Raw genomic sequence first — 72,089 nt, 5'->3', positions numbered from 1 at the left:
TATCTCATGCCTAGCATATGTATTCCATGCTTTACCTATTAACATCATACCATTTGATATCAAACTGAGCTATAAAGTGTATTATGTTCATGTTTAACATTGCCATATGATTCCAATCGAATTTCTATTAGTTCCTCTAGCCATTGCATGCTATTCCTCATCAATGCAATCAATTCCAACTCATGCCATGATGTTTATCACTTGAACTTGATAGCTCAAATTGGGGCTTTTTAATTAGACCATTGGATTGGGTTAATTCCTTGATTTATAGTGTCCTACTACTGTTGTTAAGTATGCCTCCAAGTTCCAGATTGATCCGAACACCGGAAGACTCATTTCGGACCAAAAATCCCCAAAATCCACTATTCTGCCCGAGGACTATTTTGGTCGATCATTTTGGTCGATACCATCGACCAAAACCATCGACCAAAGTTGTTGCTGACAGCAACCTTGGTCAGTTTTGACTCGAATGACATCCGATCTTCCCGACTTCTTTTCTAACTTATTATTGATGTTTGTTTAGGGCCTTAACACTTCTATTGGACTATTCTTGGTATTCTCAATTCATCATCAACTCATCCAAGGTAAGGATGGTTATATCCATAAACATATAAGTCATCAAATATTGAACTATGCTTTATTCAAAGAATGAAGTCCCTAAATTCTTTCAATCATTATGATACTCGATACATATGTGTTGGAACAAGTAATATTTAAATCTTTATACAATTGTTGTGTTACTCTATCATTTTGATTTGCTTATGTTTATAATGATTCGTTTCAATATCATGATTTGAGTACTATTATGAATATGCATTGGATGCATGAGAAATGATGAGATCTGATGTGTGATTGCTTACGTATGACTTGGGATTGGAGGGTGTCCTACTGACACTTCTGTCCTTGGGCATCGGAGGGAATAGTATGGGATATTCTCCGATGGTGCCTATCGACACTCTCCCGAGTTATTGGATGACATACATAGGAGTGTCTAGTGGTGTGGCTAGGTTCATCCTTGTCGTGTCAGACCCGAATCGGAAGGGCATTGAGACCGAACAACCCGTGGTAGTGTATGGTTGGATGGGCGCTCTAGGCCGGTAGCCAATCCGGTAGGGGACATAAACCATGCTACGGATACCCGAAAGGGGCCATTTATTGGTAGGGTTGCATATGGATAGACTTGGGCTCACGGGCGCTCAAGACCGGTAACCAATCCGTGAGAGGACGTGAGAGCTTCCCGTTTACTATATGTGGATGACCAATAGGGTTGATGAGTCCGAAATCCGGGATTTCGCCGACTCTAGTGTGAAGGATACCGGAAAGGATCGCCGGGGCGAGGAATGGACGTATCTGAATCTGACTTGACCGACTGAGTAGATGACTTGCATTGGGCTAGGCTTTACTGTGACATGCGCCAGTACTTGACCAAATGGTGATGTGAGAGAGCGGTGACCGATTCCCCTTACCATGGTTTTTGATGACTTTACCGATCTTCCCCGGGCATTCCCAAGATATGGAAATGGGAGAGTGACTGACGACCCAGAGAAGTACGGTGCTATGACTTAAAGCATGTCTACCTTAGAGACCAGCATTCATAGAGTTAGGCTCATATCTGCATCATATGTTCCATATCACATTGCATTATTATATGTTCTGAATGTGTATGATTTCTAATTATGGAATAACTTCCTTGCTGAGTTCTTCGAACTCATTCCTTTTGTGCAAATGTTTTAGATTACATTCCAGGTACCGAAGATTACGATGGCACCTCCTATGAGGCGGACTATGATTCCACATACTACCCTCCGGGTAGTGGCGTCGGTGAGGATTCGTATATTGGAGCCGAGGAGGATTACTATTCGCACCAGGGTTAGCCCCACAGTTGTGCGGGAGCGGCAGCGCTGGGTTTACTTCATCCGTACTGTTGAGGAGACTACTATTAGTATAGAAGAAACCCTAGCATAGTGCCCCATTCCCCTGGTGTATTTGTGGAACCATTGGTCTTGTAACTAACTTATCTTTGAGTTACCTTTTGACACTTAGACATGTATTTGATGTTATCACACTTCTTTTCCGCTGTTCTGAGAGAGTGGTTGTCATACCTTCTCTCACCCTTATGATTATGCTTTAATGTTATTGCCTTCCGCACTCTGATTTATTTAGTCTTATCTTATTCATGATATTTAGTATTATTTCTTTCTTTTTTTTCTTTTCATTCTTTTTTTTTCTTTTTCCTGGTGGGGGGGGCCCCCGCCCCCCCACCCTTGCCTCCTGGATGGCCCCCCCCCCCCCCCACCAAAAGGGGGCCCCGGGGGGGGGGGGGGAAGAAGGGGGGCCCCCCCCCCCCCCCCCCCCCCCCCCCTCTTTGGGTGTATAAACACCCCCCCCCCCCCCCCCCGGGGGGGGGGGGGTTTCCGGAAAAATCATAAGAGATTATGAAAAACAATTAGAGAAAGATCAGGAAGGTCGGTACCTGGTGGACTGACTAACAAGAGTATTATCGTTCAGGGCCTCAAAGTCCTGACGGTCAGCAGGCAGAAGACTGAGGGAACTCCATTCTGCGGCTTTCTCAGGGTCCTGAGTCACCCTATCAGTCTGCTTCAATGTCCACTAAGGCATGAAGAACTCCTCACCATCTTCAGTATTTTTGGACTTTTTATGGGAGGAAGCATCAACTGTATCGTGCTTCCTTTTGGTTCGAGCGGCGGAGGAGATATTCGGCCTCTCCACCATTGGCTTTTTCCCTTTTCCCGAAGCGTCAACCACGGGCTTTAAGTTCCTGATACCCTTGTAAGAAGGGTCGGGAGAGGGAACAGAAACCTCTTAATCGACAGTTAAGGCTCGGGGAGACCGTTGCTCAGCTGTCACAACGGCCCTGGCAGCTTTTGCCCGAAGATGCTCAGGGTTCATTCTTGGTGGCACTGCAAAGAAGAAAAAGAATCAGAATTGCAAAAAGACATATCACTCTTATAAATTTGAAGGATGATGGTTAGGAAGCTCACAATGAGCCAATCCCCAATACTGAAGGATGGAGTTGTACTCCACCTCAAGTCCATGTATCTCCTGATACCATGGAATTGATTTGATCTTCTTGACGGCCGTCTCGTCTTCTTTGGATAAAGGGAGGACCCGGTTACTTTCAGAGTATGAAGTATACTGTTTCCAGACGGTCGGGAAGTTGAGATCTGACTGAGGCACTCGACAGAAAAAGTATCGTTCGCGCCATCCTTTGTGATTGGAAGGGCAAGTTCCTTTGGCGAGAATGCTGCCCCTCCAGTCAAGCTCAGCCTTATTACGCTTGGAGAGAACAACCCAGCCAGGAGGATGGGAAATAGAAAGAATATGAAAGTGCACAAAAAGAGCAAGAGAAGGCATAAGGCCAAGTTCAAAGCATAAACCCAAGAAGCCGACGATGAGACGCCAGCTATTGGGAAGGAGCATTCCAGGGCAAATGTCCCTGTGATTCAGGATGGCTGCAAACAAAGGATTGAAAAAGGGAAAGCGAACTCCGCTTTCCAGTGCATCTATGTATAGGGAAAATTCGCCCGGAAGGATCGAATCAACCCTCTCATCAAGGTTAGGAACCCTAAGATGATAAGAAGGAGGAAAATCAAAACCCTGGATGGCCGAAAGAAGGGTTTTCTCCTTGTAAGAGGAGGGAACAGAACCAGGTCCACCTTTAGACCTGGAGGTTTGTTTTGACTGTCCAGAAGACTCGGCGGTCACCCTAGGAGTCTTGGAAGATCCAGACTCAGGAAAGGCAGAAGAAGTTTCAGCCTTTCTTTCTAATCTTTTATGGGTAACTTCTGCGAATTCACGCCAGAGAGCAGTTAGGGTTTTATTATCACTATCCGACTGCTCGGAAGGAAGGGAAGCAAAGGCCTTGTTACCACTACTATTACTGACGCTGGGCACCAGGGAAGAAGAAACCCTATTATCCTCCATTACTAGCTTCAGTAAGGTACAAAAAAAACTGGAGGCAGGGAGTTTTAACTTTGCAAAGGGATCGGTAAACTTACTGATTCAGTGAAGGCGAAGCTTGAGAACGAGAAGGCGCGAAGCAGACGATGAAGTTTCAAAATTCCAAACAAGAAGAATGAAACCTACGAAGACAACGAACCGCTTTTAAGCACCCGCACGAGTGTTCGAAGACGTGAACGATCAAGATTGATTCAGCATCGACGATCGAGATTGATCCAGCATCGACGATCGAGATTTAGGGTCGGTTTGAAAGTTTGAGCTCACGAATCCAAAACAGACGTTCGGAAACAGTCGCTTGGGTTACGTGAGCCACGATCATTTGACTGCAATAAGACACGTGGCATTGCCCTCACAACACTCAAGAAAAAGTGACCACCGCATTAAATGTGATATGACATTACGCAGAGACTATTGCCTGACGAAGAACCCAGTTAAAAACCAAGCCCTCGGGATCGACCGAATGCTTGGTCTGGGGGCTCGTGATATGGAGGAAACATGATCGAACCAGGTTCATACTCGGTTTGACCCTCGACCCCGGTCGAGACGGAGGGAATCGACTCACTTCCGGGCGAGCCGGGTCTAGGAGATAGCTTGCTGAGGAAGAAAATTAAATCAGCCACAGGCATGCCCTAATCCAACTAATGGATTAGGTTAATTACCCTAATGATGGCAGACTCAACTTGGCGGCTGTCACTTATCGCTATTGAAGGGATAATCATCGGATAACCGTGAGGTTATCTCAGGAGTCCTCTACTAGTTCAAACTAGTAGAAGTCTATCGCTCAACGGATCTAACTGTTAAAATCCAACGACTATCCGAAGAAGGCTCAAATGCATCCAACGAAGAAGATTTGAAGGTACACTCTATATAAACCTTACTTACCTACGAGGTAAGGGGGGACCAGATCCATACACACACTTGTGGACGTAAACTCTCATATGCTTACGATCTAGATCATATTCTAGCTATTCATTCCTTAGCTCTGTGAGTCTAGCAGAGCCGTTTGTGATTAAGTTCATCGATTGACTTAGCCTTCGGAGGTGGACTCCCGACCCCAGTGGTTGGGCCACATCTGACGCTTTCGTTTTGCAGGTCAATTCAAGGAGATCTAAGGGCTGAGCAGATTTTGGATGCATCACGACCTTATCTGGGCCGATTCGAATTGGTCCGCCCTGGTCTGCTGACTTGGCCGATTTGGATTGGTCCGGCATGGTCGGTCTGACCGAATTGATTCGGGATTAACCGAACTGGTCTTGGCTAGCTTTATTTTTCCTTTATCACTAGGGATTTTTATTTGCGGCAGCCGCAATTGGCTGCCGCCAATGGTCCAGATTTCACCACACTTATCCAACGGTTGGGATTAAAAGTACGGCGGTATGAATTTAAATAAATTTTTTTTTACCTTCAAAGGTTTTCTATTTTAGAAATTTACAAATCAAACCCCTGATTCCTTTCTCCCCATTTGGCGTTCACCGTCGATAATCCTTGATTTTTACCGACAAGTGAATCAGAGAATTCCGTGATCTTTTATACACGACCACCATGAAAACCTATTTGGACAAAACCATCCAACGGTGCGGCAACGGTAGGGGTGGCCAGAGGAGTGCTAGTTGCAGCAACTAGAGATTTTCACTCGAATCAGAAACTCTAGACAATTCTAAAATAATCCGGATACTTAGAAACACGGTCTCTAAAATCTTCAGGAATCCCAAATAAAAGTCAACAATGATAAATCTTACTCAGTGGAATTTGTTTCTTCGCCGACATCGTGAGAAGCTTATGGACTTTAGTAACCCTATCTTCCTCCATTTGCCCCCGCTCGATCAACCGTCTCTGGAATTGCAGCCTTCAATGGATGACGTTCGATAGAACGAATGAACTTGTGGTCCTGAGGGAACCCTAGTTCATGGTAGAGCTTGCTAGCGTCGTCGAGGCAGAGTACAACGAGACGCCTTCTTTCGTTTTCTTCTGGTAAGGAAACGAAAGAAGGCGTCTCGTTGGACGAGTTTTCTTCGAAGTTTTGAACGCGAGTAGCTTCTTGTTGGACGAGTTTTGTTCTAGGGCTCTCTTTCTTTTTCCGTTTCTTCGTCGTCGTCCTCTTTGTACTATTCAACGAGGTTGAGAATGACGAATCAAAAGAATGACGATATGTTTCAATAGGGCTTTGCAGAGACCTCGCACTCTTCGGGATTATCAACGGTGAACGACAGATGGGGAGAAAGGAATCAGGGTTTGATAAAAAAAATTTATTTACATTCATACCCCCGCACTTTAATCCCAACCGTTGGATAAGTGTAGTGAACCATTGTTGGCAGCCAACCGCGGCTGCCGCAAATAAAAATCAATAGATCTAGTGGTTCATATGAGGTTATTTTATATAAATATAAAATTTATTTTTTACATTGATAGGCTTGCTATTTTACAAATTTACAAAATGAAGTCCCTATACATATACCCCCCATGAAGTGACCTCTCTTTCCGCAAAATCTCTCCATTTCATCTCCTCCCTTCCTCCGACATACATCTTATTTCATATCTACAATCATTCTATCCCAATTGCTGAGGAAACACTCGAGATACACAAAATTGATCTTGATGCGTCCAAAATCTGCTCAGCCCTTGGATCTCCGGGTGATGTCCTGCAAAACGAAAGCGTCAGATGTGGCCCGACCGCTGGGGTCGGGAGTCCACCTTCGAAGGCTAAGTCAGTTGATGAACTTAATCACAAACGGCTATGCTAGAAGCGCAGAGCTAAGGAATGAAGAACTGGGAAAGGTGATCTAGATAGCAGATCGCTGATAGTTTAGGTCTATCAGTATGTATCTGAACTAGAGTCTCAGATAGTATTCTTTTTCTGATCCCCTCACCTTGTATGGTAGTGAGGTTTATATAGAGTGTACCTTCGAATCTCCTTCGTTGGATGCACTTGAGCCTTCTTCGGGTAGTCGTTGGATCTTATCAGTGAGATCCGTTGAGCAATAGACTTCTACTTGTTTGGGCTAGTAGAGGACTCCTGAGATAACCTTTCTGATGTTTATCCCTTCGATAATGATTATCCGCAGCCGTCAATTCGAGTCTGCCATCATTAGGGTGATTACCCTAATCCATAAGTAGGATTAGGGCACGCTTGCAGCCGAATAAGCTTTCTTCTTCAGCAAGCCATCTTCTGGATCCGGTTTGCTCGGGAGCGAATCGGTTCTTTCCGTCTCGACTGGGGTCGAGGGTCGGACCATGTATGAACCCAGTCTGATCATAATCCCTCCGTATCACGAGCCCCCCTGCACTGCCGTTCGGGCGATCCCGAGGGCTTGGTTTTTAATCGGGTTCGTCGTCGATGATAATCTCTGCGTGCTTCATTAAATGTCATATCACATTTAATGCGGTGGTCACTTTTCCTCGAGCGTTGTGAGTGTAAGGCCACATATCTCCTTGCAGTTGATCTCGTCGTGGCTCACGTCATCCAAGCGACGGTTTCCAAACGCCTATTTCGGATTCGTGAGTTCAAACTTTCAAAACGTCTTTCAATCTTGATCACCGATTTTGAATCAATCTCGATCATTCGATTCCCGAACACTCGTGCGGGAGTTTTAAAAGCGGTTCGTTGTCTTCGTAGGTTTCATTCTTCCCGTCTGGAATTTGAACCTTTGTTGTCCGCTTTGCGCCTTCCCCGCTCTCAAGCTTCCGTCTCACCGAATCAGTAAGTTTATCGGTCTTTTTCTTTTTGTAGTTTATCGAAACGAGTAATGGCGGACGATAGGGCTTCTTTAGTACCCCGTGTTGGTAATAGCAAGTGATGCTTTTGCTTCTCCCCGCTCCCGAACAATCGGATAGTGATAACAAAACCCTAACCGTCCTCCGCGCGAGTTCGCTGAAGTTTCTCAAAAAGGTTTTGAAAGAAAAACCAAAACTTCTCCCCGTCCTTCTCGAGTCCGGATCTTCCAAGATTGTCGAGTCTTCTAGGCAGCCTCAAACCTCCGGGTCCAATGGTGGACTCGGCTCTGCTCCCTCCATTTACAATGAGGAAACCCTTCTTTCAACTTGTCCAAGATTTTGATCTTCCTTCCTCATATCAGGTTAGGGCTCCCCACCCCGATGAGAGGGTTGATTCATCCCTTTCGGGTGAATTTTCTCTCGTATATAGATGCACCGGAAAGCGGGGTTCGCTTTCCCTTTTTAATCCTTTGTTCTCCGCAGCTTCGAATCATTGGAACATTTGTCCCGGAATGCTCCTCCCCAATAGCCGGCGTCTCATCGTCGGCTTCTTGGGTTTGTGTTTTGAGCTTGGCATTACGCCATCTCTTTCTCTCTTTGTACATTTTCATGTTCTTTCTATCTCCCATCCTCCCGGATGGGTTTTTTTGTCCAAACGCAATAAGGCTGAACTTGATTGGAGGGGCAGCATCCTTGTCAAAGGAACTTGCCCTTCTAACCACAAAAGATGGCGCGAACGATACTTTTTCTGTCGAGCGCCTCCATCGGATCTTAACTTCCCAACCACCTGGAGGAGGTTTACTTCTTCTTCCGAGAGTAACCGAGGCCTTCCCTTATCCAGAGAAGACGAGGCGGCCATCGTGAAGATCAAATCCATTCCGTGGTATCAAGAGATACATGGATTTGAAGTGAAGTATAACTCCATCCTTCAAGATCGGGGCTTGGCTCATTGTGAGCTTCTAACCATCATCCTTTGATTTGACTCAAGTGATATGTTTTGAATTCCGACTCTTGTCCTTCTTCGTTGCAGTGCCTCCAAGAATGAACCCTGAAAGCCTGAGGGTGAAGGCCGCTAGGGCCGTTGTGACAGCCGAGCAACGATCGCCAAGGGTCTTGACCGTAGATCAAGAGGCTTCTCTTCCCTCTCTCGATCCCTCTTATAGGGGTATTCGGAATGTCAGGCCTGTAGCTGATGCTTCGGGTAAAGGGAAGAAACCGATGGTGGAGAGGTCTAATGTCTCTTCCTCCGCCCGAACCAAGAGGGAGGCATGACACAATTGATGCTCCCTCCAACAAAAAATCCAAAGCTTCAACGGATGGTGAGGAAGTCTTCATCCCCCAGGGGGACCCCCGAAGCTGACCGACAGGTGACTCGGGATCCCGAGAAAGCCGCAGAATGGAGCTCCCTCGCCTTGCTCCTTCGATCGCCAGAGTTTGAAGCCCCGGATGACACCTCCCTTGTTAGTCAATCTACAAGGTACCGGTCTTCTTGCTTAGTTATTTTCTCATAATTCCTTATGACTTCTTCTGATATTTTCCGCCTTCCCAGGAATGCTATGTTGAGCTTTTATCAACACATGGAAGCATTAAGCCGGGTTGGTCGCACCAGCTCCTTGCCGCAAACTCCGTGAAGAGAATTTGGCGAAAGCCAATTCCGAAATAGACCAGCTGACCGCAGCTGCCGTGGAGCTGCAGAAAAGCATGAGGAAGAAGTGATCTCCCTCAAGGAGGCCCTCGAAGAGTCGAAGATTCGTGGCCGCTGCTGCCGAGCGCGAGGCCAGAAGCAAAAAGCAGCTGCCACGTTGTTTGGTGACAACCTTGAAATCAAAAGTAGGGAGCTCGAAGAACATCCGAAGTTGGCGATCCCTAGCAAGCCCGAGCATATAAAGCCAGAGCTTCGGAAGGAGTGCATTGGGAAATACCTGAACAACGTACCTTTCTCCGAGCTGCTAGGTCTCTACAACCTTCAAGCTTATCGCATGGGGCAGAACGACGTTTGGGAGCGAATCGTTGGATCGATCCCTGCCTTCGACACTGCTCCTTTTCGTGAGGTGTGCCACAAAGAGGTCTTCGGGAAAGTTGGTATGGATCTCCCGACCGGGCTCGGGAAGAAGATGATCCTTTTCCAGCCGACCCTCAATATGAGGCATACCCGATCGACGAGCCGGCACTTCCAGAGGAGAAATCACAAGCCGAGTCTCAAGTTGCTGCTGTAGAGGACTCAGCCGATGCCATTCTTGAGGAAGGCTCTTCTCATGATCCTGAGAAAAGTCCTCCTAACCAGGGTCCCTCAGGCAACAATGAAGAAAAGGCTTAGGGAGTTATCTTTTTGTACAGATTTACCCTCTATTTAATGAATAGACATTTCTTTCTCATGTTGGCCTTTATATTTCCCCGTCTCCTGCCGAAATCTTGCATTGAATATCAAAGTACTAATGATAAAACATATCACTTAACTTTTCATTCCTCGCCGAATAATAATCTTGTAGAAATATTGTGAAGATGCGTTTCGGGAAGATGCATTAATCTTCCCCACTACTTCATTTATTGCAAAGTCCGCACGTTTCCCTTCGCGAAGTTCAAACGTTTTCCCGCCTTTTTGTATACCATTCACTCGTTTCCAATGAATCGGAAATACATCCATTATTTTAATGGCGGTGCGACGATTGGAAGTATCTCTGCATTAGGTGCTCGCTTCCACATGTTTCCATGTGGCATCCCTCCGACCGTTGATCTTGCTTTCTTCGGATTTTGAAGCGTCATTTCGATCTAGGTCGTCGGTTGTCCTTAGCCTTCAACCGTCGTCTTAATACCTGAGGCTATTTAAAGCCTTCGTGGGTACTCTCCATCTATCCCGACTTCGCAAGTTAGATTTGCTAAAGTGCCAAAGCGACCTTTCGTCCTTCGGCCTCGCTCCGTATTCCTCGTACTCCAACAACAGCTCTATCAACTTCTCGAACAAGTGAGTTTTTTGTTTACTCATCTCTTTCCCCACTTCCCCCCTGAGTAAACTTCACAGTAGTCATACTTGGGGTTTAGTTTGTTGTTTTGTCGGGTTATAGAAAACTAGGTTTCCCCCCCGTTGTTGTCGTTTATTTCTATACCGATACGGCTTGTTTTTTTTTTTTTTTTTGCATAGTGGCTCCCAAGATCAACCCGAACTTTATCAGAGCAAAATCTTGCAAGAAAATCGTTCCTTCGGTGGTGGTTGGGGCCAGTGCGGTGGTTTCAGCTAGTGAATCCTCCAAGCGTAAGGCGACTCGCCGGTGAATCTTCAAGTCGATTCCCGCAGCTTCGTTGATGCCGTCCCCGCGCCTCCTTTGCCCGAAGTGATCGCTCGTCTTTCCCAGGAAGATCTTGATCACTCCGCTTGCCGATGGTGCTGCCGGCGCTCCCGCTGGTGAGCTCGTTTGGTGCACCCCCGAAGGAGACTCTTCGGGCATCCGAGGCAACTATGTTGGCGTCTCGATGAAGGTGTGGTCCCAGCAGGTGCTGCTCCTATTTCTAACTCTAGTGCTTGTTTGGCATCCTCCTCCTCTCCTTCCGAGTTGGAGGATTTTGCCACTAGGAAGCGCCGTCGGGTGACAAGTGATGAAGCTCATCCTTCTCTTGGTGTAGCTCATCCTTCTCATCCTTCGCCTTCGAATTAGTGTCAAACGAGTTTGACAGAGCGTTGGAATGGTGTACCGCTGCTCGAATGACTTCCGAGAGCGCAGCTTCTTTCCAAACTTCCGATGAAGTCTTTACGAAGTCACCGGTGATGTAAGTCTTTCTTCATTATCCTCTCGATTCTGAAAAATTACTTTTCTCGCTCCTTGCTAACTCGGAAGTTGTTTGCAAGAGTCTTGCTTGTAACTTCCACAACCAAGTGGAAGCAGTTTCTAGGCTCAGAGATTGAGCAATGAAGTTTCTAGGCTTCGGGAAATCTCTCGAAGCTAAAGATGTTGAGATTGCTCGCCTTCGGAATCTAGCTTGGGAGGTGGCAGGAGAAAAAAATTCGATGATTGGTCGTCTTTGGTCGACTTGGATGATGCCAGGGAGAAGATCCGGCGATCGGAACGAATAGTTGGAAAGTCAGGAGCCAAAGGATCTCAAACATTACCCGAAAGGCAAGTCGTCGTTCCTTTGCCCGAATCCCTTCCAACCGATGTTCGCAGAGCCTCGTCTTCAAGTATTTACACAAGAAGCCTTTTGTTGATATGCTGAATGCTTATAACTTGCAAAGCGCATCGGGATGGTGGAGAACGAAGTATGGGAATCAATATTAAGGAAGGATCCTCATTTTGATACGACTCCCTATAGTGCTGTTTGCCATCCCGAAGTATTTACCGACCCGGGTATTCCTCCTCCCGACCGGACCAAGGATAAGATTGATCCTCCACCTTCCGATCCAGATATTATGCAATATCCTGGAAGATTCTCCTCGTTTATTCTCCCCCGGAAGAAGTCAATTATGACGAGCTTGTACTGAATGCGAGTTTGGTCGAGGACCATACTTCTCCCGGACAAGCCGGACAAAGAGTATGAAATTGCGGAGGATTTTATGCATACCGAAATATTTTTGTAATCCTCATTTCTTCTCTTCTTTTCCTTGAATCCCCACCAATGGTTGACTCATATGTTTGTTCTAGCAAAGTCGCGTCGATCTTGTATAACTTCTTAACAGTCACTTATGATGACTTTCTTTTTTGATCGAAGATTGTATCCAGCTCTTGTAATTGTTTTGATACTGGCCTCTTTGGATCTTTTGAAGAAATAAGAAATTACTTTATCTTGAACTTTGCTAGCCACTTGAATCGCCGTTGCATTAGGTCTTAGTTGTTTGAAACAATGCCTTTACTTAAGGATTTCCGGAGAAATACAATAAGTCCGAGAAGGAACTCACTCGGGTTTTAAACCGATGCCTTTACTTAAGGATTTCCCGGAGAAATACAATAAGTCTGAGAAGGAACTCACTCGGGTTTTAAACCGATGCCCTTACTTAAGGATTTCCGGAGAAATACAATAAGTCTGAGAAGGAACTCACTCGGGTTTTAAACCGATGCCTTTACTTAAGGATATCCGGAGAAATACAATAAGTCTGAGAAGGAACTCACTCGGGTTTTAAACCGATGCCTTTACTTAAGGATAATTCAAAAATTCAATAAGTCTCGAAGGAACTCACTCGGGTTTCAAACCGACGCCTTGCAAAAGGAACTCACTCGGATTTTCATCCGATGCCTCGACTTAAGAAAGTTCGAAAAATTTCCATAAGTGTTGAAGGACCCACACGAATTTTCATCCGATGCCTTATAGTTGGATCTTGTTCTTGAATGTGGTGTATGATGCCCCCCAATCAAAAGATAGTTTGTTGAAAGCCAAAAATTGCATTGATTGAGTTGAAAATGATTACATCGCGAACAAAATTGAAATCATCCTCAAGGATAAAACTTTTTGAGATGCCTAGCATTCCACGAACGATCCAACTCTTTCTCGGGTATTGATGTTCTTCAGCCCGTAAGCTCCTGAACCGACCGGTTTCACAACCATATAAGGTCCTTCCCAGAAGGGTCCAATTTTCTTTGGTGACGCGGGTCGGAAGCTAGGGTGTTTCTCAACACCAAATCTCCGGCTAAGTACCGACGATTCTTCACTCGAGTATTATAATGAGACGCTATCCTTCTTTGATAATGTTGAGTTCGTGCTATTGCCTTTGCCCGAACTTCGTCCAACAAATCAAGACTATCAAGCAGTCCTTGTTCATTTGCTTTTTCCTCGAACTCACGATCCCGTAACGTCCCCGCCATTATCTCCACCGGTGCCAATGCTTCGGATCCATATGCCAACCTCGAATGGAGTTTCTCCCGTGGGTGTTCAAACCGTAGTTCTATAAGCCCACAAGACATTATGAAGTTCTTTCGACCCAAGAAGCTTTGTCACCTTCGAGTCTTCTCTTTATTCCTTCCAAGAGCGTTCGGTTAGTAACCTCTACCCGTCCATTGCTTTGGGGGTATGCCACCGAGGACATACGATGCTCGATCATATATGTTCCACAAAATTGCTCAAATTGTGGACAATCGAACCGAGTACCATGGTCAAGTGACAATAATCTTTGGAATCCCAAAGCGATATATGATTGATTCAAGCACAAATTTCTCCACTTTTTTCTCAAATTGCCGCCGCTGCACCGGCTTCTACCCATTTTGTGAAGTAATCAATTGCTACTATCGGATATTCCCGTCCGCCCGATGCCTTGGTGAATTTGCCCATGATATCAATTCCCCACATTGCAAAGGGAATGGGATTTAGAATTGAAGTCATAGTTTCCGCCGGGCGCTTCGATACCGTAGCATGAATTTGACAAGCTACCACATCGACGAACGTACTCCATAGCAGCCTCTTGGACCTTAGGCCAATATAACCCAAGTCTTAGAATTTTGTGGGCCAGGGCTCGGCCACCCATGTGAGCTCCACAAATTCCTTCATGAACCTCACCCAAAGCTGATTTTGCTCCTTCGGGGCCTATACATCTCATAAGGGGTCCAAGATAAGATCTTTTGTATAGTCTCCCATTCCGAATGACAAATCTAGCTGATCGAATCTTGATCAACCTTGCCTCTACCGGATCCTCGGGTAATTTGTCATCCCTTAGATACTCGATTATCGGATCCATCCAAAGAACGTTCCGCTTCAATATAAGAAATTTCTTTCTCATGATAACTTGGAAAAGTTATCTCTTCAATGTAGACCAAAGGGTCTAGATTCTTTTCCTTGGCATTGGCTAGTCGGGATAGCTCATCTCGCCACTGAATTTTCATTCCTCGAAATCCGAGATATCTTCAAATTTCGAAATTGGTTTTGAAATGCCCGCACTATCTCCCGATATTTTTGCAAGCGTGGTTCTTTAATGCCATACTCCCCCCCGGACTTGGTTGACTATAAGCTAAGAGTCACTATAAATAGTAACATCTGCAATAGATAATGCTTTTGACAACCGAAGTCCTCGCTATCGTAGCCTCATATTCTCGCTTCGTTATTACTTGCATCAAATGCGAATCTCAAAGCATATCGAATAATAAATCCCGCTGGACTTTTTAATAGAATTCCAGCTCCTACTCCATCTTTATTACTCGAACCATCCACATATACCTCCCAAGTGGTTGGTATAATGGGATCCTCAATGGTGGGTTCCACTCGGTGCAGTAGTTTCTACTACAAAGTCGGCTAATGCCCGAGCCTTGATTGCAGCTTCTGGGCTTAAAGCTCACTTGGAACTCGCTGAGCTCAACCGACCAGGACACCATCCTTCCAGCACAAATCAGGTTTGTTAAGAACTTTACTAAGAGGAAAAGTTGTAAATACCTCAATTGGATGAGCCTGAAAATATGGCCTTAGCTTCCCGGCGGCCATCATGAGAGCCGAGCTCGCTTCTCAATCTGCGAATATCTCGTCTCCGCATCTAGCAACACGTGGCTTACATAGTAAATCGGCCATTGTTTTTTATCTTTTCCCGAACAAGTACCGCACCGACCGCCGAAAGGGACGTCGCTAGATATAGCTGTAATATTTCCCCTTCTCTCGGGTCCGGACAGATCGGTGGTTGTCCAAGTGCTTCTTTTAATTCCTCGAAAGCTTTCTCGGCACTCTTCACCCACTTTGCTTCCTTACTCGCCCTTCAGTCTTTAAGTGCCTTGAAGAAAGGCAAACATTTTTCTCCGCACTTGGAGATAAATCGATTTAAAGCAAAGCAACTCTCCCTCGTTAAACACCGTACATCCCGAACGGTTTTGGGAGCCTCCATATCAATCGAGCTTGTATTTTGGCAGGATTAGCCTCAATTCCCTCTCGTGATACCATGAAGCCCAAAAATTTGCCCGAGGAGACTCCAAAGGCACATTTTTCTCGGGTTTAGCTTCATTTGATGTTTCCGCAAGATCGAGAAAACCTCACCAAATCTGCAATATGATTTGCTTTTGTAAAGCTTTTCACTAGCATGTCGTCAACATAAGCTTCAACATTCTTTCCTATCAGCTCTTTGAAAATCTTGTTGACGGCCCTCCGATATGTTGCTCCCGCATTCTTTAGGCCAAAAGGCATGACCTTGTAATAATAGCTCTCACGATCAGTCATGAAAGCCGTATACTTCTCATCCTCCTTATTCATAAGGATCCGATTATACCCCGAGTAGGCATCCATGAAACTTAAAGTTTCATATCCCGCAATTCGCATCTATCAAGAGGTCAATCCGAGGCAACGGGTAGCAATCTTTTGGGCAAGCTTTGTTTAGATCTCGTGTAGTCCGTACACATCCTCCACTTCCCATTCGCCTTTTTTACCATTACCACGTTGGCCAACCAAGTTGGGCACTCAATTGGTTCTATGAAACCAGAATTCTTAAGTTTTTCAACTTCGCTCGAACGGCTTCATACTTTTCAATGGAGAAATTTCTTCTTTCTCGTATCACCGGTTTCGCCTTAGGGTCTATCCAGAGTTTGTGCTCGCAATGGCCCGATCGATTCCGGGCATGTCCTCAGCAGACCATGCGAATACATCTTTATTCTATTGAAGAAATAACTTCAACTCATCTTTAAACTCTTCCACTGCTCATACCCGATATAAGTAATCTTTTTCTCATCCTCGGTACACAGCTGGATTTGCTCCAGCCTTCTCCACCGGTTCGGGTCTTTGCATCTCTCGTCTCTTCCCGATCATCTCGAACTTCTATGGGGAGGGCAGTTACCTTCCTCGAACCCTCCTTGTCTTTTAAATAGGCAACATAACACCGCCGAGAGATCTTCCGGGTCGAGGAGACTTGACCAATTCCCATATCAGTCGGGAATTTTATCTTCAGTGTGTTTTGTTGAAACAATAGCACCTATCTTGGATAAAGATGGTCGCCCGAGAATCATATTATAGGCTGGTAGTTCCCGAACCACCAAAAAATTGATTCGGACAGCTTGTTTCCTTAGGAAAACTTCCAATGGATAAATCCAACCGGACCGATCCTTCCGCCACCGCAGATGACCCCCGCAAAGCCATATAGATGTGTGGATGAAGGCTTCATCAAGTCCCGATCCACCTTCAATTTTTGATACACTTCGTAGGAAATTAGGTCAGCTGCAGACCCTGTATCAATCAAAACTCTATGCACTTCCCGCCGTGCAATCTCTACCTTGATGACTATAGCATCATCATGAGGTAAACAAACATCTCTTTCGTCTTCCTCGCTAAAGGTGATAGAATCTTCACCATTCAGCTTCTTCCGCTTCGCGTCTCTCCGGTTCCAACAAATTTGGATTTTGTTTTCAGACTCCGGAGTGATTCGGGCTCCGGTCCTCCGAAGATGGTAAGGATCGGTGACCGAGTAGCTTCAATCACCTCCTTGCCTTTCTTAGACTTCGGGGCCTCCCTTGATCGTTCCGAACTAACCGAACGATCCCTTTTGGAGCAGCCGCACGTGGCTCACGTGGCTCCTCCCTTCTCCTCGCTAACAAAACCGGACAGATGTCCCCGAGATATCAACCTCTCAATATCCGCCTTCGTATGACGACAGTCATTAGTATAATGACCATAGTCCTTGTGGAATCGGCAATACTTTTCCCGATCCCGCTGCTCTCCGGGTTTCAAAAGAATTTTAGGCGGCCACTTTAAAATATTTTTTCTTTTGAGGATATTCAAAATATCAGCCCGAGGAGCATTCAATGGAGTGTACTCACTTTTACCGGGGACCTTTGGCGCCAAGGCTGGGATTTTCCAACCCGATCGCGAACATTTTTCTTTGGCTTCGCTTCGCTCAGAGCCTTTTGTTCCTTATTGGAGACTTTATTATCTCCTTGGCGCGCATCTAGAATCTCCATGACTTCAGCCCGCTTCGGCATCTCTCGTACCAACTCAAAGATAAGTCGCAGGCATATCCCGTAGTAATAACTCCAGGAGTTTCCGATTAGTGAGTCCCGTGAATAGAGCAGCCTAGCTACTTGTTCATCCAAATTTTCTATCTCCATCGTCACTTTGTTGAATCTTTTCAGAAACTCTCTGAATCGATTCGCTCTTTCCTTGTTTGACAAGAAACAAGGTTTCTTCCGTTTTCTTGACTCCGTATCCCACTCCGGAATCGCCCTATGAATTGGCGCGCCAATTCATCAAAGTTTACGATCCTTCCAGAGGGGAGGTTAGAAAACCACTTTTGTGCTGCTCCAGCTTAGAGATGAACCAAAACCCCGCATAAAATTTCATCGAATTACTCGAAACCGCCATGGTCTCGTTGGTAATAGCCGATGTGAGCTGTTGGATCTCCTGGAGCCATCGAATGTTGAGAAGGTAGGCAAACGGAAGTTATGGGGAAACCGATATCCCGCAATTGGCTCAGCAAAGGGAGTCTTCCGAATGACCGAGTAAATATCCTCGCTATTCTTCCCTTAGCCAATCGCCCTAATTTCTCATTGATGTTGGCCAATTCTTGACCAACTGGGTCGGGTGATCTTCAGCAATATGATCACGACCTCGATTAACACGATCATCCCGTGCTACTCGATCATCACGAACAGCCCGTCCTTCCCGAGCATTCCTCTCGTCGCGAATCGCTCGATCATCACGAACGGTTCTTCCGACAAAGGGTGAGTGAGTTCTTACCCCCGTATCCAACCTTGTGTTTGAATCAGCTTGTACTCTCTTGCGGTCCTGTCGAACCGATCGTCTCGCCTCGGTTGATCATCGATCCTCCGAAGTCCTCGGTCTCCTTCACGGAAATTCTAATCAACATTCCGGTCTTCAGCCGGTCTCCGGTCACGTGGCAATGCACGTCTCCCCGAATCGCGCCGATCGTGCTCTTGTGGTAAAACCACTCGTCCGGTGAGCATGCGGAGTGCTTGGCTCACCTCCAAGAGTTGAATCTTTACCCGATCCAATTGATCTTGGATTGTATCAGGAGGAGGATTACGTCCTCCCCGGCCACCATCCACCTCGATAGGATTTTGGCTTTCCCGGGGGAATATCTGGATTATTCACCCGTGGGATCCGAACACCGGAATTGCGTTGTGCAGCGGCTGCTGATCTAGTCACCATGGCTTTTCAAGTCGTTTCCCACAGACGGCGCCAATTGATGCGTCCAAAATCTGCTCAGCCCTTGGATCTCCGGGTGATGTCCTGCAAAACGAAAGCGTCAAATGTGGCCCGACCGCTGGGGTCGGGAGTCCACCTCCGAAGGCTAAGTCAGTTGATGAACTTAATCACAAACGGCTCTGCTAGAAGCGCAGAGCTAAGGAATGAAGAACTAGGAAAGGTGATCTAGATAGCAGATCGTTGATAGTTTAGGTCTATCAGTATGTATCTGAACCTGAGTCTCAGATAGTATTCTTTTTCTGATCCCCTCACCTTGTATGGTAGTGAGGTTTATATAGAGTGTACCTTCGAATCTCCTTCGTTGGATGCACTTGAGCCTTCTTCGGGTAGTCGTTGGATCTTATCAGTGAGATCCGTTGAGCAATAGACTTCTACTTGTTTGGGCTAGTAGAGGACTCCTGAGATAACCTTTAGGTTATCCGATGTTTATCCCTTCGATAATGATTATCCGCAGCCGTCAATTCGAGTCTGCCATCATTAGGGTGATTACCCTAATCCATAAGTAGGATTAGGGCACGCTTGTAGCCGAATAAGCTTTCTTCTTCAGCAAGCCATCTTCTGGATCCGGTTTGCTCAGGAGCGAATCGGTTCTTTCCGTCTCGACCGGGGTCGAGGGTCGGACCAGGTATGAACCCGGTCTGATCACCCCACCCCCCCCCCCCACCGATCTAAACTTTTATTACAAAGGAAAATCTCTCACAAAATCCTCACCTTTTGGGTTTTTTTAAAGCCTTTTTTTTCATCCAATTAATTTCTTTTTTAGCCGGTGATTAATTCATAACCGTTTGATGCATGTTGCAGCGGCTACAAGTAAAAACCCCACACACGCTGGGTTATTATTCAGTCTCACTCTACGGTGGTGTGCACATAAAATTTTTCATATATTATTGTCAACTAAAAAATGAACTTAAAATGAAAATTCCACAAGTTTTTTTGGTAAAAAATGAAACTCATTTAAAACAAGAGTTGGGATTCTCCATGGCTCCACTTACATGGAGAGGAATAATTCCAATCATGTTGGATGCTCAACAAATGTCTAGTCTAAAGAAAACGAAAAATGCTCTTGTTCAGGACAATTCTATAAGATATATATATATATATATATATATATATATATATATATATATATATATATATATATATATATATATATATATATATATATAAATTTACCAATTCTGTATGTTTAATTTACTTTTCCACTTATTTTTTTAATTTGATGTTATATTTAATTTTCAAGTTCTTTAACTTTTTAACCTAGTTTTTTTATTTTTTTTTTTATTATTTTTTTGCTTTTAATACCATTTTTTTTTTTTTTTTTTTTTTTTTTTTTTTTTTTTTTTTTTTTTTTTTTTTTTTTTTTTTTTTTTTTTTTTTTTTTTTTTTTTCTTCTTTTCTTTTTTCTTCTTTTTTTTTTTTTTCTTTTTTCTCTTTCCTCTTCTTCTTCCTCCTCTCCCCCAAATAAAAAATAGCTTGTCGCCTTTTCCTTTTTTCCTATTTTTTTTTTTTTTTTTTTAAAAAAAAAATTTTTTTTTTTTTTTTTTTTTTTTTTTTTTTTTTTTTTCCTTTTTTTTTTTTTTTTTTTTTTTTATTTTTTTTTTTTTTTTTTCTCCCATTTTTTTTTTTTGGTATTAAAAGGAATTTATTGAAAAGAAAAGCCACGAGGGAAGTTACAACCAGAAGTATCATAATACAAGTGCCAATGGATAAGAGGGGGTGGGGAAGGGGATGGGGAAATGGGGGATTGTGAAGAGGCTGCAAAGGAAGCAAGTTTATCAGCCACGAAGTTTCCTTCTCTAAGGGTGTGAGCAAAGTAGATGGAATCAAAATTATCTTTAAGGAGTAATATATCATCCAAAATGTGTTTGATTTTCCAAGGAACCGGTGCTAGCTGCAGGTTGATGAGATGTATGATGGCTTCATTATCTCCTTCAAAGATAACTTTCCTGTAGTTGTTTGAAATGGCTAATAGAATAGCTTTTTTCAAGGCTTCAGCTTCAGCTTGGATTGCAGAAATTCCTCCAAATGGAAAAGCGAAACTAAGAAGGTGTGTACCATTGTGATCTCGAGCAACACCTCCAATGCCAGCTTTAGTTTTGCTGTTTGAATCAAGCATAGATGAACCATCAGTGTTGAACTTGATGTGGTCTCTAGGAGGAGGATTCCAACGAATGTTTCTTCTTCTATTTATATCGCCACTTCTATGTTTTACAGATTGTAGAAATTCTGAATTCAGAGTATGGGCTAGCCACCAGATGTGCTTTGCTGTTTTGCTTGTCTCACCGAAAGCAGCTTTGTTGAAATTTGACCAAATAATCTAGAGTGTTGTGAGATGGAGGGAAAGTACTTGAGCCTCGAGTGAATGATGCTTGGTCTTAGAGATCCAACTGGCTGCTTGATCGCAAATATCTGAATGTTGATGCCACCAACAGATCTTGAACCTGATCCAAATCTGTTTAACAAAGTCACATTTCAAAAAGATGTGGTTAAGATCAATATTGACTGATGGGCACAATGGACATTTATCCTGGATGTTACATCCTCTGTTAGCTAACAGAGAGGGGGTAGGGAGTTTCTTATGCAGCAGCTTCCAAGTGAAATGAGTGACTCGAGGATTGAGAGGGAGATTCCATAATTTACTCCAGTGAGGGTGTGTCTTTTGCAATGAAAGACTTGTAAGAAACTTATATGCTGAAGCCACAGTGAGGTTTCCCGAATGTGTTTGATCCCAAATGATTCGATCCCTATTCCTTGTAAGAGGAAGTGGGATGTTTAAGATGGATTGAGCAAGTTCTGGACTCCACCATTTATAAATGATATCTGAATCCCAAACGAAAGTGTCTTGGTTGATAAAATCTGAGGCCTTGCGGGGGGCATTCATGGGCAAGGGGTGTAAAGTTAGCTGTTTGATAGATGGATCAATCCATCTCTGTGACCAAGGATCGATGTTTTGTCCATCACCAATTTGATAGAATATGTTATCTTTGATGGCATCACGAACTTTAATCAGAGACTTCCATCCCCAGGATGCATTCTTCTTCACTTGAGCTTGAAGAAAATTGGAATGCTTGAAATATTTGTTTTTCATTGTTCTAAACCACAATGAGTCTTTTTCAGTAATCAATTCCCAAACCTTCTTTGCAATGAGTGCGAAATTGAAAGCTTCAAGATCTTTGATATTCAACCCACCATTGTCTTTGGGCAGGCAGATTGTTTTCCAATCAATGGTATGGATGTGGCTTTTGTCTCCATTAGACCAGAAAAACTTTCTGTTGGCAGCTTCCAATGATGCAATTGTTTTCTTTGGGAGGATGAAACATGACATGAAATGACTTGGCATGGCTTGAGTAACAGATTGGATCAGAATTGTTTTCCCAGGATAACTCAATAATTTGGCTTTCCAACCTTGGAGTCTACTGTTGACCCTTTGAATAAGATTATCACAATGAGACTGCCTGATTTTCCCACTGAATAGAGGAATCCCCAGATAAAGATCCAACTCAGAAGTGGGGGATAGATTGAATTTTTCTTTAAGCTGATTTTGAATATGGTTGGGGGTACTTTTGCTGTAGTGGGCTCTAGTTTTTTGAGTATTCAATGCTTGACCAGAAGCTGCACAGTACTGGCTAATAATTTTGTAGAAATTAGCCACTTCCTTATGATTTGCTTGAGCAAAGAGAATAAGATCATCAGCAAATGCGAGGTGAGATAAACTTTCACCTCCATTATTGAGTTTGATGCCTCTAATTTTGTTTTTCCATGTAGCTTCCTCGATATGAGTGGAGAGAACTTCAGCACATAAAGCAAAGATGTAAGAGGACAGGGGGTCTCCTTGTCTAAGACCCCTCTCAGGTTTGAAGAAATTGGATGGGTTGCCATTAATGAGAATAGACAGCTGAGGGGATGTGATACAAAACATAATCCAATTAATCCAATTGGAAGGAAAGCCATAGGCCTTAAGTACCCTCTCAATGAAGTTCCACTCAAGTTTGTCATATGCTTTGCTCATGTCTAGTTTGACTGCCATGATGCCCCTCTTCCCTTTTTTTCTTTGATTAATTTTGTGCATCATCTCGTGACCAATCAGAATGTTATCCTGAATGTGTCTTCCTTTGATAAAACCATTTTGGTTGAAGGAGATGATGCTGAGAAGGATTCTCTTGATTCTATTGACCATAATTTTGGTGATGACTTTATAACTGACATTGCACAAGCTGATTGGTCTGTAATCATTTACAGAAGATGGAATGTCCACTTTAGGAATGAGTGAGATAAAAGTGTGATTGATGGAAGTAGAGAAAGATGAAGTTCTGAAAAAGTTGTGGACATGATCTGTAATTTCTTTCTTGCAAAGCTCCCATGATGAGTGGTAGAAACCACTAGAGAAGCCATCGGGACCTGGAGCTTTTTGGTCAGGGATGCTGGAGCGAGTTTTATAAATCTCATGATCACTGACAGGGGAATTCAAAATATTGATGTGATCTGTTGAAATTCTGTTTCTAATGGGATCAAGATATGAATCTTCAAAGGAAGGTTTAGAGGAAGTGTAAACTGTTTTAAAGTGGGAAATGAAGGCAGCTTCAATCTGGTTATGTTCATCACAACTGATGCCATTAAAGTTGATGAATCTGATTCTGTTTCTGGCCCTTCTTTTCATGGTAGTGGTGTGGAAAAATTTAGTGTTTCTATCACCCATTTGCACCCACTGAGTTCTAGATTTCTGAGACCATTTGAGATCAATTTGGTTGAGTGTCAACCTAAGTAGAGCAAGGAGTTTTCTTTCTTGAATCTCCCAATTTAAATCTATTAGATTCAGTGGACATTTCATGAGATTTTCAATGTCTGGTCTGATATGAGATTCCTTTTTATGTAGGTCTCCAATATGAGACCAGTTCCATTTTTTTAAATGATGTTGGAGTATTCGAAGTTTGGATGAGAGTATATGGGAAGGGGATCCATGGAAAGGAGTCAACCAAGCTTTGTTCACAATGTTCAAATAAGAAGGTTCAAGTAACCAAAATTTTTCAAATCTGAATGGTTTTCTGTTGTTGGGAGGTGGGGGATCAAGGTGAAGTATGATGGCACAATGATCTGATTTAGTAACAATGTGGTGTTTGACAAAGGCTTCAGGAAAAGAGTTAATCCAAAGGGGGTTAACAAGGTATCTATCAAGGATAGCTTCCACTCTCCTTCTACCATTTTGTTTGTTACACCATGTATATTGGTTACCATGAGCTTGTAAAGTGCAGAGATTAGCATCAAAGATGAAGTTCGGAAATTCTTTTGTGCGATGCTGTTTAAGCAGTAAACCTCCAAGTTTATCCCTATCAGAAATATATGAATTCCAGTCTCCCCCCAAAAGCCAAGCAGTATCCACAAATTGTGCTAAGTTGTGAAGTGTTAACCATTGGTATTTCCTAATGTTACCATATGAGCTCAAGTAAAGAAAAGTAGTAGTCCATTGTAAGGATTTGTAAGTTACAAGAGTATGAATGCACCAACCCGAGGACCACAATACATCAAGTTTGATCTCAGAGGACCAACATAAAAAAAGTCCTCCACTTCCATGCATTGGAGGGACAGCAAAATGAGAATCAAAACCTAAGATTCTAGAAAAAAGATTAGGGCTGAAAGCAGAACTTTTAATTTCAGAAAGGAAAACAAGATGTGGCCTCAATTTTTGGATGTTGACTTTGATTTCTTTTTGAGTTGAGGGTTGGCCAATCCCTCGACAATTCAAGCAATAGAGAATCATGGTTCCTTTGATGGCAGTTTGCGGTCTGCCATCATCACCTCAGAAATATCGTGAACAGTCTTATGCTTCTTTTGGAGTATCTCAGAAGCATCAGGGGCATAACCAAGTTCTTTGATGATACATTTTCTCTTGGCTTGAGGAAGAGTTGAAGGAGCTTGTGTGACAGTAGTTGATCCAGAAGCTCAAAAAACATTCTGGTTATCAATAAAGTCTTTGCTTGCAGGATGTCCAGGGTTATATGATTGAAAACTTTGATTTTGACCCTGTTGAATCATCCATTGGAAGTGTTGGAAGAGTGGGGATTGAAATGAGGGAGATGAGCATTGGTTGCTTGTGGGGTGGGGGTCAGTTGGAGTAGCCAGAGTGAGATTAGTGAAGGATTGTGAGTTATAATCAGAGTGGTTGAGCAATAGAGAATTCCATGCTTTCAAAATCAGTAAGATTTTGGTCATTTGGTAGATCACAATCTCTAATGGGTTTGATAATATTGACTGGGATGGGATCATTCAGCTTGAGATACCTGGGATTTCAAGGTTAAGTGTATGAGCTAACCACAAAAATGTTTTCAGAATGCTGAGTTGTCTTTCCTTGGAGTATGTGGCTTCAATGGGGGGATTTGGGATGTCATGTAAATCAGTAGGGTTGAAAGGCAGAGAACCAAGAAATAGATCATCATAGATTTTTGCGATTTCAATCAGTAGGCTAGCTCTTCTCGCAGGTATGGCTGCTTTGGGGAGAGCTAAATTCAGATTCTGGGCTGCTTTGATGGAGGAAATGGACTGAGTCAATTCCTTAGTAGTTTTGAAAGGGCAGTCAACACATTTGTGTCCTATTCGAATGCAATTAGGACAAATGTTCGATGGGAGATATTCAAAGCTGAAGTAAATCACTTGTTTTTTGTTTGGTGTGATTTCAAAAATAACAGAGGTGACAAGATCCAGCTTAAGAGGAATGACTACCCGAGCAGCAGGGAGGTTATTAGAAGCCACAGGACCTACAGGGTTTTCTATTTCTAGGACATGGCCAACAGTCGAGAAGAGATCTAGAAGGATATCATTTTTGTGTAGGCTCCAGTGGAGATTGGTGATCTGTACCCATAAGATGCCATAGGAAAAGGTTGAAAGGTGAGCAGGAATAGATTGATCCCAAGGTTGAAGGAAGATAATGTGGTTCTTATAGTACCAAGGCTGAGAAAATAATACCACATTCAAATCTTTGGCTCGATCGAACTTGATGATGAATTTGTCATGAGCTCCTTCGATAAGATGAAATCCCTCGACATTGACTGATTTGGATTTCCAGCCTCCATGGACCATCTTCTGAAGGTCAGAATAAGTGATATGAACACCATCGGGGACCCAACCAATGATAGTAAATTTGAGATCCTGCTTAATCTCATTGAGTTTTTGTGAGGATAGTGATACTTTACTGATAGGACAGACAGGGATATCAACTTTAGCAGCAAAATCAGCTGCTAATCTCTCCGCAGTAGGATCATTGGGGAGAAAGTGGAGGTAATCCGAATGGATGTGGGGGATGGAGGTAGAAGAAGATGCATTTGCCATGAAAACCTTATCAACAAAGGTTCTGACCACCGTTTTATCTACACAGTGTGTAGAAGAACTGATGTAGGAGTTCTAAGTGATGAGGAGAGCAAAACCATCTTCTCCTAAATATAGTACCAAGGAGGTACCAGCGTCTGATGAATGTGGACAACATGGGTGACCATGGAGAGATTAGAAAATGCTGAGAATAGGTCGTAGATGATGATGATATCCTATCGCCGTCAAGTTCAGTGAAGGGTGAACGGAAGTTGTAGAGTCCCTGAAGGGTAAGAGTGATAGAGGGAAGACTTGATAGTATAGGGTCATGATGGATCATACTCTAAAAACTCATCGAGCACCACAAAGAAATATGCAGGTAAAAAACAAGAAAAAACATTTCCAAGAAAAACATGCATGCACAGGGGAAGCAAAATTTAATGAAAACAAAACATGCGAGATGAAAATAAAATGTAAGTAATAACAAACACAAAGATGAGAAGGAGGGTTGAATGCTGACCTTGATCATTCAAATGATAAAAGCAAAGGGAGATATGTGAAATACCGAAGAGGTAAAAGACGAGTTCCGCTGCAAGTGAATCTTGGGACTCAAAATGTCAGATCTGAAATGGAAAAGTAGAGCAGTGAAGAAAAGATCGCCTTCCAAAACGCCAAACTTCAAGATGAATAAGGATCAACGAGTAGATCCGGGCAGCGAAATCCAGCTCTTCGTGCTCGGGAACATAAGTTTTGGAGTAAATGCATCCAGATCTCTCAAAGTAGGTAGAGGAAGGGGAAGAAACGTAGATAAAGGATACATCAGAGGAGAAATAGAGCCAAATGATAGAGCTTAAGGTTCATCAGGGGAGAAATGGAGGCAAAATGTAGCTAGGGTTTCATATTCCATCGATGGAAGAAAGGAAAAAAAAAAAAAAAAAACCACCTCCTCCCCCCCCTCCCCCCCCCCCCCCCCCCCCCCCTTTTTCTCCCCCCTTTTGTCGAAAAGACATCCAATGTCTTGTTTCTAGTTTTAGCTCTTGAAAATTTTCTCATATTCCTAGAGAAGTCGAACTCTATTGTTGATAATCTAGCAAAGGTGGTTGTTGAAAACATGGACTGAAGTTTCCTAATTAAAATAGGATTATGTTTCCTCACAAGTCTATTGTTTTATTTCTATATTTCCTTTTCCTACTTAGTATAGGACTTAAAATACCCTATTGGGGTTTTGTGAATAATATACTTTTAGAGGAGCAATTCCTCACATTACAATATGGTATTAGAGCAAGGTTTTGTTTTCATCCTACAGAGGTGCTGTAGAATTTTTTTTTTAAGTCGCTATTCACGTATTTGTTTTCTTTTCGGGTATCCTGGAACTGTATATTGGGTGATTAAGTGCAAGTCTAGAAAAATTTTGTCTAAGGTGTGCTATTTAAGCGGACCAGTTGTGTCCCTCCAGTCTTTCGTGGAAATTTCATGGTGTACTTTGATTCAACAATATACCAATTGGAGGTAGCCTAAAAAGATACTTTTCACGTGAATTAGTAGGAATAATTTTGAAAATATTTTAGGGACTTTTTCGTAATTCTGAAAAAAGTTCAAGGATTTCTTTTGCAATTTGCAACAATTTTAGGGGACTTTTTCGTAAATTTTGAAAAAGTTCAGGGACTTCTGGAATAATTTTTCCTTAAAATTATGGCTGGTCCCATATCTCTTTTATCTGGTACATCTGAAGAGTCTCCCATGTCTTCCACTCATAAGGATCATGAGTTTTCTCCGCTTCAGATAACCACTGTGAAACTTAATGGGACAAATTATCTTAGATGGTCTCGTTCAGTTTCCCTAGCTGTTCGTGCTTGTGGTCTTACTGGCCATCTTGATGGGACTTCTACAAAACCTTCCACACCTGGTCTACAACTTTCCAAGTGATATACAGATGAATGCTTGGTCATGGGTTTTCTCATCAACTCATTGAATCTAGCATAGCAGAGAGTTATCTCCTCCTTCCTGATGCGGCAACTATTTGGAAAGTTACTAAAGATACATACTCTAAGTTGGCAATGATGCACAGTGCTTTGAAATTAGACGAAAGATTAATCAGTTACAGCAGAAGGACCTTCCTCTTTCTTAGTACTATAACACTCTTCGGGGATATTACCAAACTTTAGATTTCTATGGGAAGTTTACACCGAAGAATGCTGAAAATGCTATCGCCTATCAACAATGGGAAGATAAACAGAGAGTTTATGATTTTTTGGCAGGATTGAATATAGAATTTGATCAAATTCGCGCACATATCCTTTCGAGAGAGACTTTCCCTTCTTTGGCTCAAGCCTATGCCATGGTAAGTCGAAGGACAGCTATGGTACACACTCAAACATCTGATAGATCTGCATTGGTGGCTGGTTATGGCAATAATAAATCTAGTTCTGGTAATTTTCGCCCTCCAGTAAAGTGCGAGTATTGTGGAAAAGAGAGTCATACAAAGGACAAGTGTTGGAAGTTGCATGGAAGTCCAACAAATTCCCATGGAGGAGGTAGAAATGGAATCAAGGGTAGCAATCAAACATCTGCAAATCAAGCCGGTTCTGACACCCTGAGTACTCCAACACCTCTTCCCTCATATGAGCTCCAACATCATCGCCAATTGATATTCAGACTTGACTCATCTTCTCCTGTACCGACTTCCAGTACGAGTATAGCCTCTGTCATTGATCCCTCTGTTGATCCACAAATCCCCAGAGGTATTTTTTGTTGTCACAATGTCAATTTGACTTATCCCTCCTAGGTAATCGACTCTGGGGCAACCAACCATATGATAGGATCATCTACTTTGTTTCATACTTATTCATCTGTCCCTATTGCTCAGGATGTTCGAACGGCTGATGGGTCTCTCTCCCCTATCTCTAGGAAAGGATTTATTATCTGTTCGCCTTCTCTTATCTTATCTAATGTCATGCATGTTCCTAATTTTTCGGCTAATCTTTTATCTATTAGTAGCCTTACTCGTGATATGAACTGCAAAATAACTTTCTTTCCTTCTCATTATGTGTTTCAGGACCCTGAAACAGGGCTTACAATTGGCAGTGGTAGATAGAAAGGGGGGCTCTACTTAATGGATGGGTCCCCATCAGCTCTTTCTATGGTCTCTAGTTCCACCTCCCCTGCACTTTTTACCTTATTACAGTGGCATAGTCGTCTTGGCCACGTTCCTTTACCTATTTTGTCCAAATTATTTCCTAATTTGATTAAAAGGTTCAATTTAAATGATTTTTATTGTGAGGCATGTATTTTGGCCAAACAAACCAGGCATGTTTACCCTATTTCAAATAATCGTAGTAAAATTCCTTTTTCAGTCATTCACTTTGATGTGTGGGGTCCTTCTCGGACCGTGTCTGTATCTGGTAGGGGTGTCAAAACCTAACCCGAACCGTTAAAACCAGACCAAATCGGCCCGTTATAGCCCAAACCGGCTCACACCGAAGATTAATGGGTTGTGTTTGGGCTGAACAACCTCAGCCCGCAATGGTTCGTGCTGGGCCGGGCTAGCCCGTGTGTGGCCTGCTAGCCCGAACCATTTGGCCCGAAATCAGCCCGAACTTGAACCAACCCATTAAACCCGTTATAAATAAATAAAATAAATAAATTTAAATGTAAAAGACAAGAAAACCCCCAAGTTTCTATTTGTTTTCTTAATTGTTTTACTTTGGAATATGCCAACAACAAGCTTATCAAAGCCTTCACCATTTGGAAGACGAGTTTAGTAAATATTTAGCAAATGTATTATCATTTGAAAATCTTTTAATGTTTTATTTTGATCCATTTTTACAAGCGTCAAGAAAGGAAAGGATAATAAGCAAATATAACCACTAAAATTCATCAAGATGCTAGCTTTCTTTTTTATATTAGTTCAATAATTTTTACTTCTTTGTAGAAAAAAAAGTTTTTGGTTTTGAACACCCAACACAAGAGATTTGAAGAGAACTTAATGCTTATATGTGTTTACATGCTTTTAATAAATTACACACATCACCAAGGTACTCAAAACATAGCGCTAATAAACCCGAACCCAAACCGTTAATAAACCAATTCTAAACCATTTGCCCAAACCGTTAGTCAACCCAATCCCAAACCGCACCGGCCTGAAACCGTTATTTTCTTAATGGGCCGTGTTTGGGCTGAGTGTTTTTCAGCTGGAAACCGTTAGGCCTAGCCCAAAACCGGTTCAACCTGAACCGTTGACACCCCTAGTATCTGGTCATAGATGGTTTGTTACCTTTATTGACTGTTGTAATAGAACCACATGGGTTTACTTACTTCACCAAAAATGTGACGTTTTCTCGTGCTTTCAAAATTCTCATAATATGATTAGGACTCAGTTTGGGGCGACAGTCAAAATCCTTCGTACGGATAACGGAACTGAGTAATTGGGTAGCCCATTTCCTTCCTACTTAGCAAACCATGGCATCATACACCAAACTAGTTGCGTCGACACTCCACCTTAAAATGGGGTTGCCGAACGGAAGAATAGACATCTACTTGAGGTAGCACGTTCCCTCATGTTTTCTATGCATGTGCCTCTTCGGTTTTGGGGTGAAGCCGTTCTACTGCGGCATATCTATTAACCGAATGCCTTCCCGAGTCTTAGACCAACGCTGTCCCCTTGAGGTTCTTTTAGGTACAGCAATCTTTACAGTCTCACCAAAGGTTTTTGGATGTGTTGCCTTTGTCCGAAACCACCATGTTCATGGAAAGTTAGATCCTTGTGGGTTAAAGTGCATTTTCTTGGGTTATCCTCCTACACAGAAGGGGTATAAGTGTTATCATCCTAGTTTTCGTCGTTTTTTCGTCTCTATGGATGTTGTGTTCCAGGAACAAATTCCTTTTTTTTCCCCTACACCTCTTCAGGGGGAGAGTTTTAGTGAAGAGGTTCCAATGTTGATTCCTCCTTTCGATATTTCTCCTGAGATTCCTATAGATAATCTTCCTTTGGAAGATGGAATGACTGGACATGAACAGCTAGTGGATGATATACAGGGGAAGACTAGACCTCTGAAAACCTATCAAAAAAAGCAACAAGTGACCCCTTCTGAACCAAGTCAATCAAAAGCTTTGGTTCCTGGCCCTGAACAATCCGTTCCTCCAGGTGAGTCTGTCTTTGACCCTTCTTCTAATCCTACTTTAGACTTACCAATTGCATTAAGAAAGCAACCTTGAACTTGCACCAAACATCTTATTTCCAATTATGTTTCATATCAATCTCCATCTCAAGAATTTCAAAGTTTTATTTCCTCTTTGTCCTCTACTTCTATTCCTAACACTTGGCAGGAGGCATTATCTCACTCAAACTGGAAAGAAGCTATGGATGAGGAAATGCAAGCTCTAGAAAAAAATAAAACGTGGGACTTGGTGACTTTGCCCATAGGAAAGCAGACCGTTGGGCTTATGTTGTAACTAATATATCCATTGCCGGTTTGTACCGGTCAAACCAATCTCAATCGGGTTCAATTGAGAGATAAAGCTAAGATGATCGAAGACGTCCAAAGAGGAGCAATGATCTGATGGCCATGATTTAAAGAATATTATAAGCGGGAAAGCCAGTATAAAAGCGAGGGAAGATCCGTGAGAAGGTAAGTCTCTAGAATCAACCAAAACTCTAAGCTCACTCTGATTGAACTCCATTACTAGCATTCCAAAAGCTCCAGAGAGAGCTCTGTGAACACCATTGACACCATACTGACTAGATCGTCGGAGACGAGACGCCGGTCAAGACGATCGGCTCCGTTTCTTCTTGTGATTCTGTTTTCTTTCGGGAGTGAGAGGTTGATTGATCAAGGAGCAAACCAGATCGAATCAGATCTGAGGAGTTCGGTGCGAGAAACTTCGGTTCAAGGCGATCGACAAAAGTAGCACCAACATTTGGCGCCGTCTGTGGGAATTCAAGTCAAAACAGAAGCTATGGCTCAATCACCTGAGCGAGAGGAGGAATTACCGATAGAAATGGCGGAAACAAGCCAGAGGGAGCCAAGGAGAGTAAATCCAAAAAGAAGAGCGAGAGAAGTGGTTCCGATGCCGCAAATTCCAGTGATGCAAACTCGACAAAGGCAGAGAATGCTGGAAGATCATTCTCCATCTCGTCCAACTGATCAGTTTGAAAGGCAAGAGAAACAATTAGCAGATACATTGGCGACATCTCGTCCAGAGTTAGATCCAAATCTAATTGCTTGAGCGGTTTGAGAGCATGCGGCATCAAATACCGGAGACACAAAATCTAATGAGAACCTTCATCAAGCGGATCGGAGTACATCCTGAGGAGAGAGTTCCGGTTTTGTCAGTTGAAAGATCTCGAATTCTTTCCCGAGCAAAAGCGACTTCTGTCCCAAACTCTCAGGTTCAAAAATCAGGAGGAAGTCGAAGGAGATCATTTCGAAGGAAGGATCGGGAGAAAGTGCAGATCCAAACTATATTCCACTAGAGATCGAAGATCGAGAATCGTCCCGGAGATGATCAATTGAGTCATATCTGGAGCAAAAAAAGCAGGAGCGTTGGGAATTGGAGAGATAAGAGAGAAACAGGGAAGATCAGGAGATTGCAGATCTGAAGTTTATGGATCGGAAATCGATAAAAGATTTCGCGTCCTCGATGATCAGATCCAACGATTGGTGAATAAAGATGGCGGAGAAAATGCTGAGGAAATAATGAACCAGAATCCATTTGCTAAAGATATTATGTCAGCACCATTGCCGTGCAATTTTAACCTTCCGACATTCACGATGTACGATGGAAGTACAGATCCAATGGAACACACTGCTCAGTTCAACTCGTTATGATGCTAGCGGTAACTCGATATTTTAAAGTGTCGCTCATTTCCATCTTCCCTGAAAGGATCTGCAATGACCTGGTTCTTCAGCTTATTGCCAGACTCCATTAAGGATTTTAAGGATTTGACGAAAGTATTCTTGTCAAGATTCCAAAGTAGCATGAAAAGCAGCAAAACTGTTGATAACTTGGCTGCAATCCGCCAAAAATCGGGAGAATCAGTTCGAAATTATATGAAGAGATTCAATCAGGAGTCAATTCAAATTAAAAATTTGAATGAGGCGGTGGCATATGACGCTATGTTCAGAGGCCTAACAGATGAACATCTTCTGGAATTCCTGATTATGAATAAGCCAGCAAACATAGCAGAATTGACGACTAGCTGTAATCAGTATGCAAATATGAAAGACATTCTCCAAGCAAGAAAAGAAACTGATAGCAGTGGAGTTAAAAGAAAAGATGATGGAGTTGTGAAATCTGATCAGAGAGATCAGAGAGAACGAAGGAACAGCAGGAGCTTTTCAAGAAATATTCCTGATCGTCAATACAGAAGGGATATTCCCAAACCATTCCAAGAAAACTACACTCCTCTCAACGTAAGAAGATCGGAAATTCTGATGCAAATTCAGCACCAGGGATTTATGAAATGGCCATTACCTATGATAGCAAAGGCGGATGAAAGGAATCCGAATAGATTCTGTAGATATCACAAAGATCATGGTCATGATACTGATGACTGCAGAATTCTAAAACAAGAAATTGAACGACTGATCAACCAAGGAAGATTAGATCAGTATGTTCAAAAAAGAAATGGGGGAAACAGAAGAAATGTTGCTGATCAGCCGAGAAGGTGGAACAATCGAACACCAGCAAGAGAAGAACAAGCCAAGGGAGATTTTCAGTATAACTCTCCAGAGGAAAATACTAAACAGCAGGAAAATCGGCAGATTCAACGAAGCAGTCCCCCGTCATGACCATCCTGGGAAGTTTGGACTTAAATTCAATTTCAAAATCTAAGGCTCATGCCAGGTATGTGAATTCTGTTGAATCTCATGTTATTCCTAGAAGAATCAAAATGATGAAGGAAATAGTCTTCACGGAGGAAGAAATGGAAGGAATTCAAGAACCACACGATGACGCAGTTGTGATAGTCATTGAGGTGGCGAACAGAGATATTCATAGAGTTCTGGTAGACACAGGATCATCTGTAGACATCATGTCTTACGAAGCTTTTCAACGATTGAAGTTGGATACGGTCAAGATAAAACCTTGCAGTACAAGACTATTTGGATTTTCTGGAGAGTCTACTTCGGTAGAGGGAACTGGAAACTAACGATAACACTTGGAACACATCCACAAACGGTAACTACAGTTACCAAATTTTTGTTAATAAAAAGTCTATCAGCATACAATATAATTCTGGGGAGACCAACGTTGAATACTATTGGTGCAATAATTTCGACAAGACATTTGAAAGTCAAATTTCCAACAGAAAGTGGCATTGGAGAATGCAAATCAGATCAGAAAACTTCAAGGCAAAGCTACACAACTTTTTTGAAGGATTCGAAAGCACAAGGTAAGGCACTTGCCTTTACTGTTGAAGTTACAGATAATAGAGATGAGGAAAAAATTCAAAGAGGTGAACCAGTAGAAAAGCTAGAAAAAATTTGTTTTGATTTGGAGAATCCAGAAAAAGGGACCATGATAGGAGCTGATCAGAACAGTCAGGATAAGGAACAATTGAAAGAATTTCTCCAGCAAAACGCAGATGTCTTTGCCTGGTCAGCACAAGACATGCCAGGTTTAAGCAGGGAGGTAGCAGAGCATTGTTTATGGATAGATAAATCTATCAAACCAGTAAAGCAGAGACGAAGGAATTTCTCATCAGAAAAGCATGATGCAATTAAGGTTGAAGTGGACAAACTTAAGAAATCTGAGTTCATTGAGCAAATCGAGTGCCCAAGGTGGTTAGCAAATGTGGTAATGGTGAAAAAACATAATGGAAAATGGCGAATGTGTGTAGATTACACTGATTTGAACAAGGCATGTCCCAAGGATTGCTATCCTTTGCCACGAATCGATCAGCTAATCGATGCCACATCAGGTCAGCAGATGTTGAGTTTTATGGATGCTTATTCAGGTTATAATCAAATTCTTATGAAAAAGGAGGATCAACCTCACACGGCATTCATGACCAATCGGGAAAGCTATTGTTATAAAGTTATGCCTTTTGGGTTAAAAAATGCTGGTGCAACATACCAAAGGGCAATGAACAAGCTGTTCGCTGATCAAATTGGAAGAAATATGGAGGTTTATGTAGATGATCTTCTTGTAAAAAGTCAATTTAAATCTGATCATCTCGTCGATCTGAGAGAATGCTTTGATGTATTGAGGAGAAATGGAATGAGACTCAATCCTGAGAAGTGTGCATTTGGAGTTTCATCTGGTAAATTCCTAGGTTTCATGGTCACACGAGAGGGGCATTGAAGCAAATCCAGAAAAAATCAGGGCTATCTTGAATATGACGGCTCCCAGCAGTATGAAGGAAATTCAAAGCTTAACAGGAAGAGTGGCAGCATTAAGTAGATTTATATCCAGATCAGGAGATAAGTGTGCACCATTCTTCAAGGCTTTGAAGAATCTAAATGCACTCAACGAATTCAAATGGTCAGAGGACTGTCAAAATTCATTTGAAGAGCTGAAGAGGAGGTTGACCAGTCCACCGGTTTATCTCGACCAAAGCCCGGGGAAAGCTTGCAGATATATCTATCTTCTTCAAAGGCGGCGGTAAGCGCGGTGTTAATCCGGGAGGAAGGTACTGTCCAAAATCCTATCTACTTTGTAAGCCATACATTGTTAGATGCAGAATCTAGATATCTGGAATTTGAGAAACAGGCTTTCGCCTTAATAATAGCAGCCAGGAAGCTCCGACCCTATTTTCAAGCTCATCCAATTATCGTTCTTACTAACTGGCCTTTAAAGAAAATACTGCATAAACCTGATCTGGCAGGAAGAATGGTATCATGGGCGAGGAGAGTTAACGAGAACATGATATAGATTATAGACCTAGAACTGCAATAAAGGCACAAGTTTTGGCTGATTTTATTGCTGAAAGTATTTCATCACCAGAGGAGGAAAAAGATTCTAGTAAGGTATCTTCTATATGGACCTTACATGTAGATGGGTCAAGTCATTCGCAGGGATCGGGAGCGGGAGTGATTTTACAAAGTCCGTTCGGATTTGTAATTCAAAATGCACTTCGGTTTAATTTTCATGCTTCAAACAATGAAGCAGATTCTCTGGCAAAATTGGCATCCGCAAAGTCTGTTTCTATTCCACAAACTGTATATTATGAGGAGCTAGACATTCCGGCATATTCAGAGCCAGAGATAATGGAAATTGATGCAGAGATATCTTGGATGGATCCTATTATGCAATATCTAAAAGATGGTATTCTTCCTGAAGATAGAGAAAAGGCCAGAACTGTAAAAAGAAGAGCTGCCAGGTTTATTCTAAAAAATGAGTTATTATATAAAAGAACAGTTTCTGGGCCACTGTTGAAATGTTTGGGACCCTCTGATGCTCTTTATGCTCTATCTGAAGTTCATGAAGGAATTTGTGGAAACCACTTAGGTGGGAAAGCTTTGGCATATAAAATTTTAAGACAAGGATTTTATTGGCCACGAATGCAATCTGAGGCAATTGAGTATGTAAAAAGGTGTCATCAATGCCAGATTCATGCACCAATTCAGAGCCAGCCAGCAGAGCAGCTAACATCAATTCTTAATCCTCTCCCATTTGCTATGTGGGGTATGGATTTGTTGGGACCTTTTCCTGTTGCAGCTGGAGGGAAAAAGTTTGTAGTGGCTGCAATCGATTATTTTACGAAATGGGTAGAAGCAGAAGCCTTGGCAACAACTACCACGAGTCAAATTGAAAAGTTCTTCAGAAATCATGTCATATTCAGATATGGCCTACCAAAGATTCTACTGACTGATCACGGACCACAATTTGACAATGAGAGATTCAAGGAATTCTGTGCAGATTATCATATTGAGTGCAAACACTCATCTGTAGCGTATCCTCAATGCAATGGCCAAATTGAGGTAACAAACAGAACACTTTTGCAGGGGATAAAAAAGAGACTGGATGAAGCGCATAGTCTGTGGATTGATGAACTACCTCATGTATTATGGGCATATAGGACTACGGTCAGAACCCCAACAGGTGAAACACCTTTCAGACTGGCGTATGGATCAGAAGCATTGGCTCCAGTGGAAGTTATGGTGGGATCAAATAGATATGAAGGATTTGATCCAATAACTAATGAAGAGGGACTACGGGCAAACCTCGAATTCTTAGATGAAGTCAGAGAAAAGGCCTTATACCGTAATATGGAATATCAAAGGAGAACAGCAGCGTATTATAATGCTCGAATCAAACATAAATCTTTCAGAGTAGGAGATTTGGTTTTGAGGAAAAAATCAGCGTCAGATCCAAGGAATTGTGGAAAGCTTTCGGCAAACTGGGGAGGGACCATATGTGGTAACAAAAACTGTGAGCAAAAACACATACTGGCTGAAGGACTCTCATGGAAGTTGTTTGAAACAACCGTGGAATGTAGTTCACCTTAAGAAATATTATCAGTAGAAAGAATTTTCTTGTATTCTTGGAGAACGCATTTTATAAAGCGGGGTCATCCAAAGTTTCTTTCTCGTTATTAAACCAAGGAACATCAATGCGAACCAGTTTCTTCTGATCAAGCCATATCAACGCTGACCCAGGGTCATTCCTTCCGGGGATGATCCCGACTTTCCGAAGTCAGGCCCAAGTGGCCAGCCTTCCGAGGCCTGGTCATGCTTTCCGAAGCTGATCACGGATCATTCCGTACCGAGGATGATCCCGACTCTTCGTGAGTTAGGCTCAAGTAGCCAGCCTTCCGAGGCATGATTATGCTAGCTGATCCGGATCATTCCGTACCGAGGATGATCCCGACTCTTCGTGAGTTAGGCTCAAGTAGCCAGCCTTCCGAGGCCTGTTCATGCTTTCCGAAGCTGATCACGGATCATTCCGTACCGAGGATGATCCCGACTCTTCGTGAGTTAGGCTCAAGTAGCCAGCCTTCCGAGGCCTAGTCATGCTTTCCGAAGCTGATCACGGATCATTCCGTACCGAGGATGATCCCGACTCTTCGTGAGTTAGGCTCAGGTAGCCAGGTCACGCTAAGCTAATCACGGATCATTCCTTTCGCGAGGGTGATCCCGGATTGTTTCCTTCCGAGGAATGATCCCGACTTTCCGAAGTCAGACCCAAGTGGTCAGCCTTCCGAGGCCAGATTATGCTTTCCGAAGCTGATCATGGATCATTCCGTACCGAGGGTGATCCCGACTTTCCAGAGTCAGACTCCAGTAGCCATCTTTCTAAGGCATCATTTGGATTGAGTACGACGGAATTAATCAGTAAAATAACTCAAGGATCAGGTTACACTGAAGTCTGTTAATTAAAGCTCAAAGGTCAGATCAGGTATTAAATCAACATCTCAAGCTATCTGATCAGGTATTAAAAATCATTTTAAATACTTTTTCATCAGAGGTATTTTCAGCAGTATATATATAATATAAATATAAAAATAATCACAATAGAAGGAGGGAAGAAAATTTCATTCACATAAAAGTTGGACAAGTAAAAAAAAAAGAAAAACCCTCATATGCAAAAGAGGTAGGCAAGAAAGAAAAAGGTAAGTCCATAAAGCAAAAAGAGTGTTTTCTTCATATGTGTGATTTTGTAGATGGATCAACATCTGTAGCATTATCAGACGGATCAACATCAACAGCATCATTAGCAGCAGTATCTTCATCTCCTTGAGCAGGTAAATTATCATTATCATTATCATCTGAACCACTGGGCGAATGATCTGGGCCAGAGCTGGAGGAGTCACTCATATCATTATCAGAATCATCTTCTGATGAACAATCAGAACTGGGATGCTTCAAATTCCTAAGATCAAAAAAGGTTCTAGAAGGGAGAAACTCTGGAGGTAACAACTTGAAATCTAAACCAGGGTGAGTCTTAAGGATCTCTGAAAAAATTTGGTCAGAGCAGTCCTTTACCATATTTTTGCAAAACCCTAGGAAAGTCGGATTATCTCCAACTTCCTTTATAGAGGAGGTAACCGAGTTTAAAACTATCTGGCTCTCATTTTGTATTCTTCTCTTTTCAATTTCAAACTGTTTCCTCTCTGCCTCTAAGTCTTCATGCAGCAAAGTTTTGAATTTTAAAGTTTCATCCAGGAGTGCATGAAGGTTTTCTTTCTCCTTAGAAACCAAATTAAAGGAAGCATTGAGATTATCCTTTTCCACTGTCATCTCATTTAGCCTTGACTCCAAACCATTATTCTTATCTTCCAAAGTAGACTTCTCCAGCAGAATTGAACTGAAGGCTTTCACATGATATTCTTGTGCCAACTCTAAAGCGGTATTCAGCTTCTCAATCTCATCAAACTTCTCCTGGAGTTCATTCTTTTCCTTCTCAATGCTTTGTGACCAGACCAAGGCTCTGGTCAGCTTTCCTTTAAAATCTTCTCTTTCACCTGTGGCAATTTTGGCCCTGTCAAGGGCATCATCCTTTAACATTTTAAGTTGAAAAAGCTCATTCCTATGATTCAAAACGGCTTCTCTCAACATAGAAACTTCTTCCTACAATTCAGCACAATGGTCAGAGCAAATTTCATAATCATTATGCAAACTATCAAGATCATTCATCAAATCTATTTCTCTGAACTCAGCTGCTGTTAATTTTCTTTCTGAAGATCCCAATTTTCTTCGAAGATCCTGTACCTCATTAACCAATTCGAAGTTCTTCTTGATCAGTTCAACATTTTCCTGAGACAAAGTTTTCTCTCTCTCCAACACTTCAGAAAATGCATTGAAGGCAGCTCCAAAACATCTGTTTATCAATCAATATATATGTATACATTAAAGACAATATAAATAATCAGATCAAAAGCGAATTAGTTTTAAATAAATAAAAAGAAGGAGAGGTCTAATTCTTACCCCCACCCATGAGAATAAAGATCAGAATCAGACATCCGTGCAATATTCTTCTTGTCGCGAGGAATTCTGCCTTTTGTACCCCATTCTCTGGCAGCCTCCCAATTACGGCTGGCTGTGTGATTTTCTTTTAAAAACCACTCAGGGTGGAAAGGATTCCCAGAATCAGCATTGCTCATGGTATCATCAACCTGATCAGGGGCTGGTTGGAGATCAGCTACCTCAAGAATATTCTCAGGATTAACATTCACTGCAGCATCATTTGAACCAGTCTGCATGATGATATTTTCTTGATCTTCATGAGGGACAATTACCACGAGGGCTTCAGGAGGGACAGGATTATTCTCTGGGAGAACTACTTCATGAATTCCATGGGAAACATTTTGGTTATTATCCTCCAAGGGAGGAACATCTTCATTACTTCTCTCAGGAGGAGGAACATCTTCATCATTTTTCTCAGGAGGGGGAACATTAGTATCTGGGGGAGCAAGAACATTGGTATCTGGAGGAGCAAGAACATCAATATCTGGGACAGCAACATCCAACACAGGGATGGACAAAGGTAAAACGGAAGCGGAAATTTCATTTACACGATCTTCGGCAACAACATCCAAGGGAGAGACAGGAACATCAATATTTTCATCACATAGTTGATCGGCTATTTCTTCAATAATACCACCTGCAGCATATGTTAGTATGTCTTCAGCAATTTTCTTCAGATGGTCAGAAGAATAGTCAAATAAATCCTTACCTTGACCTTCGTCCTCAACCATTTTTTCTGGGAAGACAGAAGTATCATGAGGAATTTCTTCACATGGATTATCTTCAACAATAGGAACTTTTATGGGGGCAGTATGAATTTCTTTTCTTCTTTTCTCCTTCTTCTTTGAGCCAGATGGGCCCTGGTCAGAGACTGGACCTGTAGACCTAAGTCTACATCTCAGTGTATTGGAGGTTCTGGAGGTCCTCATCTTGGGACCAGGGATTTCACTTGCAACTGTTTTCACAATTTGCACATCAGCATCTTCTCTGATGGCACTTTCTGGAGCCGGGGTAGTTTTCTCTTGATCAGGGGAATCTCTCTTAGCAGTTTTTCTCTTCGAAAGATGACGGGCAGTATGTTTTCTTTTCTTGGAGGGTTTAATAACCCTAGAATCAGACTTCTTTTCCTCCGAAACACTTCTCCGTAAGTCAGCAACATTAAGGATGGGACGAGCAATTACTTCTGATGGCAAAAATATATGATAATGAGTAAGGATTACAGAAGGATAGAAAGATATACAACAGTTATTATCTTTACCTGGAAAAAGGCCATGACTAATGAGACCTGCATCCATCTTCAACTTGGCCGCATCTATGGGAGTTCCAGTCGGAATCATTCTCCAGGTCATTTGGTCATATTCAGTAAGCACAGGACGTACTTTTAGAGGAGATAAGGATTCCAAGGAATGAAGACACCATCGAGACCGGAAGTTTGGATTTGGAATAGCGCAGAAGAAGTATTTTTCCCGCCATTGCTTATTGTCATGGGGAATGGAAGAATCAATGAAAATTTTGGATTCTCTTCCCAGTTCACCCAAAATGCAGGTTCTTCTAGCAAAATGAAGATATCCGCGTTCGCGGGATACTTTCAAGGTGTAATAATTTCTGAAGAGATCAGCAGACGGGACACGATTCATCTGGAGAATAAACGCAAAAAAACAGTAAACTAGCCTCCAACTATTTGGAGTAAGCTGAGAAGGACAGACATGATAATAGTCCAATAAAGATTGAACTACGGGAATCAGCGGGATTCTAAAACCTGAATCAAGGTGATCAAGGTAGATGGTGATAACACCAGGATCAACTGAGTAAGGACGGTCAGAGGAGTCAGGAACCCATACTCTAGCATCAGAAGGAAAATGGTAACTTTCCAAGTAAGAATCCAGGTGGGATTTCTTTATTTTAGTGGGATACCATTCAGGACCGGCATGCTTTGGGTCCATTTTTTCTCTGGACATATTGACAGGAGTATAAGGAAGGATGGCTTCGTCATGAGCATACGGGACCGGTTTCCAATCTGAAGGATTATGTTGAGAAGAGGAAGAAGCACCAGACACATTTTTCATTTGCTTTCTGTTTGAAGGTATATCAGGTTGGGAAGAGATACTTGGTACTGAAGGATGGGAAGCAGGATCCATGGCGGAAATAAGGAAGGAAGAAGAAGGGAATTGAAAAGGTAAAATCTGAAAAGGAGTAATAAAGAAGTTAGCAGATAGGTATGTTGGTGTTCGCGAAGAAGAACAGAGTACGGAAAGGAAAAGGCGACAGTTGACAGATATATATAAAGAATGAGAGAGGATTTCTTGAAAGGAGGGGGAAATACACGATGGTCCAAAATCAATGGTCATTACCTTTCGTAACCGACGCGTGGGATTAATCAGCTAACGCATGAAAAACAACAGTTGAAAAAATGAAGATGATGTGTGAAAAGGCAAGGGAACAATATGATGGCAATGCATGGGAAAAAGACGAAGTCAGTGATCAGACGGCGGTAACGCTAAGGAAGTTAAAAAGTTATATTTGAAAATTCAGAAAAGATCTGACAAGACAGTGATTTCAGCCGGTTTTAAGATAATTTGGGGGCTGAATACGGTAATATAATTTCAACCAATACGAAGGACATGATCTCATGAGAGATATAATTATAAGCAGATTTTCAAGATAATGATGATATGATGCTGTAACTCGTCATCAAGGTTTTGAAGAAACCGAGAATTACCTGGGGAAAAGGCATAATAGCTGGACAAGAAATGCTGTGTGTTTTTTATGAAAAGGATAAAACCTCCTGACCAGAGTCTCATACAAGCTCGACCTGATCAGCAAGCTTGGGGGCTTATGTTGTAACTAATATATCCATTGCCGGTTTGTACCGGTCAAACCAATCTCAATCGGGTTCAATTGAGAGATAAAGCTAAGATGATCGAAGACGTCCAAAGAGGAGCAATGATCTGATGGCCATGATTTAAAGAATATTATAAGCGGGAAAGCCAGTATAAAAGCGAGGGAAGATCCGTGAGAAGGTAAGTCTCTAGAATCAACCAAAACTCTAAGCTCACTCTGATTGAACTCCATTACTAGCATTCCAAAAGCTCCAGAGAGAGCTCTGTGAACACCATTGACACCATACTGACTAGATCGTCGGAGACGAGACGCCGGTCAAGACGATCGGCTCCGTTTCTTACTGTGATTCTGTTTTCTTTCAGGAGTGAGAGGTTGATTGATCAAGGAGCAAACCAGATCGAATCAGATCTGAGGAGTTCGGTGCGAGAAACTTCGGTTCAAGGCGATCGACAAAAGTAGCACCAACATTTGGAAATGGGTGTTTGTGATCAAGTACAAGGTAGATGGGACTGTTGAAAGGTACAAGGCAAGATTGGTGGCCAAAGGTTTCACTCAGACTTATGGCATTGACTACCAGGAGACATTTGCCCCTGTTGCCAAGATGAACACAGTTCGTACTATTATTTCATGTGCAATTAATAAAGGATGGAGTTTACAACAATTAGATGTGAAGAATGCCTTTTTGCATGGAGAACTCCAAGAAGAGGTATATATGGATATACCACCCGGGTATTCTACTACAAAGACTTAAAGGAAAGTGTGCAAGTTAAAGAGGGCTTTATATGGGTTGAATCAATCTCCAAGAGCGTGGTTTGAAAGGTTCCATAAGACAATGATATCTAATGGCTATAAGCAGAGCAATGCAGACCACACTTTGTTTATTAAAAGAGATGGTTGCCACACTACTATACTTTTAGTATATGTGGATGATATGATCACAGGCGATAGTGAGGATGAGATTTCAGCATTAAAGACTTTTTTGGGAATTGAATTTGAGATCAAAGATATGGGAAAACTAAGATATTTCCTAGGTTTAGAGTTGGCATGTTCTACTAGCAGTGTATTCTATCCCAGGGGAAGTATACATTGGATTTTCTCGAGGAAACTGGAATGCTTGGATGTAAGCCTGCTGAGACTCCTATTGAGCCTAACCTACACTTGAAGGCAAAGGAAGGAGAACCAGTTGACAAGATAAGGTATCAAAAATTAGTGGGAAAGTTGATCTATCTATCACACACTAGACTTGACATCACATTTGCAGTTAGTCTTGTTAGCCAGTATATGCATGATCCTTATTCCTCACATTTGGATGCAGTATATCAGATCTTGAGATACTTGAAGACTACTCCAGGAAAAGGAATTTTAATTTTAGTTCATGGACATTTGAAGATTGAGGCATATACAGATGCAGATTGGGCAGGATGTCTAGATGATAGGAGGTCTACCTATGGGTATTGTGTATATATGGGAGGTAACCTTGTGACTTGGAGAAGCAAGAAACAGGTTGTAGTTGCGCGGTCCAGTGCCGAGGCCGAGTTTAGGGCAATTGCTCAAGGCATTTGTGAGGTACTATGGCTTAAAGGGCTACTTCAAGAGATTGGGACAGATTTGGAAGTTCCTATACAGTTATACTCAGATAGTAAGTCAGCAATCAGCATAACTCATAACCCAGTACAGCATGATAGGACTAAGCATGTGGAGATTGACAGACATTTCATCAAAGAGAAGCTTGAGGCTAGGCTGATCCATATCACCTTTGTTACTTCAAACGAGCAACGAGATGATGTGCTCACAAAGACCTTGAGCACGAAGATATTTAATTACATTATGAGCAAGTTAGGCATGATAAATATCTATGCTCAAACTTAAGGGGGAGTGTTGAAAACATGGACTGAGGTTTCTTAATTAGAATAGGATTATGTTTCCTCACAAGTCTAGAGTTCTATTTCTATATTTCCTTCCTACTTAGTATAGGACTTAACTAGGTTGTAACTATAAATACCCTATTGGGGTCTTGTGAATAATATACTTTTAGAGGAGCAATTCCTCACATTACAACAGTGGTCTTGTCATGTTTGTGTGCTACTACTGCTTAGTCAGTTGTCACTTCGTGTTAGATGAACTAGTGAACGAGTTTTCTACTAAAAAGGGTGGAAATTTTCCAAAGATGGTTAAATTTTAATTTTTTTTTCACTTAATAAGATATTTACAAAAATGTTTTACTCAAATGAATTCTATTTTTGAAAATAATTACTAAATCTCAAATTTTATGATATTTTTTTCGCCTAACTAATATTCTACAATGAACCATCCAAATTACCCTCAAGTCTTTCATTGCAAATGATGAAACTGACAAATGAAGAAGGAATGAAAGCTACAAAAGACAAGATGGAGTTGATAAGTGTTTCTCACAAGTTTTTATATAAAAGATTTGAGGGTAATTTAGGTAATTCATGGTAAGATATTAATTGTGCAGAAAAAATTATCACAAAAATTTGAATTTTATAATATTTTCAAAATTATGATCCATTTAAGTAAATTTTTTATAAAAGATATCTTACTAAATAAATCTTTTTTAAATCTGATGGAAAATTTTTCCTAAAAAAATCTTTGGGCTGGAGTCAAAATAAGAAGAAATCATTTTATGTAACCTCGCCATTAATACCTTTGCGTTTGTTACTTGGCATTGTGAAAGACTTAAAATCGAGGGAAAAACATCATCTGTTGTGCACGATAGTGCCCATATATACCGCCCATATGTACCAATTAAGTGGCTGAGAAAGCAAAGAAAGTAGAAAATGTTATAAACTTTTTAAATTTAAAATTAAGTTTTTAATCTTAGTCTTTCATTTGGTATGAGATAGGGGTGTAACGGTGCAGTTTGGGAAGATTTAGGGCTGAAAAACACCCAGCCCAAACATGCCCGCTAGCAAAATAACAGTCTCGGGCCAGTTTCGGTTTGGTGTGATTTGGGCTCGGGCTGACTAACAGTTTTTGCTAACGGTTTAAAATCGGGTTTGCTAACAGTTTTGGACTAAATTAAAAGTGGACATTCGAATTTAGTTCTTAGCATGGTGAAAGCTGATCAACCTAGATCAAGCAACTCACACTGGGTTTTGGGTTGGAAAGGATTCAATAAACGGGAAAAAATCATCTGTTGTGCACATCTCTCTGCTGTGCACAGCAGTGCAGTACCACAGTTTGACACATGTCATATTCTTAATAAATGGTTCAGATTAAAAGGTTGGGTTTTAAGTGAAAATGACCCATTTTTATGACCCATTTTGACCAAAACCCACCCGATTCTAATGGGAAACCCACCATTTTTTTCCCATCGTTTTCCCGCTTTTTCAACTCCTTCTTTTGCCTCTCACTGCTGTTTTTACCCACTACCGTTGCAGGTTCATCTTCCTCTGTGTTTCTCTTTTCTCTGCCAATTCTCTACAACCAGACGACATACTCAACACCGGTAAAGATTTTTGTCTCTTTCCTTGTTTAATCTCTCTCCTGTTCCTCTATCACGTCTTCGATATTCTCCTTTCACTGTAATTAAAGCTTCCTCCTTACCTAACTCTTCCTTCTAGGGTTTATTTAATTATTTTGGTTGTGATTTTTCAATCTCTTCAAAGATGGGTTGCGCTAGCTCAAAGATGGATGATTTGGACTCCGTAAAGCTTTGCCGTGAGCGGTGTGATTATCTGGAGCAGGCAGTCCGGCAACGTTACGCCTTTGCCAATGCCCATGTCGCTTACATCCACTCTCTGAAAGTGACTGGTGTTCCTCTTCCCCTGTTCTTCCTCTCCTGACTCAAAGAAGAGGTGAACCTATCGCCTTTTGCAGCGGTCTACTAGCTTCCCCCTCCGGCAGCTGTTGTAACTCGGGATTCAAACTCTAATTCAAGTCATATTCAATTTCATTCTGAAACGAATAGCACAAACGAATCTCCAATACTCCGTCTTCAACCTGTAGATGTTCCTGGTAGCGTTTCTTAGCTTCAAGAAAGGGAGATGGAGCGAGATAACGAGAGATGGAGGAAAGGGATCAAGAGGGAAAACGATGGGAAATTTCAGGGTGGGTTTTCCATTTTTAGAACTGGGTCTTAGAAATGGGTGGGCTTTTGGCTAATATGGGTCATAAAATGGGTCTCTTTAACTTAAAACTCAAGTTCAGGCTAACTAACAGTTTGGGCTAATGGTTTATAATTGGGTTTATTAACTGTTTGGGTTCGGGTTTACTAGCGATGTGTTTTGTATACCTTGTTGATGTGTGGAATTTATTAAGAGCATGTTAACGCATATAAGCATTAAGTTATCTCCAAGTCTCTTGTATTAGGTGTTCAAAACCAAAAACTTTTTTTTCTACAATGAAAAAAATTATAAAACTAATATACAAAAGAAAGCTGGTATTTTTTTCTCTCGCTAAAAGGATCATTATATTAAGCGAAGAAGAAATATTAAAAATACATCAATTAATACCTTATAAGGAACCAACCTCCTTTACCCGCAACAACTGTTGCCCCCAATACACCATTTCTCACTAGTTCCTACTCAGATTAGAAAACCACTAACTCATAAAATGCAAAAGAAAACTGGTATCTTGATGAATTTTAGTATTTCAGTGTGTTGTCTCTGCTTATTCTCCTCCCCCTTCCTGACACTTGTAAAAATAAATCAAAATAAAACATTAAAAAAATTTCAAATGATAAATACACTTGCTAATTATTTATTAAGCCCATCTTCCAAATGGCATAAACTTTGACAGGCTTGTTGTTTGCATATTCCAAAGCAAAACAATTAAGAAAAACAAATGAATACTTGGGGGTTTTTCAGTCTTTTACATTTAAATTTTATTTATTTTATTTATTTATAATGGGTTTAACGGGCTGGTTTCGAGCCAAATGGTTCGGGCTAGCAGGCCACATAAGGGTTGGCCAGGACCAATGCGGGCTGAGGTTGTTTAGCCCAAATACAACTCATTAAGCTTCGATTCGGGCCGGTTCGGATTAGGGAACAACTGCACTAGAATTTTTTCTTCGCTCAATCAGCAATGAGCAGCACCTCCTCAATTAGTAACAAGGGGCACCTCCTTCATGAAGAGGTCACAGATTAAACACTCATCTAATATCCACACGGCCTAAAACAAAGCTACTGCCCCTCCCACTAAAAAAAAGAAATAAATAAATAAAATGTTGGAATCTGACTACTTTAAAATGTTGGGAGCTAGCTGTTAAAACAAGTGGTTCGGGCTGAGGTTGGGGCTGGTTTCGAGCCAAATGGTTCGGGCTAGCAGGCCACATAAGGGTTGGCCAGGACCAATGCGGGCTGAGGTTGTTTAGCCCAAATACAACTCATTAAGCTTCGATTCGGGCCGGTTCGGATTAGGGAACAACTGCACTAGAATTTTTTCTTCGCTCAATCAGCAATGAGCAGCACCTCCTCAATTACTAACAAGGGGCACCTCCTTCATGAAGAGGTCACAGATTAAACACTCATCTAATATCCACACGGCCTAAAACAAAGCTACTGCCCCTCCCACTAAAAAAAAGAAATAAATAAATAAAATGTTGGAATCTGACTACTTTAAAATGTTGGGAGCTAGCTGTTAAAACAAGTTGGCATACTACAGATAGATGTAATCAATACTGCTATTTGTATCCACCAATGAATTGTGTCTAGAACTTTTTCTCGGATCTAAACCCTTACTTGAGAACATAAACTTATTCCTTGCCTGCCTTATATAGTACAAAGATATCCCTAGGTTGGATATATATAATCCAAACTACCACATAGATCTTCTAACAAAAAAGAACACACAGATTGATAAGAAGATCTTACAAGTATAGGAAATCACAGCCAGAGCTTTGTCAAATTAATAACCTCCACAAAAAAGAAGTTGAACTTAGGAATATTCACCAAGCTTTAAGTACGTTCAGGGTACACTTCCACTCAAATGCCTAGCACCCAACTTGGTAATGAACTTAACAGTTGATACCAGAGAGCACTCTCAAAACTCACCTCTAGAAGAAATATCTATCCTAGAAATTTGAGGGACAACATCATGGGAAAATACCTCATTATTTAGTATTCACTAAGAAGGTCAGAATTTTGAACTCCACCTATAATAAGATCAGACTACTACTCCTTCCCCTTCATTTTATATATATGATATGATTGAATATATATTAATGGCCTAAAATCAGTTTTTGTGTTTTGGTGTAGAAAATAATAGCATCAGCAATGGCAAGTGCAATGATAATGTGGGTGATCCAGAAGAAGGGTCCATTGTACGTGGCACTATCTGATCCGTTGACGCTGATCTTTGTGGCAAATTGGCAATTATGGGATCACTTCTACTAGATGAGAAGTTTCATATGAGAAGGTAAAATTTATTTTGTTTTGGTTTTATTTTAAATTTTTGCCTTCCCATATGAAACTTCTCATCTAGTAGAAGTGATCCCATAATTGCTACAAAGATCAGTGTCAATGGATTAGATAGTGCCACATACAATGGACCTTTCCTTTGGATCACCCACATTATCATTGCACTTGCCATTGCTGATCCTATTATTCTCTACACCAAAACACAAAAACTGATTTTAGGCCATTAATATATATTCAATCGTATCATATAAATAAAATGAAGGGGAGGGAGTAGTAGTCTGATCTGATTATAGGTGGAGTTCGAAATTCTGCCCTTAGTGAATACTAACTAGTGAGGTATTTCCCCATGATGTTGTCCTTCAAATTTCTAGGATAGATATTTCTTGGGTACTACTTCATATCGTCTATACAGATGCCATAAAAGAAGCTCTGGATCACTCCCATGATGTATATTAGGATCGTGCATGATAAAGGGTATGGATACGCAGCAACCAAGTTCCTCTAAAAAGAAAAAACAAAACTTTTAGTTTTAATGAAAGTACATAATGCTTTTCGTGTTGTGGTACAAGAATAACTGAATTAAGAAAGCCTTAATTACCTGAATGATTAACCATAATGTAAAACTAAGACCGTATCCAAGAGCTAGCAATGCTCCGAGTATGAGATTACTCGACTCTGGGGTTGAAGCTAGCATTGGGGCTCCACTCCCAATAGCATGACTTAGGTCAACTATGGACGACCAAAGTCGATCTAATCTCAACACCTTTGTAGAAGGTAAGCAACATAGCCCCTCCTACGCTTATGATGGTCCCCAAGAGTTTAGCTTTCTCAACTAATGTAATGAAGCCTAATCTCTCCATCCTAAAGATAATCTGATAGAAATAGGTATTTCATTTATTTGATAAGGGTTACATCTGAACTATTTATAGCAGTTGTCTTATTAGTACAGGGCTACATATGTCATTTATCTCAAGGCTACATATGTCATTTATGTATTCTCAACACGCCCCCGCAAGCGAAGCACGTCCTTGACTGCAAGCTTGTCCCTCAAAGAACAGAACCGTAGGCGAGACAGAGGTTTGGTAAAGCCATCGGCGATTTGATCAACAGTAGAGAGAAATTGCACAACCAAACTTTTTGTAGAAACAAGCTCCCGTACATAGTGAAAGTCAATCTCAAGATGTTTCATTCGTGAATGGAATACAGGATTGACAGTAAGAAACGTTGCACTCAAGTTATCACAATAAACCATTGGTGTAGTGGGCAAAAATACTCCTAGCTCATGAAGAAGAGACCGAATCCAAACGATCTCAGTGGTAGCAGAAGCAATAGCCCGATATTCGGCCTCAGTGGAAGAGCGAGAAACAGTACGTTGTTTGCGAGATCCCCAAGATATCAAATGGTTTCCAAAATAGACACAAAACCCAGTTGTGGAGTGGCTAGTGTCAGGATCACCAGCCCAATCAGAGTCCGAATATGCATTAAGACAAATAGAAGATTGGGGGCCGAAATAAAGCCCAAAAGAGGATGTGCCTCGAAGATACCGCAATATGCGTTTGACAGCAGTCCAATGGAGATCAGTTGGTGAATGCATAAATTGAGCAACATGCCCAACAGCATAAGAAATGTCTGGTCGAGTAAAGGACAAATATTGTAAAGCACCTACTGTCTGACGAAATAAGGTACCATCGGATAAGGGAGAACCACTTGTAGCTGAGAGAATAGTAGTAGCCAAAGGAGTAGCAATTGGCTTAGCATGAGTCATATCTGTGTGAGCTAAGAGATCTAATATATATTTTTGTTGACTCAAAAATAAACTCTTGGAATCCCGATGAACCTCCACACCCAAAAAGTAGTGTAAATCACCAAGCAATTTGATAGCAAATGCGCCAGAGAGAGCCCGTATAAAAGAATCAATGGCAGGTGTATTATTCCCCGTGACAAGGATGTCATCCACATAAATGAGAAAATATATCACAATAGATCCTTTGCGGAAGACAAACAATGACGTGTCAGACTTAGATGCAACAAATCCGTGAGATAGAACAAAGTTACTCAATTTCAAGTACCAAGCACGAGGGGCTTGTCTGAGCCCATATAGTGACTTCTTTAATAAACAAACAAAATTGGGCCGAGATGGGTCACTATAATCAGGAGGCTGTGTCATAAACACAGATTCAGTCAAATCACCATGTAAGAAAGCATTAGTAACATCCAATTGACGCACAGGCCAAGCATGGGTAACAGCTAAAGATAAGACAAGACATATTGTAACAGGCTTGACCACAGACTGAATGTTTCTCCAAAGTCAAATCCAAGCCTTTGATGATAGCCTTTGGCAACTAAACGAGCCTTGTAACGAGAGATGGATCCATCAGAATTGCGTTTAATGCGGAAAACCCATTTGCAGCCCACTACATTTTGAGTAGAAGAAGGTGGGACTAAAATCCAAGTATTATTTTTAACTAATGCATTTAATTCTTCCTCCATTGCACGACGCCACTGGGGATACTTTGCTGCTTGAGTATAAGCAGTAGGCACAAAATCCACAGAATTAGTGGTACTAAGTAAATTGAGACGATGAATTGGTTTTAAAGAACTAGTTTGAGATCTGGTTATCAATCTTGAACGCGTAGAAGTGGTAATAGGTACTAAAGTAGACACCATATCTTTTGAAGAATCGATAACAACATGCTTAGGTGCAGACCCAGTAGAAACATGAGGCCCATTAGAACTAGGAAGCATTATATCTCTTGAAGAATCAGTAACCACATGCTTATGTGCAGGCCCAATAGAAACATGAGGCCCATTAGAACCAGGAAGCATTATATCTCTTGAAGAATCAGTAACCACATGCATAGGTGCAGGCCCATTATCAAAAACAGGTAACTCTTGAGAGGAATCAGCAGACAACCCATTAGAAGATGTTGTGTAACGATCAGTCACAGCAGTAGGTTCAGGAAAAATATGGTTGTTACATGGTCCCTTAGAGGCAATGATTGAAATACCATTCTCAGCATGATTAACATGAGATACATCAAAAACTTGTGCGGCAGAAGATGAAACAACGGTATGAACAGGAAGTGAAGGAATAAAAGACATAGTATAGGGAGATGCAGTAGAAGATAAAGAGGAAGATAGAGGAGCATGATCAGAAGACTTAGAAAACCATGAAAGATCAAACAAAGAGGATGAAGCAGCAGCAGTGCAAGGAAACACATCTTCAATAAATCTTACATTTCTAGAAATATAAATGCGACCAGTAATAGTATCAAGACACTTATATCCTTTATGTTGAAGAGAATAACCAATAAACAAACAAGGAGTAGAACGCGGAACAAGTTTGTGTGATGCATAAGGTCGCAAATTTGGATAACACAAACACCCAAAAATTCTTAAAAAAGACATATCAAAAGAGTGTTTGAACAAAGCTTGATAAGGAGAGATGCCATTAAGAACAAAACTGGGGGTACGATTAATGACATAGGTTGCTGTTTGTATAGCAGCAAACCAAAAATTAGCAGGTAAACTAGCATGAAACAAAAGAGCCAAGGCAAATTCAACTAAGTGTTGGTTCTTTCGTTCTAAAAGACCATTTTGTTGAGGAGTGTGGGGACATGAAATACGATGACAAATACCATTTGAAGCTAAAAAAGAGGAGAGCTTAACATACTCACCACCCCCATCAGATTGTAATGACCGAATAGAACATTGGAAATAATTTTCAACCAATGACTTAAAACGAACAAAAATAGAATGAACATCAGATTTATTACACATTGGATAAACCCTACAGTACCGAGTAAAGTCATCAATGAATACAACAAAGTAACGAAAATTATCAAAAGATTTAACTGGCATTACAGCAACATCTGAATGAACAATTTCCAAAGGAGATGAACTAAAATGAAGAGCAGGCTGATATGGAAGTGAATGTGCTTTAGCACGATAACATGCATCACAGTGAGCCAGCTGACCAGAATATGAAATTGATGACGAGTTCAAGATTTGATGAAGTCTTGAAGATGATGGATGTCCAAGACGACAGTGCCAGGCAGTAGCAGACAGCAACGCTGTGGGAGAAGAAGGCAGTGATGGAGATCTGAGAACAAGTGGAAAGAGACCATTGCTACTCCGGCCTTGAAAGAGAGTTTTCTGAGTCAGAGAATCCTTTAAGAAAAACTCAGAATTAGTACATTCAAAGACAAGATTATTATCAGCACAAAATCGACTAACAGAGAGAAGATTATATTGTATAGAAGGAACACAAAGAACACCAGTAAGGAAAACAGAATGATTAGAAAGAGACATCATGGAAGAACCAGTATGAGAAATGACCAAACCTTGACCATTTCCAATAACAATGTTCTCTGAACCAGTATAGGAATCACAAATTGCAAGATTAGAAATATCTGAAGTTAAATGATTATTAGAACCACTGTCAAGCAACCATGTATTTGGGAGAAAAACAGAAGAGGTGCAGGACGAAGCACAAAATTTACCGATGAACGCATGATTGTAACGCTGAGGACAATTAGCACATTCATGACCCTCAAGTCGACATAACTGACATCGAGATCTAGGTTTATTCAAGAAGGATGGAGCATCAATACTAGAAGCATTACCACAAGAAGCAGAGGTGTTACCAGATTCGAATGTAGAATTTTGAAAGCCACGATTACCATAGCCGCGACCAGAATTCTGGAATCCATTACATCGACCTTGAAACTGAGACTGACCTGTATAACCAGCATAACGCCTATTCTGATTCTGATATGGACGCCGATATCCAGAAGCACCTGGACGACGATTTGCAGAAGCATTACCTTGGTAGTTAGGACGAAAACGACCATTAATAGCAGCATTAGCAGTCAGAATAGTTGCTGTTGCAGTAGTTGCAGAATTGCGTAGGAACAATTCATGATTAAGCAAACATCCAGAGAGATCAAGGAATGTCATCGGCTCAGATCTGAGACGAACAGAGGTAGCAACATCTCGATAATCCTCACCGAGTCCCCAAAGAACAGCCAGAACCAGATCTTCATCAGCAACAGGAGAGTCGGCGACAGCAAGAGCATCAGTTAACAATCGAACTTCAAGAAGATATTCAGAAACAGAGGAATTTCCTTTTTGTATCTTTAGAAGACGATCTTTGAGATCCATTACTCTAGATCGAGAGGATGATGAGAAGACCCTCGCAAGACGTTGCCAAGCATCATACACAGAAGTTGCATTAGCCACATAGGGCATCGTTACCTCAGTCAAAGAGGAGAAGAGCCAAGAGAAAATAAGTTGATCTTGTCTCTCCCAAATCATAACAACAGCAAGATCAGCCGGGTCAGGCCGAGGAATAGATCCATCCACGAAACCAAGCAGTCCATGCCCTCGAAGGAGAGGTAGGAACTGTGCACGCCACAGTAAATAGTTTGATTCAGTGAGCTTAAGAGGTAAAGAGGGTGCTACATTCAAAGAAACCACGGTAGAATTCGAAGAGAACATTGGAGCTGCACTAAAGGGCGATGACATTGTTGGATGCGTGAAGAAAAACAGCAGTAATCAGCAACCGATCTTGAAAAACACCACCTCAAATCTTGAAATAGCAGCGTAAAATCTTGAAACAGCAAGAAATCTTGAAACGATCACTTGAAAAACAGAAACAGATCTTGAAATAGCAACAATCAGCAACAGATCTTGAAATAACAGAGTGAAAACAGCAGCTTGAAATCTTGAAACGATCACCGTTGAAGCTTCGTAAAGAAGAATAGAGCAGCCCTCTGAAGAAACGAGTCAGCCCTCTGAAGAACAGAAGAACAGAAGCAGCCCTCTGAAGAGAAACCGAAACAACAACTTGCAAAGAAAAGAAAAACGAAACAAGAAAGAAACCTAACAAACTGAGAATCCCTAGGAATCAAATCTCGTGAGAGAACCAAACTGATACCATGATAGAAATAGGTATTTCATTGATTTGATAAGGGTTACATCTGAACTATTTATAGCAGTTGTCTTATTAGTACAGGGCTACATATGTCATTTATCTCAAGGCTACATATATCATTTATGTATTCTCAACATAATCAACCCAAATTTAAACAACGTACAGTCATCATATAATCATTCAAAAAACTGACAAAAAACTTAGAAAATTAAACAAAAGATAACCAAAAAATTACCTCATAGTCACTATTACAATAAATGTCAGGGTTGGAACAAGGTTCAACATAGCCGTTGCCAATGTTATTGAGTACTGTCGTCCTGATGGAAAAAGAAGGAAAAAAAAACGATGAATTACAGTTAAACAAACATTTGTGTATAAACTGAAAATGCAATGGAATTGAAAGAGATAGAACACAAGGCATTGTGGCTTTGCCAATTGTTGGTCAGCAAATAATTGAGAAGCTAATAATAATAATAATAATAATAATAATAATAATAAGGGATAATTATTGTTGCCCCCTGTAGTTTGATTTTATTACTAATATAACTCTGTTCTTTACAAAATTACTATTGCCCCCTTCCTTATAATGGTGTTAAGTAGCCGTTAAGTTTGAATATGTAATGTCTAATCTGCCCTTTATTAAAATTAAGAAATCAAAAACGATGCTACCCCATTTATAAAAACCATATTAAATGTCAATTTTACCCTAAATTTTATTTATTTTGAATTAATGAAATGGGCAAAATCCAAATTCGGTTTGGTTTCCCACCTTCACTAAACTTCATTTATTTTGAATTCATTTATTCCGATTTGGTTTCCCGCCTTCAATAAACTTCATTTATTTTGAATTAAAGAAATTGGGCAAAATCCAAATCCGATTTGGTTCCCCACCTTCACTAAACTTCATTTATTTTGAATTAAAAAAAAGGAGCAAAATCCAAATCCAATTTGGTTCCCCACCTTCACTAAACTTCATTTATTTTGAAAATATTTTAGGTGATATTCAGTTTCCAATTTGAGTTGAATTCGATTTGCCTTCATCTTCGGTTTCTATTTGAGTTTTATTCAATCATATTCTTACTTTATTTGGTTTTTTTTTTTTTTTTTTTTTTTTTGAGAATAAAACAGATTATAGTAACTTTTTCTCCACAGTTAATTAAGGGTACTACTGTAACTTGACAAAAGGGTAAATAAGTAAAGAGGTAAGTATAAGGGTATTTTGGGGTTTTTGAGAAAATATAAAGATGCCACATCATCAATAAACTAACGAAACTTAAAGGTAGGGGGGCAATAGTAATTGTAGACAAAGTTAAAGGTTGGATTAGTAATTTGGAAAAGTACAGGGGATACAATTGTAATAAAATCAAAGTATAGGGGGCCAATAGTAATTATCCCTAATAATAAATAATCATACTACTATATAAAAGGAAAACCTCCAACACTTGTGGCACATATTTTCTTAGACCAAAATACCCCTCCTAAATAGACATGAACCTTCTAAAAAAACCCGCTATTATTATTATATAATAGTGCTAAATCTTTTACTAGACTAAAAAACCCTTTCACAAATCAAATACCCCATCGCTATGGGTTGCACCCCATCCAAACATAACAACACTCAAAGAACATGACTAAAGAATCCTTCCCTATTAAGATAGCCTCCCTCCATCAAACGCCCTCTTTGAATACATACCTCCCCTGCTCAAACTTCCTATCACATACCCACCCCTTCGCGATGTATCGATTGAATCAAGATGCAGAAGTATCACACACTATGAACACCAAAATGTTATTAAAAGAAACCTCTGTGCAACAACAAGGACACTTTGGTTTATCTGCACGGCAGCCACTCTTCCTTGCACTGGTTTCTCTCGCTCATTAAACATACATCAACCCCAACACAACAAAGAGGGAAGGCGACGAAAGCTTCTCAACGATGACCAGACGATCATTTTCTTATAGGCTATTGATTTCCGTTGGGCTGGGGCCTTGGGAGGGCTGTCCTCACTTGAAACTTCTACAAGGTCCTCATCTTCCCATGCGGTCGGCAGACCAGTTTCTTTCTTCACTTCTTGAAGAACCTCTTCTAAGGTCTTCAGTTCAGAATCAACAAGAATTTTTAATATTGGTTGCGAAGCTCTGCAGGAAGGATCCAGTGTAAAACCCAGCCCTAACCTTGACCCGGAAACCTTGTTATTTGTAGGTCCAGTGACCCGAAGTAAAGTAAGAAGTCAGCTTTGGGCCATCCCAGTGGAGGACTTGGTGTCTGGCTTTGAATCCATGAGAGTTGATGATGAAGTTCTATTTATGGAAACTGAATCTTGATGAAGATCGGATTAGTTGATGGACTTGGAGTGCTCTCTATCATGGTTTGAAGGCATTTCTACCTATTAGGTAAGTCATTTGTTATGTGTGCAAAACCCCTTTAGGATTGGATTTGATCCGGGTCTTCAATTCCTGTTTTGGAATTCTTGTCGACGATTGGTTGATCGATTGGTCGATGGACCAGTCGACCAATTCACTCGACCAATGAGTGCTCGCTTTCTTTGGCAATTAGGTCTTGCTTGCTCTATTTAAGTCCAATCTCGAGTCTACTTCGTATTTGCTGCCTCCAAACTCTTTGGAACGAACCAAAGACCTCTCGCAAGTCATCTCCCTTGCATCCTTGGTGATTTTCTTGACGGATCTTCGTCGAAACTCTTCCTTTTGCATCAAAAGGTATGTCTACACTCTCTTCTTCTCCTCCATCTCTGTTTTTCTTTCCTTTTTGAGTTGAGACAGTAGAGGAGATGCTTTGCATTCTTTGTTGCAAACATCTCTGGACTTGTCTCTCATGATCATCCTAAGGATTAATGGCTAGAACAATGATCTTAACCATGATCATTGCAAGCTTTTGAAGGAATCATGATCAAACCATGATCTAGTTTTTGTTTAACTTCTGATTTGAATTCTGATCTCCTTGGATCTTCTATATTGATCATGTTAGTAGCCAATTGCTGTGTTTTCTTTTCATGATCCATGATCTATCAATCTCTAGTTGTTTCTCTTCTACCATACCATGTTTTCTTCATGAATCATGATAGTTACATATATGGTAGGTTTTGTTTCCTTATTTAGATTTATGCTTTTAAGCCTATTTCCTTGAAGATCTAAGTATGCTTTTCATGATACCTTTACCTGAAGCAAGGATCTATTCTTCTATTGTTCTTGTCTTTGATTTCTATCTTGAATTCTTCAAGATCCATGGTTGATCTAATTATGGTATCTTTTTGTTTCCTAATTTGGATCTTGATGGCTTGATTGGATTAGTGTTTTGAGGTCCCCTTTATGTTAGGATACTACTGATGTAGTTTACCCCTTGATTAGTACCCTTTTGAACCACCAAATTCGGATTTTATATCTTAAAACTCTATTTTTTTTAGGCTACTGTCTGCATTGGTCAACTGATTGGTCGACTGGACCAGTCGACCAATCCACTCGACCAATGAGTACAGAACTCCGAATTGGTCCGTGTTGGATGTTTTGGTATCTTTTCTCGTTAGGGATCTTTCCTAATATGTTGTATACACTTGTTTAGGACCTTCTTCTCAAGTTTGCCAAGATCTTACTTGATTTCTTAGGATTCCTTTGCGAGTTATAAAAGGTAAGGATGGTTATTTCCTTAATTACATAGATAGCATGAATCTAGTTTCTATATTTGAATATCATTGATTTGTTTCCTTAATTAGATTCTTACAATGATATATTATTGTTGCATAATCTTGATTACAGTAGCATTACTTGTTTATGATTAATTGATTTATGTATGATTTACTTACCAATTATATACAAGTTGATTGTAATTATTGATTTCTTTCCATATATGAAGTTACCATATATGTGATGATATGAATTGATGCATGTGTATGCTTAAGTATGGTTTGGAAAGGAGAGGTGTCCTTTTGACACTTCTGTCCTTGGACTACTACGGGAATATTATGGGATGTTTCCGGAGATGCCCTATGGACACCTTCCTAAACTGTTGGATGACATATCTAGGATTGTATAGTAGTGTTTGGCTAGGATGTCCTGTTATGTCAGACCCTAATCGGAGGGGTATTGAGACCGAACGACCCGTGGTAGCAATGGGGATTCATGGGCGCTCAAGACCGGTAACCAACCCGTGAGAGGACAGGAATCACATTGTGGGGGCCATTTATTGGTAGGGTTGCATATGGATAGACTTGGGCTCACGGGCGCTTAAGACCGGTAACCAACCCGTGAGAGGACGTGAGAGCTTCCCGTTTACCATATGTGGATGATCAATAGGGTTGATGAGTCCGTAGTCAGGGACTATGAGGACTCTAGTGTGAAGGATACCGGAAAGGATGGTCAGGGACGAGGAATGGACGTATCTGGATCTGACTTGATGTAACTAAGTAGAAGACTTGCATTTGGCTAGGTTTTACCCTGAAATGCGCCGGTACTTAGACCAATGGTGATGTGAGAGAGTGGTGACTTAACCCCCAGCCATGAAATGTCCCGAGGGATGCCGGACCTATTACCAACTGATGATGAGTGATTGAGACCTTCCTAAAGAAGTACGGTGCTATGACTTAAAGCATGTCTGCCAATAGAGACCAGCATACATAGAGTTAGAATCATTCATTCATTGCTTGTCTCATACCATATTGCATTTATGTTTGTTATGAAATCCTGCCATTTATGTTATTATGGATTTAACTGCCTTACTGAGTTTCTTTGAAACTCATTCCTTTATTGTACAATGTTTGTTAGACTATTCTGCAGTACTTGAATATTATGACGGTCCCTATGAAGAAGCGCAAGGCGAAGAGGCATATCTCCAGGAAGGTGATTGCGGCTACAACAATTACACTGAAGATCCCGCGAGTGGTTATGCTCCGTACGATGCTTAGTTCGACCATTGAGTGGAAGTGCCCTTGTGCCGTTTATGAGATTTACACTTATAGGGATGTTGTCTATAAAGTGGAGAACAATTTAGTTACCCATTGTACTTGCTACTGGGATTAGATTTTGTCTTGCTTATTCTCTTTTAGAACTACTTTTCTGCTGGTTGTAGAGTGGGATTTTGCCTCACTTTACTTATCTGTTTTGACACTCTGATTATATCTAGTACTCTGATTTATATATGATTCATTCTTTCCTTATTTGGATTTATGGTTTATCTTCCGCACTTTTATCAGTATTGTTCATGATTATGTTATTGTTTATGTGGGAGGTTGATTGCTCGATACCTGATCTTCGGGCTGTGGATCACACTCTCGGGTATGCCAGATAGGGTACCAGCTGGGAGGATGTGACAGATTGGTATCAGAGCCCAAGGTTCGAGGAAATCCTAACCACAAAAGACAATAACTGAACATTCCTGAGTCATTGATCTGAAATGACTCTTCTACTCTTAGAAGTAAATAATAGAACACTTGGATTAGAAACTTAACCTTTGATGCATAACAGAACATTTCCGAATAACATACCATAATTATACTTAAACAAATGTCACTAATGCAAAGAAAAGAAAGGTGCATAATATACAATAATTAAGTGAAACAAAATGAACTTCATTAATTTCAAAAGTTTTTACAACGATTATATCTGAAATGCATAAATGGAAATCCTAGGGTACAGTCTATCTAGGTGATCTTCTCCGATCTCTGTATGCTCCGAACTCCTCCGCTAGCCGAGTCACCGATGCTCTATCCTATCCTGTCGTGACTCCATCCTCTCATACATCTGCTCTGTCCGACCTCCATCCTCTCTAGCATGGAAGTCATCGATCTCATCTGTGCCCCAAGATCTGAAGTCTCCGGAACCGCATGTGAAGGGCCACCGCCTCGAAGTGTGATGAAGGAAACTCGTGATGCACTGCTCAGCCTCGTGCATATCTGCATCATCTCCGGCCTGATCATCACTATCGGGACCGATATCCTCTCCTTCATCCTCGACCCCCGATCCTCATCCTCCGACTCCTCATCATCCTCACCCTCCGGACCAGAGAGATCTCTCGAGCTGCTGCGGTCTCATCCGACGAATGGTCCGAGTCCCAATAGAGTATCCCCGTGAACCGGTGTCCACCGGTGTATCCTCGAAACTCACCCCGAAATGCTTGAAGATCAAGGTCAGTAGCCTCCCATAGCAAAGGTTCCGCATGCTAGGCCGCAGAACTAAGTCCGGCATGACCTGCTGAATGATGTAGGAGAGATCGATCTCGAAGCCCATGTAGATGCGGTAGATGATTAAGGCCTCCATCACCGTGACCCGATGGTGATGTCCGGCCTTCGGCATAATGTTTCGGCCGACTATGCGACCGATAATCCGTGCGAATCCGTCATCCGTCTGCTGGTCCACGGAGTGAAGCATCGACGACTATCCCATAGTGTAGAGCATATCTCGCGAAGCTCGTACGGCATCGGATGGCTGTCCAGATCTGGCTCCTGCAGGTATCCACACACACCGCTGTGGATAGTAAGGAACCCGCAAGATCTCAGCCGGTGCTCGGGTGGAGAAGCGAATCCGAGTCCGGAAGACCCTGCTCCTTAGGACAAGTCTAAGTGGATGTCCTTGGCCTCGAGCCTCCTCTCGTGTAGGTAAGGTTGCTTTGAAGAACAACCTCACTAGCTCCGGGTATACCGGCAGATCCTCGGTGAAGAGATGAGTCCACTGCAATGTGTCGAATCTCTGCCGAATCCTAAAGACTCTGAGCTGGCGTAAGTGAAGTAGACATCCCATCTCGATATTGCAGTAACTAAAGTAGGCCTCGTACGGGAACTCGGCTCGAGGTGTGTCGAACATGTCTGGTCTCCCTAACCTCCTGTCTAGGCTCGAAGGAACCTGACCTCTGCCCCTAAGTGCCCCTACAATGCGACCACGACCTCTACCTCGTCCTCGCCCTCCCCTCTGCATAGTGGGTATCTGTGAAAGAGACAAGAGACATTTCCAGTTAGTGCTACCTTAAGATTTGAGCCAAAAGGGTATTTTCGTAATTTTTTGGAAAATTTCAAATTTGGGGGAAATTTGATTTGAACATACTAGCATGTGCGCAATACTTGGAATTTCATGTCTATGAAGTTTGTTTGAAGAGAATCGATCGAAAACTTGAATTAAAGCGAAAAATTCAGCAAGAAGGAAATTTGGGGATTTTGCAATTTAGGTCAAAATTGGATTTTTGAAAAGTTGAAATTGGTTAAATCAAAGCTTATGGGCCTATCTACAATATCATCTTGAGCATGTAGCATTTGATCTCGTGCGAAAATTTCAAGTGGTTTGAGAGAAAACGAAATTTTTTCTAAAGATAACGATTTCGGTATGAAAACGTTGCGAGATGAACACCAATATGTTAGAACTTGTTGTCTATGCATGGCATTGTGTTTAAAACCTAGGGAATATGTTTCTAAGCATTCCTAAGCATGATTTCTAGCATTGGATACAAGCAAAGCATGGTTTTGATTGAAATGCAAGCATGAGAAGATGAAAATGGAAGAAAGAATGAGAGATTTACCTTGTTTGTGATGATTTTGTGTTGTTGTGTTGTTGTTGAAGCACCAAAACACCTCAAGAACACTTGTGAGAACCTTTGGAGACTTTCCCTAGAGCTCTCTCACCTTTGGAAGAAGATAGAATGAAGTTGGAATGTGGAAATGAGGCTTATAATGCGAATTTTCGCATTCTGTCAGCATTGGTCGACTCATTGGTCGACTGGGTTAGTCGACCAATCACTCGACCAATGGTCACAGAGACCTCTTTTGCTGTTGAATTTTTGGAAAATGTGATTTTTGCCTTATGGATTATTGTTTGATGACTATATGGATATATTTGAGCATGATTTAAGTTTTCAAATCATTTGGACTTGTGGTTTATGTTGAAACTTGAAATTCGGTATTTTGATGTTCTCAGTTTTGCAGAATGGTTACTCTGAGAAGTGGGCGTGGTGAATCCAGTGGTCATGGAGGTGGTGAAATACCTCAAGGAGGTGGTGAGATACCTAATGTTGATCAGGGTACCCATGAGATACCTGGTGCCCCGAATGTTGGAAGTTTCCGAGATATTGCCAATATTGTAAAACCCAGCCCTAACCTTGACCCGGAAACCTTGTTATTTGTAGGTCCGATGACCCGAAGTAAAGTAAGAAGTCAGCTTTGGGCCATCCCAGTAGAGGACTTGGTGTCTGGCTTTGAATCCATGAAAGTTGATGATGAGGTTCTATTTATGGAAACTGAATCCTGATGAAGATCTGATTAGTTGATGGACTTGGAGTGCTCTCTATCTTGGTTTGAAGGCATTTCTACCTATTAGGTAAGTCACTTGACTTGTGTGCAAAACCCCTTTAGGATTGGATTTGATCTGGACCTTCAATTCCCTGTTTTGGTCTTCTTTGTCGGCGGATTGGTCGATCGATTGGTCGATCGGGCCGATCGACCAATCCACTCGACCAATGACTGCAGTCTTTGGCAATTAGGTCTTGCTTGCTCTATTTAAGTCCAATCTCGAGTCCACTTCGTATTTGCTGCCTCCAAACTCTCTGGAACGAACCAAAGACCTCTGCAAGTCATCTCTCTTGCATCCTTGGTGTTTTCTTGACGGATCTTCGTCGAAACTCTTCTTTTTGCATCAAAAGGTATGTCTACTCTCTCTTCTTCTCCTCCATCTTTGTTTTTCTTTCCTTTTTGAGTTGAGACAGTAGAAGAGATGCTGCATTCTCTGTTGCAAACATCTCTGAACATGTTCTCATGATCATCCTAAGGATTTGAGGCTAGAACAATGATCTTAACCATGATCATTGCAAGCTTTTGAAGGAATCATGATCAAACCATGATTTAATCTCTGTTAAACTTCTAATCTGAATTCTGATCTCTTTGGATCTTCCATGTTGATCATGTTAGTAGTTAATTACTGTGTTTTCTTTCCATGATCCATAATCTATAAATCTCTAGTTGTTCTCTTCTACCTTACTATGTGTTCTTCATGATGCATGGTAGTTACATATATGGTAGGTTTTATTTCCTTATTTAGATTTATGCTTCTAAGCCTTATTCCATGAAGATCTATGTATGTTTTCATGTTTCCATTACCGAAAGCAATGATCCATCCTCCTATTGCTCTTGTCTTTGTTTTCTATTTCAAATTCATCAAGATCCATGATTGAGTTAATTATGGTAACTTTTTGTTTCCTAATTTGGATCTTGATACCTTGATTTGATTAGTGTTTTGAGGTCCCCTAGTTGTTAGAATACTACTGATGTAGTCCACCCCTTGATTAGTACCCTTTTGAACCACCAAATTCGGATTTCATATCTTAAAACTCTGTTTTTTTTTGGGCTACTGTCTGCATTGGTCGACTGATTGGTCGACTGGACCACTCGACCAATCCACTCGACCAATGAGTACAGCAACTCCAGATTTGGTCTGTTTCGGATGTTTTGATATCTTTTCTGTTAGGGATCTTTCCTAATATGTTGTATATACTTGTTTAGGACCTTCTTCTCAAGTTTGCCAAGATCTTACTTGATTTCTTAGGATTCCTTTGCGAGTTATAAAAGGTAAGGATGGTTATTTCCTTAATTACATAGATAGCATGAATCTAGTTTCTATATTTGAATATCATAGATATGATTCCTAAATTAGATTCTCACAATGATATACTACTGTTGCATAACTTTGATTACAGTAGCATTATTTATTCACGTTGAATTGATTCATGTATGATTTACTTACCAATGTTATACAAATGATTGTAATTATTGATTTCTTTCCATATATGAAGTTACCATATATGTGATGATATGAATTGATGCATGTGTATGCTTAAGTATGGTTTGGAAAGGAGAGGTGTCCTTTTGACACTACGTCCTTGGACTACTACGGGAATATTATGGGATGTTTCCGGAGATGCCCTCTGGACACCTTCCTAAACTGTTGGATGACATATCTAGGATTTGTCTAGTAGTGTTTGGCTAGGATGTCCTGTTATGTCAGACCCTAATCGGAGGGGTATTGAGACCGAATGACCCGTGGTAGCAATGGGGATTCATGGGCGCTCAAGACCGGTAACCAATCCGTGAGAGGACAGGAATCACATTGTGGGGGCCATTTATTGGTAGGGTTGCATATGATTAGACTTGGGCTCACGGGCGCTTAAGACCGGTAACCAACCCGTGAGAGGACGTGAGAGCTTCCCGTTTACCATATGTGGATGATCGATAGGGTTGGTGAGTCCGTAGTCAGGGACTACGCTGACTCTAGTGTGAAGGATACCGGAAAGGATCGTCGGGGACGAGGAATGGAAGTATCCGGATCCGACTTGATGTAACTAAGTAGAAGACTTGCATTTGGCTAGGTTTTACCCTGACATGCGCCAGTACTTATACCAAATGGTTGTGAGAGAGTGTGTTGACTTAACCCCCTGCCAAGGTTTGTCCTTAGGGATGAAGGACCCATTACCAATCGGCTGCTCGAGACCGGTGAAATGATCCGTGAGAGAATCCAAGATATCTTAAATGGTTGAGGATGTGAGTGGACTTTCCTAAAGAAGTACGGTGTTATGACTTAAAGCATGTCCGCCAATAGAGACCAAGCATACATAGAGTTAGATTCATTCATTCATTGTTTGTCTCATATCATATTGCATTTATGTTTGTTCGGAATTCTGCCATTTATGTTATTATGGATTTTTAATCGCCTTACCGAGTTTCCTTGAAACTCATTCCTTTATTGTACAATGTTGTTAGACTATCCTGCAGTCTTGAGTACTATGACGGTCCCTATGAAGAAGCGCAAGGCGAAGAGGCATATCTCCAGGAAGGTGATTGCGGTTACCACAATTACTCTGAAGATCCCGCGGGTGGTTATGCTCCGTACGATGCTTAGTCCGACCATTGAGTGGAAGCGTCCTTGTGCTATTTATGAGATTTACACTTACAAGGATGTTGTCTATAAAGTGGAGAACAATTTAGTTACCCAATGTACTTGTTACTGGGATTAGGTTTTGTCTAGTTTATTCTTTTAGAGCTACTTTTCCGCTGGTTGTAAAGTGGGATTTTTGCTTCACTTTACTTATCTGTTTGATACTCTGATTATATCTATTATTCTGATTCATTTATGATTCATTCTTTCTTTATTGGATCTATGATTTATCTTCCGCACTCTTGTTATGATTGTTCATGATTATGTTATTGTTTATGTGGGAGGTTGATCACTCGATACCTGATCTTCGGGCTGTGGATCACACTCTCGGGTATGCCAGATAGGGTACCGGCTGGGAGGGCGTGACAAATATTATGGGCAATATGATGCAGCAGCAAGCAGCTCAGTTCAACCAGATGTTGCTGGGTTTCATGACTCTGCATAATGAGACCCGAGCTGGTGCTAATGTGAATCCTCATGCCGCGATCCTGAATGCGGGAGGTTTAGTTGGAACTCCTCATACTCACTTTGATGGAGAGTTTTCTGAAGATGCAAGTACCCACTTTCACCGGAGTTCCCAAGGACCCCTTGTTTCCTAACAAGTGGCTTCGTGAGTTGGAGAAGGCTTTCCGACATCCGCAATGCTCGGAAGCTCGAGAAGATTCTGTTTGCTGAACAGAAGTTGCAACAAGAAGCTGATGCATGGTGGATCTCCACTCGGCCTGTTTTGGAAGGTTTGCATGCAGGAGTTGTAACTTGGGAGTTGTTCAAAGAGGCTTTTTGTATGAATTACTTTCCCGAGGCGGTGAAAGATGCGAAGGAAGCTGAGTTCATGGTTCTTATGCAAGGATCTCTGTCTGTGTTGGAGTACCAACAGAAGTTCGAGGAGCTTCATTTCTTTGCTCCAGATTCTCTGAAGGATGACCTCGCCAAAGCAAAGAAGTTCTTCAAAGGACTGCGCCCTGCCATTAAAGCTTACCTCACAGTCCAGCCTATAGTGAGCTATGCTCAAGTGGTGCAGAACTCGAAGAAATTGAAAGAAACAGAGAAGGAAAGTGCTCGTGTGCAAAAGCCCTGGCAGTCAAGGAATTCTGGTTTGGTGGATCGTAATGATCGGCGTTTTGTGAGACCTACACCCTACCCCACTCCTACCTTTCAGCCTAAGAGTGTAGGTCAGAACTCGGGTTTTCAGCAGCCGGCCGGTTTAGACAGATATGGCGGAAACCGACCACCAGCAAGTGCAAGTGCAAGTGCTAGGCCTGCCCAGCAGCCTGCTCCAGTGGTGAAGAGTGCTCCTGCTCCTCCCTTTGGTAGAGTTTTCAGTATTTCCAAGGCTTGAGCAGGATCCAAGCCATGAAGTGATTACAGGTACATTGTTAGTTGCTTCTATTTCTGCATTTGTCTTATTTGATACGGGTGCATCTCATTCGTTCATGTCATCTGCATTCATCAAGAAGACTAACCTAATCCCTGAGAAGTTGTCTAGTTGTTTATTGATTAGTACACCTACTGGTCCTGTTGTGAAACTAGATAAGGGGTTATCTAAATGTCCTGTGTTGATTGGTGAGAAGAACTTGGAAGCCAATTTTGTAATTCTTGATATGAAGAACTTCGATGTTATTTTGGGAATTGATTGGTTAACAGGCCACAAAGCTATGTTCCTTTGTTCCTCAAAGAAGATTCAGTTCCATATTCGTGGAAGTCCGGTCTTAGAATTTCAGGGGGAAAAGAGAAGGGTTTGTAAGAAGGTGCTGTTCGCACTGATGCAAGTCTATGCCCTAGTGGATGATGCTTCATCTGAAGGCAAGGGTAAAGTGGAGAAAAGGGTCGATGAAGTCAAGGTTGTCTGCGACTTTGTTGATGTCTTACCTGATGATCTATCGGGAGTGCCTCCAGACAGGGATGTCGAGTTTTCAATTGATCTCGTCCCTGGTGCCGCTCCGGTATCTAAAGCTCCGTATAGGATGGCTCCTACTGAGTTGAAAGAGTTGCAAAATCAGTTGAATGAGCTCATTGATAGAGGTTTCGTATAGCCTAGTGTGTCACCTTGGGGAGCTCCGGTCTTGTTTGTCAAGAAGAAAGACGGTAGTATGCACTTGTGCATCGACTACCATGAGTTGAATAAGCTGACTATCAAGAATAGATACCCGCTGCCCGAATTGATGATCTCTTCGATCGGTTGAAGGGTGCGATTGTGTTCTCAAAGATTGACTTAAGGTCCGGATATCACCAATTGAAAGTGAAGTCTAGTGATATCTTCAAGACAACTTTCCGAACGCGGTATGGTCACTACGAGTTTAGAGTCATGCCCTTCGGATTGACCAATGCTCCTGCGGTGTTCATGGACCTCATGAACCGAGTATTTCACGATGTGCTTGATAAGTTTGTGATTGTTTTCATTGATGACATCTTGATCTATTCGAAGAGCGAAGAAGAGCATGCGAGTCATCTAAGTTTCACTTTGCAAAGGTTGCGAGAAAAGAAGTTGTTCGCTAAGTTTAGCAAGTGTGACTTCTGGCTTAAGAGAGTTGTGCAGTTGTGTTAGATTTGCTAAAGTGTTAAAGCGACCTTTCGTCCTTCGGCCTGCTTCCGTATTCCTAGTACTCCAACAATAGCTCTATCAACTTCTGAACAAGTGAGTTTCTTGATTACTCATCTCTTTCCCCACTTCCCCCCGAGTAAATTGCACAGTAGTTATACTTGGGGTTTAGTTATTTGGTTTTTTCGGAAGTGATAAAAAACTAGGGTTTTCCTTCTTGTTGTTTTATTTCTATACTGATACGGCTTGTTTGTTTGCATAGTGGCTCCCAAGATCAACCCGAACTTTATCAGAGCAAAATCTTGCAAGAAAATCGTTCCGTCGGTGGTGGTTGGGGCCAGTGAGGTGGTTTCAGCTAGTGAATCCTCCAAGCGTAAGGCGACTGCTGTCGGTGAATCTTCAAGTCAGATTCCCACAGTTTCTATTGATGCCGTCCTGCGCCTCCTTTGCCCGAAGTGATCGCTCGTCTTTCCCAGGAAGATCTTGATCACTCCGTTGCCGATGGTGCTGTCGACGCCCCTGCTGGTGAGACTGTTGGTGCACCCCCGAAAGAGACTCTTCGTGTAAAACCCAGCCCTAACCTTGACCCGGAAACCTTGTTATTTGTAGGTCCGATGACCCGAAGTAAAGTAAGAAGCCAGCTTTGGGCCATCCCAGTAGAGGACTTGGTGTCTGGCTTTGAATCCATGAAAGTTGATGATGAGGTTCTATTTATGGAAACTGAATCCTGATGAAGATCTAATTAGTTGATGGACTTGGAGTGCTCTCTATCTTGGTTTGAAGGCATTTCTACCTATTAGGTAAGTCACTTGACTTGTGTGTAAAACCCCTTTTGAATTGGATTTGATCTGGACCTTCAATTCCCTGTTTTGGTCTTGCTGTCAGCATTGGTCGACTGATTGGTCGACCGGGGCCGTCGACCAATCCACTCGACCAATGAGTGCTGTCTTGGGCAATTAGGTTGTTCTTGCTCTATTTAAGTCCAATCTCGAGTCCACTTCGTATTTGCTGCCTCCAAACTCTCTGGAACGAACCAAAGACCTCTGCAAGTCATCTCTCTTGCATCCTTGGTGTTTTCTTGACGGATCTTCGTCGAAACTCTTCTTTTTGCATCAAAAGGTATGTCTACTCTCTCTTCTTCTCCTCCATCTTTGTTTTTCTTTCCTTTTTGAGTTGAGACAGTAGAGAAGAGATGCTGCATTCTCTGTTGCAAACATCTCTCGAACATGTTCTCATGATCATCCTAAGGATTTGAGGCTAGAACAATGATCTTAACCATGATCATTGCAAGCTTTTGAAGGAATCATGATCAAACCATGATTTAATCTCTGTTAAACTTCTAATCTGAATTCTGATCTCTTTGGATCTTCTATGTTGATCATGTTAGTAGTTAATTACTGTGTTTTCTTTCCATGATCCATAATCTATAAATCTCTAGTTGTTCTCTTCTACCTTACTATGTGTTCTTCATGATGCATGGTAGTTACATATATGGTAGGTTTTATTTCCTTATTTAGATTTATGCTTCTAAGCCTTATTCCATGAAGATCTATGTATGTTTTCATGTTTTCATTACCGAAAGCAATGATCCATCCTCCTATTGTTCTTGTCTTTGTTTTCTATTTCAAATTTATCAAGATCCATGATTGATTTAATTATGGTAACTTTTTGTTTCCTAATTTGGATCTTGATACCTTGATTTGATTAGTGTTTTGAGGTCCCCTAGTTGTTAGAATACTACTGATGTAGTCCACCCCTTGATTAGTACCCTTTTGAACCACCAAATTCGGATTTCATATCTTAAAACTCTGTTTTTTAGGCTACTGTCTGCATTGGTCGACTGATTGGTCGACTGGACCACTCGACCAATGAGTACAGCAACTCCAGATTTGGTCTGTTTCGGATGTTTTGATATCTTTTCTGTTAGGGATCTTTCCTAATATGTTGTATATACTTGTTTAGGACCTTCTTCTCAAGTTTGCCAAGATCTTACTTGATTTCTTAGGATTCCTTTGCGGGTTATAAAAGGTAAGGATGGTTATTTCCTTAATTACATAGATAGCATGAATCTAGTTTCTATATTTGAATATCATAGATATGATTCCTAAATTAGATTCTTACAATGATATACTACTGTTGCATAACTTTGATTACAGTAGCATTACTTATTCATATTAAATTGATTCATGTATGATTTACTTACCAATGTTATAAAAGTGATTGTAATTATTGATTTCTTTCCATATATGAAGTTACCATATATGTGATGATATGAATTGATGCATGTGTATGCTTAAGTATGGTTTGGAAAGGAGAGGTGTCCTTTTGACACTTCTGTCCTTGGACTACTACGGGAATATTATGGGATGTTTCCGGAGATGCCCTCTGGACACCTTCCTAAACTGTTGGATGACATATCTAGGATTGTCTAGTAGTGTTGGGCTAGGATGTCCTGTTATGTCGACCCTAATCGGAGGGGTATTGAGACCGAACGACCCGTGGTAGCAATGGGGATTCATGGGCGCTCAAGACCGGTAACCAATCCGTGAGAGGACAGGGAATCACATTGTGGGGGCCATTTATTGGTAGGGTTGCATATGGTTAGACTTGGGCTCACGGGCGCTTAAGACCGGTAACCAACCCGTGAGAGGACGTGAGAGCTTCCCGTTTACCATATGTGGACGATCAATAGGGTTGGTGAGTCCGTAGTCAGGGACTATGAGGACTCTAGTGTGAAGGATACCGGAAAGGATCGTCGGGGACGAGGAATAGGGGGATTTTTCGGGACGGCCTTGTGGTAATAAATAGAAGACTTGCATTTGGCTAGGTTTTACCCCGACATGCGCCAAAGATTTTATACCAAATGGTTGTGAGAGAGTGTGTTGACTTAACCCCCTGCCAAGGTTTGTCCCGAGGGATGAAGGACCCTTTACCAATCGGCTGCTCAAGACCGGTGAAATGATCCGTGAGAGAATCCAAGATATCTTAAATGGTTGAGGATGTGAGTGGACTTTCCTAAAGAAGTACGGTGTTATGACTTAAAGCATGTCTGCCAATAGAGACCAGCATACATAGAGTTAGATTCATTCATTCATTGCTTGTCTCATATCATATTGCATTTATGTTTGTTCGGAATTCTGCCATTTATGTTATTATGGATTTTTAATCGCCTTACCGAGTTTCTTTGAAACTCATTCCTTTATTGTACAATGTTGTCGACTATCCTGCAGTGCCGAGTACTATGACGGTCCCTATGAAGAAGCGCAAGGCGAAGAGGCATATCTCCAGGAAGGTGATTGCGGTTACCACAATTACTCTGAAGATTCCGCGGGTGGTTATGCTCCGTACGATGCTTAGTCCGACCATTGAGTGGAAGCGTCCTTGTGCTATTTATGAGATTTACACTTACAAGGATGTTGTCTATAAAGTGGAGAACAATTTAGTTACCCAATGTACTTGTTACTGGGATTAGGTTTTGTCTA

Source organism: Hakea prostrata, unplaced genomic scaffold, assembly GCF_041222555.1.
Source record: "Hakea prostrata isolate BN-2017 unplaced genomic scaffold, UWA_Hpros_2 contig_8, whole genome shotgun sequence".
Taxonomy (NCBI): Eukaryota; Viridiplantae; Streptophyta; class Magnoliopsida; order Proteales; family Proteaceae; genus Hakea; species Hakea prostrata.
The sequence above is the reverse complement of the archived record's forward strand: the minus strand, read 5'-3'. Positions refer to the sequence as shown.